Source organism: Silene latifolia, chromosome 2 (genome assembly GCF_048544455.1).
Source record: "Silene latifolia isolate original U9 population chromosome 2, ASM4854445v1, whole genome shotgun sequence".
Classification (NCBI taxonomy): domain Eukaryota; kingdom Viridiplantae; phylum Streptophyta; class Magnoliopsida; order Caryophyllales; family Caryophyllaceae; genus Silene; species Silene latifolia.
The window spans coordinates 153,952,049-154,024,137 of record NC_133527.1 but is presented as its reverse complement, the minus strand read 5'-3'; the positions used below and the strand labels follow the sequence as shown (position 1 = coordinate 154,024,137).

General features: G+C 39.4%; 2 protein-coding genes across 2 annotated transcripts; one reads left to right on the top strand and one right to left on the bottom strand.

Annotated features, from left to right (window-relative positions):
* Window positions 1-34,663: 34,663 nt before the first annotated feature.
* Window positions 34,664-44,884, top strand: LOC141643151 (ubiquitin receptor RAD23c-like). The gene is made up of 12 exons (XM_074452192.1): window positions 34,664-35,013; window positions 39,548-39,709; window positions 39,924-39,977; window positions 40,102-40,157; window positions 40,292-40,345; window positions 40,925-41,099; window positions 42,293-42,445; window positions 42,557-42,622; window positions 42,837-42,884; window positions 42,978-43,090; window positions 43,164-43,242; window positions 44,602-44,884. Exons 1-12 carry the CDS (start codon window positions 34,948-34,950, stop codon window positions 44,740-44,742), a joined length of 1,167 nt encoding a protein of 388 aa, XP_074308293.1. The 5' UTR covers window positions 34,664-34,947; the 3' UTR covers window positions 44,743-44,884.
* An 803-nt stretch (window positions 44,885-45,687) lies between these two features.
* LOC141641483 (uncharacterized) lies at window positions 45,688-46,647 on the bottom strand. The gene has a single exon (XM_074450142.1). It carries the CDS (start codon window positions 46,645-46,647, stop codon window positions 45,688-45,690), a length of 960 nt encoding a protein of 319 aa, XP_074306243.1.
* Window positions 46,648-72,089: the final 25,442 nt, after the last annotated feature.

Here is a 72,089-nt window from a genome sequence, read left to right as displayed (position 1 = left end):
ACCGCCAAGAAGGCGGGAATTAATGTCCAACAAAGAAAAATCGAACAAAAAAAATCGAAAAAAGAGAAAAGGGTTCTTACCTGCAAAATGATAAGACTTACCAAGTAAGGAAGCTCGCGGTTGGCTTTTCTATTATCCAGCCCCAAAATGATCTCTCCTAGGCACAGACACGCAGAGCTCCTGCGCAGCTCCATTTGTTCAACCAAGCTCAAGTAACGAGGATCTCGTCTCATTTCCTTATCAACATGCCCTTGGAGGACATATCCATGCAGTAGGCAAAACCCGAATGCCCTACGCCTCGCCATGTAAGAGATAGAAGGGTCTTCCCTGTTTATCAATCGATCAAAAAATCAAGCATACTGACTCCTTTTGAGGTCACAAGACGGTCAACCTCAGCTTTAGTCAGTCCAAGCAAATCTCTAAACTTGCTTTTATACCCTTGAGAGCTAGAGGGTATGGCAGGCGTATGTTCTGAATCTCATCCTCCAATTGCAGCAATTTCCTCAGAAAAATGACAGATATCACCTCCAGGGAAGGCAAACACATGGAAGTTAGGGTCCCAATATTCAAGACAAGCATCCAAGAATGGTTTCACAACCTTCACCAATTTGAGACTCAAAATCGACCCCAAATTGAAAGCACCCATATCATGTTCCTTAACGTTTGTAAATTCATTTGTCCAATCTTTGAGACGGTTTTCAAAGGCATCCATAATTTGTGAATTTTCTTCTATGAATATAGGAGAGTTTTATATAATAGACGGAAGAAGGATAGAGGAATTATGTGAATAAAAGCTCCCTCGACGTCTATATTTATACTAAAAGTTGTTTCCTAATTTTCGTCAGAACTGAAGCCATGGGGAAATGGCTCAGCACCTGCTGCGCCTCTTCGAAGGATCGCAGCTCGTGCTGCTCCTCTTCCTCAGAGGATTTCTGTGATTTTTTTCGCTTAGGATCTTTCCTAATTTATTTTGCCTATAATTTCCTATTCCTATAGGTTATTATTTTGGTAATTCCGTCAAATTGCCATATTTTATGTTCCCTAATTTTCCGGGCACGCTTTTCGAGACGAAATCGACATTTTCGCCAAATAAGCACACTTACCCATTTCATTTTATTTTCTTTTTTGGGGGGAATCATTTCACTCCCCGTTTCACATTTCATTTCAAACTTATACATTTCTTTTTTCGTTTTTTTTAGGGGGTAGCCCTCCCTACCGTCTGGTCATTTCTGCCAATTTTTCCCGCTCATTTCTGGGCAGTTTTTTTTTTCATTTTTTAGGTCTTTTCCTCATTTCGCGCTAATTTAAGCCATATGTACAATATGTGTTTATGTGTAGTTTCTATGTAAGTTTCGGCAGCATGACGGCGTAAACCGTCATCTACCAAACCTATTCTAAGCTAACCTGCAGGAACAAACAAACAACCCAGCAGCAAAGGCACTCAGGCCATCATATATACAGTCAAAATGCTATATGTACATCAAACTGGGGGCTCTTGCCCAAAACAAAGTCCAAAAAGTCCAAGATGAAGTCCTAAATGTACAAAGTGTATACAACATAGCCGACGACAACACAAGTAAAGACAACTACTCCTGGTCGCCACCTCGCTCGGTGACCCTAGCCTCGAGAGCAGCGATCACGGTGTCCCTGACCCCCAACTCCCTCAACAAGCGAGCCGTCTCCTCTTGGGACTGTGCCAGCTCCCGCTCCAGGTCGCGCTCCCTCTGCAAATGACAAAGGAATGCCTCATTTCAATCATTACAAACAAAATGTGAGAAAATTACAACAAAATTTGAAGTAAAGTAAATAAGAGGTTCATACCTGTCGTCCTCAGCCACCATCAAGTGCCTCGATGGTTGTAGCCCGCAGCCGGTTGGCCACCCTCCACAGCGCCACATGTCGAGACGGCGCCACCTTGTAGACACCTCGTTTCTGCACCTCCCGCAAACCACCCGGTGATGATTGGGCCGCATGTTTGATTCGCGGAACGATTTGTGACAGTTCGTAAGATTATCGTCAAGTGATTGCTCAAATATTAATGTCAACCTCTTAGTTGTCATCTACGTCCGGATACGGTCGTTTTGGCAGTAATTAGAGTACATTCGAGTCCGGTCAAAAACCGTCTCCATTTTCTCGATAATCGTTAAATCCCGAGTCAGAATGTTCTGAAATGTTCCGGATATTTCTATTCCATATTTCACAAATTTTATCTTTTGGCAAATAATATCCGTAATATTCACAAGATAATCGGATTATTTCCGTCCTACCATAACTCAAACGCGAAATCTTTCTTCAAATAGAGGAAACCTCCTGGGAATAGACGCAAAGTGTCGCGCCTCTTCCAAGGGACGCAGTGGGCTCCGCACCTCTTCCCAGGACCTTCTTTGCATGATTTACGTATCTTTTTTATATCTTTCCGAGATTCACTTCCAAAGAGTCTCCGAAACCCTATTCCTCCGTGTGATTAGTATAAATAGGAGCTTTCGTTCCTCATATTTCTCACGCGAGTGTCCGCCCTTCTCTTCTCCCTTTGCATTCTAGACTTCGTTCTTACTAATTGGCGCCTACGTGCTTGGACTTCCGACCACGTAAGCTCGGATCTTTCCGGGTACCAGCCTCTCCGTTGCATGACCGACCAATTTGACCAACTACACTCAATCAATTTAAATTAATCAATCGTTTTCCTCTTACGAGGGCACTCTTTCATTGCATTCGCGTCGAGCATCACTAGTCGATACTTAGTTCATCTCGTTCCGTCAACATGTAAGTCTGAGGGTGTATAATTCCTCTTTTATTTATTGTATTTTTACCTTTTTCGTATAACCATTGTAAGATTTATGTCGAAAACACCGTTAAAATCGATTTCTAAAACCCTTTGTTAAAACCTGTTTTCGCGGATTTCCAGTAGACAGACGTCAAGAAAAGACGCAGCAACTGCTGCGCCTCTTCGAAGGAGCGCAGTTCCTGCTGCGCCTCTTCGTGAGGGCCGCCGCAGCTTCTCGCTTCTTTTTCTTCTTCTTCGTCCTCTGTAAATTCCGTCTTTCTTATTTGTTTTCATATGTTGTCTTTAATTATTTGTCATGATAGTTTAATATTCACATGTATATTTTGATCATCACTCATTAATTCACATGTTTTAATTCATCATTGTTCCGACTTAAATCCCTTATAATCAATATTTGCGGGTTTTCGTTATTAATATTCAATCCGGGTTTAGAGATTCGATTCATTCGTATTGAGTTTCTGGAATTCATCGTTGATATATTTGCATCCATATTCATTGTTAATTCGTTGTATATTCATCATATTTAGCCTAATTAATTGATTTTAATAGAGGACTCATTCATTAACATCGTCCCTTCATGTAATTAATCCGTTTAATTCCGTCTCATTCATGTTTTATTGTTTTTACGACCCATTCATATGTAAATAATCCATTAAACCACTTTCATCCGAGTAACATCATCATTCAATCCATTAAAATTAACAATTAACATTAACGATTTGCGGTTCCGGCTTCACAGCCAGAACTCACCCTTGGAACAGACGCAGCAACTGCTGCGCCTCTTCCAGAGGGCGCAGCTCTGCTGCGCCTGTTCCAGGTTGATTTCTGTCTCTGAACTCCGTTGTTGCTTGACCTTAATTAATTAGCTTACGTATGACTAACTATTATCTGTAATATCACGCTAATTCCTGTTCGTTTATTTAACTTCATTCTTTTATTCGTTTTCTCAAATCATCCGTTTTAAAGGTATTTTCGACATAAATCGCCTATCCCAATGTAATTATTGTAATTTCTTTTATTGTAATTTATTCATTGTAATTTATCGCGTTTGTATGATTTATTTATGCTTTCACATGTAAATGAGCATTAAATTCCTACTTCGACCCCAATTGTTTGCTAATTAATTGTCAACCGACTTAGTTAATTCTCACATGCTAGGATTAATCTATGGATGTTGCATTGCATGCATATAGCCGACGATATATCAAGTATGAATAACTTCCCTAATCATTAGTAGAGGCCGCTATCGAGGCGGGCGGGATTAGGTGTTCGATCAAAAGAGCTTCCTAATACGTACCCTCACCCCTTACTCCAAATCTCCGTGAGCACCCGTGTTCATTGGCATCCACGAGAGTCATTCTAGACATAGAATGCTAAGGGTAACGATTGCTTAGTGTTCATGTCACTACTTTGTGTCTTGACATGACACGAGGTATTCGAACGGTTCCAATTTCCCATAAAAATTGGTGGCGACTCCTTACAAAATGCAAACGCTTGTCCCCGTTTCTCACCAAGCGCCCCCGTGGGCGGCCCGCTGTCCACAGTTTGGCGACTCCGCTGGGGAGATTACGCTTACGTGTAGCTAGGGTGAAACTTGAACAAGGTTAGGGAATAAGTTTGTACAAGACAATTGTCGGCTTTCATAACTCGGTCTTCCTAGATCGTTTATTCGGCCTTCCTAGGCCCAACCCAACCCATTCGACCAATCGTCCCGTCTAAACGGTCCTAATTCTTATTTGGGCCTAAGGATGGATAGCGATTGACGTCATCCATACCATGATGCTTACTCTTGTTTGTATCAAGGGCCTTCACTACTTGAGGAAATGGACTAGGAATCGGCCTTACTCTTGTTTGGCACGAGCCTCTCCACAGACTTCGGGTTTGATGGTTCGGTATGGCAACCCACCCTCTTAAACCAAAACCCTTTTAAATGCACTCAGCATCCCGTTATAATGCTTGTATAAATGTGTAAACCTTACGTGATCACCACTTCTAAACAAAACCACGACGAGCTTTCAAAAAATCAAAATCCTCATTTTCAAACAAGATTTTCGAAAAAGTAGGCCTTTAATTAGCGCAAAATCCGGTCAAAACTCTGTCCGTTTGTCAAGTCAAAATTCGGGCCGCAAGCCCATTTCAAAACCTCACTTCGAGTCCACTCCTGCAACTACACTACAGTTGGCTAGGACACACATTTTCAAAGACCTTGTCTTTCTTCAAAACTCACTCGACACAAGTGGCACACACCCACTTCACGAGTCAAAGCTTTTCCTCTTTTAGCAAGTGTGATAGAATGGTCGATCGTGTTTTGATTCGTCGCCGATCTCTTATCCAGTTTCCAAGATGCCTAGGTCAAGTGATGAAACAAATCTCCAGCAAATTCAAGAGAGTAATGATCGAATCCTGGCCGCGCTAACCCAAATGCAAATCACTCAAGAACAAACCTATGACCGCCTTGAACTTATCGAAGGCCGTATCTTTGATGTAGAGGGAAGGTTGCCTCCCCTTAAAGGTGAAGTACTACAATTTTCTGATGACGAGTCTAAAGATGAGAATCCTGCCCTAGGGACAACCGCAGCTGAGAAAAGACTCCAATACCTAGAGGAGCAATTGATGTACCTTAAGGGGGATGACATCTATAGGGAAAACAATCGCAAGTATGAAGCCGTCAATTCCAAATTGCCTACTAACTTTAGCATGATGGATATCCCTAAGTTTAAAGGACATGAGAACCCTTTGAACCACATCCGCGCCTTCAAGGACTACATGTCTATCAAAGGCATCAAACCCGAGATGTTCTTAAGGATCTTTCCTTCATCTCTTGACACCATTCCAAAGCAATGGTTCTACACTTTGGATCACAAAAAGGTCGCTACTTGGGAAGACGCCGCGATCGAATTCTCGAAACAATACGCGGATAATGCCGAGATCCAAGTCAACATGCGTACCCTAGAGGTTCTTACCCAAAATGACAAAGAAGGGTTCACCGACTTCCTAAGTAGATGGAGGAAGACTAGTACTCAACTAGTCGAACGCCCGGATGAGGCCACTCTTGTGGAAAAGTTCGTGGATAATCTCAAGCCCATATATGCCAGTCACTTGAGATATCAAAACATCAAGACTTTCAAGGACTTAACCGTACTAGGGACACGAATTGAAGATGACATCCGTAAAGGGCTCTTGTCCAAAACGGTAGGTCGAGGATATCAAGGGTCCACAAGTCGTTCCTACGGCTCTACTAGCAAAACCGACGAAGTTAACCTTCTCGAGCCATCCAAGAAAACTAGCCCACCAAGGAAGTTCACAAATCTTGGGGATACGTACTCCAACGCTCTAAAAAGGCTAATGAAGCAAGGTAAACTCCAACCCATTGGACCTACTCCCGAACCCGAAAAGAAGTCCAAATTCTGGGATGAAAACTCCTACTGTGAATACCATAGGGGCAAAGGGCACGACACAGAAAAATGCTACAAGTTGAAACACGTGCTTCAAGATATGATTGAAGATGGTCGACTTCCAATTCCACCAGGAGGTAAGCCCAACAACACTCAGAATCCTCTTGGAGTTCTAGTGATTACAAGTGACGAATCTACCTTAGATTGCTCACATCTCATTTCTCCCACCGAAAACGAAGTTCATGCAATTGAGAAAGAAAGGCTCTACTCTACTATCTCCCCTACCGTTTCCGACTTCATCGCATGGGCAAGGAGTGTAGATAGACAAGTGTGGGAACTAGAAAACATGGTAACGACCTTACGCAATCCCAATGCAATGCCTAAAGAACGTGTACCATTGATCTTCTCTCAAAATGCCACTATGCAAGAAGTAGTCACCGTGGTCGATAGACTAGTCGATCAAATCATACGACTAGAAAGTGATATCATGAGAATGAAGGAACTAGCTACAGTCAATGGGGTTTGGGCCGATGACGACGAAGACGAATACCTCATTGAAAACTCCTTAGTCAAGGAAATAGTCCAAAATGGTGAAGACCAAGATATGGATCACCTAACTCGTTCGGGTCGCCCATATCAAAGCACTACTCAAAACGGTCCAACCAACGTCATCACGCCAAATGACAACGAAGATGATCCCACGGATCATTTGCTCAAGCAATTACAGAAAACCAAGGCTGATCTTTCAGTCTGGCAACTAGTGGCAAGCTCATTTCCGCATCGCCAAGCTTTACTGCAAGCTTTGGCCAAATTGAATGTAGCACATAACTCCACTCCTGAAGATGTAGTCAACTTGGTCTTCCAAGAATCACCGAGGCTAAGTAATCCTATTACTTTCTCAGATGAAGACTTGCCACCTTTTGGCGCTAGTCACAACCTTGCTCTATACATCACTGTCATCTGTCTAAAGAAGAACGTGCCAATGACTTTGGTAGATGATGGCTCCGCGGTCAACGTCATACCCCTCAAAACGGCATACAAACTAGGCATGAAAGAGTCGGATTGGACTCCCACCAATCAAGGTGTACGTGCATATGACGGTACACGACGAAAAGTGGTTGGACTTTCTAGCCTAACCATAGCCACGGGACCAATCGAGCGAAAGGTTAATTTCCAAATAGTGGACATCGAAGCTTCATTCAACATACTTTTGGGAAGACCTTGGATTCACGCTTCCAAAGCGGTAACATCCACCCTCCACCAAAAGATCAAGATCCCACTAAATGGCAAAGTTGTGACGATCACTTCGTCACCCATCAAGGCGATAATTGAGAAGCAATCAAACAATCAAGTCCTTGCGGATCCCATATACGAACTTGGGGGTTTCCAAAGTGTGAACATCATAGAAAGTGAGTTGGCACCCTTATACTATAATCCCTACTCCAACTTGGTGGTCAACCACATACTCAAATCCCAGGGATACTTCCCTGGAATGCCTTTGAACCCAATCCGGAAGAACACCTTCGCACCTTACAAGAAAGGCAACTCGACAAGGATACCACTTGGATTAGGATACAAACCCACAACTGAAGAAGTTCTCGAAATGCTCGCTCAAGTCTAAAATCGCAAGTACGTGGGAGTCCAAATGAGACCATATCTCCCCACTCTAAATGGGTACTTCGTTCAAGAAGGAAGTTCAGAACTCTTCCATGGATTTCCCGAACCTTGGCATTACCTCGAGAGGAAGTTAGCCGGAATCGAGATCTTTCACGATTGCTACTTCATTCCTCCCGAAACGGTTCCTACCGTCAAAACCCGTCAAGCACCTTGCTTCGACGAACAAGCTGTTAGCCTCTTGTTTGGAGAGGACCGATTCATTAGGGCCGCGCAGGATGAGATCATTACTATGATACTTCAAGACGATCGCTTCAACCCCACCGCGTTGATCACAGAAATCGACACAAAGCAGCAGAAAGGATGGAGAAAATCTATCAAATGGACCAACAACCAAGGAAGACTCTTCAAGCTCACTACTGGAGAGGGAGAGATGTTCAAAGGAGAACCAGAAGACGACGAGTTCGAGTCGGAGTCGGAGTCGGAGTCAGAGTCGGAGTCTAGAGAAGTCATTAGAGAGTCTACTCCTGTTGTCATCCCCACTCCCTTCGTTCCTCCTAGCTTAGCCTCGAGTAGCCACGGTAGTTCGGGGAATGCCCCAATTACTGTTCCTTTGCCGCCACTGACCATGGATCAGTTGGCTTCTTTGTTCCAACTTTACTCAAATCTTAATATGAATAAATCAGGTTCTGCTTACTCTCTGTGTTCTTTCGAGTGCAATTCTGTTTATGATGATACTAAGGATGACCAAGACCTAGACTTGACCGAAATACCACCCTACGTAGCCAAAGAAATATTACAGGAAGGGGAAGGGGGACCAGTAATAGAAGATACCGAACCCATCAACGTAGGAACCGAATTAGAACCCAAAGAACTTAGGATAGGGACTACCTTGAGCTCTACCGAAAGGGCCGATTTCATAGACCTCCTAAATGAATTCAAAGACGTTTTCGCTTGGTCCTACAAAGACATGCCAGGGATCGACAGGGATATCGCCGAACATAGGATTCCGATTAAGCCGGGTTTCAGACCTGTGAAATAGAAGCTTCGACGAATGAGAACAGAATGGGCTCTAAAGATTAAGGAAGAGGTGGATAAACAATTCAAAGCCGGGTTCATCAAAGTTTCCGAGTACTCTGACTGGGTAGCCAACATAGTACCTGTGCCCAAAAAGGATGGGAGAATCCGTGTTTGTGTTGACTTCAGGGACTTAAACAAAGCAAGTCCAAAAGATGACTTCCCTCTACCTCACATTGACATATTGGTGGACAATACTGCAGACCACGCATTACTATCCTTCATGGATGGATATGCGGGATATAAACAAATCAAGATGGCCATGGAAGATATGCACAAGACCGCTTTCGTCACCCAATGGGGAACATATTGCTATACAGTAATGCCATTCGGATTGATCAACGCCGGAGCTACATACCAACGCACCGCAACTACACTCCTACATGACATGATGCACAAAGAAGTTGAGGTATATGTAGATGACATGATCACAAAATCCAAAGAAAGAGAAGGACATATTGCAAACCTTCGCAAGTTCTTCGCAAGGCTACGAAAATACAACATGAGACTTAATCCCCAGAAATGCACATTTGGGGTAACATCCGGAAAACTCCTGGGATATGTCGTCAACCAACGCGGTATAGAAATAGATCCCTCGAAAATCAAAGCTCGATCGAAATGCCACAACCTCAAACAAAAAAGAAGTCGAGGATTCCCCGGGAAAGGTACAATATATAAGTCGGTTCATATCGAAACTTACCATGATTTGCGAGCCTATCTTCAAGAAACTCAAGAAAACAGACCACACCATGTGGGATGATGATTGTCAAAAGGCGTTTGACCGAATCAAGGAGATATTGGCTAAACCACCAGTGCTCATGCCGCCACAACGAGATCAACCTCTTGGTTTATATCTCACAAGAATCGAAACGCCATGGGTGCTATCTTTGGCTCAAACTGTAGGAAGTTAAGAAAGAGCTATTTACTATCTAAGTAAGAAGTTCTTGGAATATGAGTGCAGATACTCGCAACTCGAAAAGACATGCCTCGCTCTTGTGTGGGCAACGAAGAAGCTACGTCACTACATGCTTAGCTACTCCGTCAAGATATATTCCAAAATGGATCCAGTCAAATACCTCTTCGAGAAACCCGTCCTCAACGGACGTCTTGCAAGGTGGACTCTGATGCTCTCAGAATTCGACCTCAAATATGTCCCACTAAAAGTCATAAAAGGTCGCGCCGTCGCCGAATTCTTCGCAGAGAATCCTATCAACGACGCACAAACCATAGATACTTGGTCATTTCCCGACGAGGACATACTACAAACAGACGTGGACTCTTGGGATCTATACTTTGATGGAGCATCAAATTTAAGAGGATTCGGAATAGGAGTGTTGCTCATTTCTCCTGAAGGGGAGCATACATCGATTGCTATCAAACTCGACTTCGAGGTGACAAACAACGCTGCAGAGTATGAAGCTTGTCTCATCGGATTACAAGCGGCAGTAAGCTTAGGCATCAAAAACCTCCGAGTACATGGGGATTCATCACTGATCATCAATCAAGTTACAGGATCCTGGAAAATCCGAAGTGAAAGCCTTGCACCTTATCAAGCTAGGATAGACCAAGTGGCTCAATTCTTCGATCACGTAACCTACTTACACCTACCTCGAGAGGAAAATCAATTTGCAGACGCTCTTGCGAAACTTGCATCTTTGATAAATATGCCAAACCACATGGTAGAAATGCCTTTGTGTATTGAACGACGATCAGAACCGGCTTATGTCCATCAAATCACCGATGAAGAAGAAATCGCACGGGAACCCTGGTTCCAAGCGATCCTGAATTTCAAGCTTAATGGTACCTATCCACCGGATATGGACAAAAGGGGACAACGTGCTATACGCCTATTAGCTTCCCAATACATCCTCATGCAAGGAGAATTATACAAAAGAACACCTCTTGGTGTAGTCCTACGTTGCCTTGATCATTCACAGGCACGAAAGGTGATGGAAGAAGTCCACGACGGAGAATGCGGTCCTCACATGAGCGGGCCCATGATGGCAAAGAAAATCACACGTTTAGGGTATTATTGGACCACCATGGAATCCGATTGCATCAAATACGTGAGACATTGCCACAACTGCCAAATCTTCGGGAATGTACAACACGTCCCTCCTTCGTTGCTATACACGATGACATCTCCTTGGCCATTTTCCGCATGGGGAATTGACATAATCGGGAAGATAACCCCAAATAGGAACAGGAGGTCACTGTTTCATTCTAGTAGCAATTGACTATTTCACCAAGTGGGTAGAAGCGGCTTCCTACACTGCTCTTACGGCTAAAAATGTGGCAAAATTCATACAAAACAACATCATCTGTCGATATGGTTGCCCACATGAGATCATCAGCGATAACGGGTCACACTTCCAAGCCGAAACCGAGCAATTGCTAGCCAAATACAAGATTAAGCATCACCACTCTTCGCCCTATAGACCACAGACTAACGGCGCGGTAGAGGCGGCAAACAAGAACGTTGTCACAATTCTCAAGAAAATGACTGACAACTACAGAGATTGGCCAAGCAAGATACCCTTTGCTTTATGGGGATATCGTACATCAGTTAGGACACCCACTGGGGCTACTCCTTTCTATTTGACCTACGGCATGGAGGCCGTACAGCCAGTCGAGCTAGAAATACCATCCTTGCGTATTCTACTCGAAAGCCAAATCCCTGAAGCCGATTGGAAGAGGGATAGATATGAAGAACTCATCCTCCTGGATGAACGTAGGCTACGCGCCTTACATAATGTCCAAACATATCAAGCACGTATCAAACGAGCTTTCAACAAAAGAGTTAGGCCAAGAAACATCAAAGAAGGAGACTTAGTACTCAAATCGGTTAGAGCTCTTTTACCTGTCGACCCAAGGGGAAAATTCAAACCTAATTGGGCCGGACCATATCTAGTCAAATCCATACTCCCAGGGGGTGCGGTGAGAATCACAGACCTAGACGGGAATGAGTTTTCAAACCCCACAAACCTTGACCAACTGAAACGATATTATGCCTAGAATAGGACAAAAACGCGCCTCGCGTAAACCCATGTGTCGCTCTTGTGGCACTAAATAAAACGGCCCTGGCCAAGCTGAAATAAGCTAGGTGTCACTATGCTCTTGCATTTTGACAAAATTGTCATCCTCATATCGTCAAATAAACTAAATTCGCACCTTGAGAACAAGCAAAAGCTCATGCTTACTTTCTATGTTCATTACAAGCTCTTGCTTCGAACAATTATTCTTTTACATTTACTCGAACTACGCGCAAGGGTTTGATTTCGCTTTCTAAGTGAATACGTAGGCAATCCTTCACGGGATTCAACCCATTATACCTAAAATGTAAATAGAAGGACATTTGCATTGCATTTGAAATTCGACAAGAATAATAAAAGAAAATCACAGCGGTTTCTTAACCATCCAACCTGTTTTTATTTCATTTTCTAATAATAATAATACGATACATAATAAAAATAGAATAGGCTAGGATTCTAAAAATCCCTCCTTTTTATTACAACAATAATAATAATAATCAAATAATAAATAAAGACTCGGGCTATTCTTCCATCTTCCCCTTGCCCTTGGCATTCTTGTCATACTTCTTGTCACGACCTCGGGCCGGGCGCTCTTGCACCACTTCAGACCTAATCACCAACGGTCTTTCTCGAGGCCTGACTCTTCCATTCTTACCAACCACCACTTCCGCAACAGGAGTAGTCTTTGATTGCTTCGAAGGATGAATGACCTGAAATCCAGCTTTTCTTCTCCTTCCTTCGTCGATGCTTCTCCTTCTCTTTCTCTCCCTCGCGCCCCTTTTAGTCAACAGGCTCGCGTTTCCTCAGTCTCTCGCGTTCTTCCGAAGTTGCAGCCTTTCTCCACCGCAGATAGGAATCCGACACCCACAAAGCATTGGCGGAGAAGCTCAAGAACCACATGTTCCTTTGGGCCCATTTGATAGCCCACTCTCTTCGGCTCTCGGTGGTAAGCGCTACAGCAGTCTGCGGAACGGTATCAAGCCTCGGGATAGTCTGCTTCAGCCCGACTTGCCTCATCAATCTTTCTGGAAAGATGCATACCATGAACTCCAATCCCGGAATACGCACGGACCTAGTGGGATCCAAAGAAGACACTCCAGTGACAGATTTGAGGTGCCACCACGGTACAACCCACCTAATCAATGGGCCATCATCATTCTTCAGCTTGTTCTTCCAATAGTCACAAACCCGAGTGAAGTCTACCATGTACAACCGCGTCCTCATCGCAATCATACGGGAATGATAGGAAAGTGCATGAACCGGGGCTCGAGCGGTGGAGCCGTTCCATAAGCCAAACCTACCAAAAGCAGGTATTAGACACAAAAAAAAAAAAAAAAAAAAAAAAAAAAAAAAAGTGTCTTTTACCTGTAAGATAACGGGACTCCCCAGAAGTGGCAGATCGCGGTTGGATTTCCTATTATCCAAACCCAAGATAATCTCCCCTAAGCATAAACAAGTCGGGCTCTGCGCGCTCCATTTGCTCGATAAGACTCAAAAGACGGGGATCACCTCGTAAATCTTCATCAACGTGTCCATGGAAGACATACACATGCAAAGAAACAAAAGCCAAATGCTCTCCTCCTAGCGACATAAGAGACAAGTGGGGTCACCCATTGATGAATCGGTCTACAAAGTCCAGCATTCTCACGCCTTTCGGGGTAACTAAGCGATCCACCTCAAGTCTAGTCAGCCCAAGCAGGTCTCTGAATTTGCTCTTATACCCTTGTGAAGTAGAAGGAATGGCGGGTAAATGCTCGGGGTCCCACCCACCAATAGCAGCAACTTCCTCCGGAAAAGGACAAATATCACCACCTGGGAACGCGAAAACATGACAATTTGGGTCCCAGTAGTAAAGGCAGGCATCCAAGAACGGTTTTACCACCTTAATGAGTTTCAAACTCAATAAAGACCCGAGGTTGTGAGCACCCATGTCGTGCTTCTCCATATTCGAGAATTCATTAGTCCATTCCTTCAAGCGGATCTCCAAAGCATTCATGATGACAAATTTTTCTCTTGAAAATTTATTTTGGGAGTTTTTTATGAGTTTAACGGAGAAAAGACGGAAGAATTATATGATTTAAAGCTTCGTCGACGCTTCTATTTATACTAATTGCTGTTTCCAAAATCCGCCAGGAGAGACAAACTTGGGAACAAAGCGCGACTCTGCGCCGCGCCTATTCAAAGCGACGCAGCTCATGCTGCGCCTCTTCCCCAGGCTCACTCTCTGTGATTTCCGCGTTTGGATCTTTCCTAATTCTATAACGAATAATTTCCTATTCCTACGGGATTTTATTTTGGTAAATACGAGCAGTTTACCATATTTCAAACTTCCTGAATCCGCGGGCACGCATTTCGAGGCGACGTCGACACACTCGCCATCTTTATCGCACTTTTTTATTTTATTTTATTATTCTAATTCATTTATTTATTCTTAGGAAATAAATTTCATTTCATTCTAATTTCTTTTTTTAGGAAATCATTTTCTTTTGTTTTCATTTTTTAACAAATTTCAACATTTTCATTTCTACACTTGTAGATTTCTCTTTTTCTTTTTTTTAGGGGGTAACCCTCCCTACCGTCCGGTCATTTCCGACAAAATTTTTGCAAATTTTTGCATTTTTGCATTTTTGTATCCTTTTGAGTCTCTTTTTGCGCTAATTAAGACCGTATGTGTATAAAATGTATGTTTTGCGTGATTTCCATGTGAATTTCAGCAGCATGACGGCGTAAACCGTTGTCTACCAAACCTGTTCAAGAACTAACCTGCAGGTACAAGCAACACAACCCAGCAGCAAAGGCACTCAGGCCATCATATATATAAATGTACAAGCAAACTGGGGGCTTGCGCCCCAAACAAAGCCCAAAGTCCAAGCAAACTGGGGGCTTGCGCCCCAAACAAGTCCGAAAATGTTCAAAATCAAAATGTCCAGATGTACAAGTCTACAGAACTACGCCAAACTACTGCTGGGCACCCTCCAACTCAGCAACCCTCGCCATAAGAGCAGCAATCTCGGCATCCCGAAACTCGAGCTCCCTCGACAAGCGAGCCGTCTCCTCCCGAGACTGGGTCAACTCTCGCTCCAACTCGCGGTCACCCTGTAAACAACAAATTGGCTCATGTCAATCAACTCAAACAAAACTGAAAATCAAAAATCAAAAGAAAGCAAACGAGGTTCGTACCTGACGACCTCGACCACCGACGAGTGCCTCGATGGCGGTAGCTCGTAGCCGGTTGGCCACCCTTCATAGTGCCACGAACCGAGATGGCGCGACCTGCATTTCAAAAGAAAGTCTCAGTAAGGTGATCAAGTTCAATCAAATGTGTTCTTACACGAAAGGTATATAAGTTGGAGGCTCACCCTCCGAATCAGATGCTGTCAGTCGTCTAGGCCAGCATCCGTCACGGCTACGTCAAAGTCACGCAACTCGGAGAGCGTCGTCCTCCCAGTCGCGTCAGTGTACTCAAGGGTCTCGGGGTACACTGGGGGCTCGATGCCCGCCGCCTCAACCTCCTGCAAAGACAAATAGCTCTCATTAATCGGTGATCTTTCATCATAATTCCCGAAATCAAATCAAGAAAAAATAAAATATACTCACCACTACTGGCCAGTACGCCAACCTCCCGTAAAGGAACGCCGAGTAGTCCTCGCCAGGCAGAAGAAGGTCGTCGCCATCGGCACCGGCCCAGTCCGCCTCCCTCTCGGCCTCGAAGGCTCCCTGAACATCGTCCTCGGAGGGTCAATAGGAACCGTCAACGCGCCCCGAGAGCACTAACGAGCCAAACGCTCGCCCAGATACCACACAGGACCCATCGACGTCCACAACAGCAGCCGACTCGGACTCCTAGGTCGAAGGACCTCAGCAACAAAAGGAGGCGCTCCAGCGTACTCCGCCCAAGGTCTGGGCACCCACTGCAATAAGTTAAGGCAAAAATCATTCCTATGATCAAGTGGAAGAAAAGGACAAGAAATATGAATACGAGTGGGATACTCACGCTGCTCAGCTGAAGGGCGTTCACATCCCGCCGGTAGACATTGTGAGAAGAGCGCTTGCTCTTCGTCCAAGACATCACCCAATCCTCACCACGGATAGGCCTTCTCCAGCGGCTCTGTCCTCTTGGGCGCGAGACTCGGGAAGTAAGAGTACACCCATGCCTATGAAACAAAATAATCAATGACGATCTTTCGTGATTCAACAAAGAAAAGAATTTACTTTTGGCTAAAGGAAGGTTCATACCTCCAACAGTAGTCCAGGTCCGACAGCGCCAGGAGAAGTCCCCTTCTCCATCAACTCCGGACGAACCATGGCCCTCATGAAGCGGATGAGGACCGCAAAACCAAGAAAGGACCCGGTCCCAACGCCCTAGGGAACTCAGGTCAGAAAGAAAGGGAAGAAGCTTCGTCGATAGCCTCTCGCCCTTGTCTCCGAGGTAAATCGAAGACAAGAACCACCAAAGCCAAAGACGAGCTCTCTGCTCAGCTGTACAAGGAGGAGGAGCAGTCTCCCTCCCATCGATCGTCACCAGCGCCGGGGTCTTCCCCGCAAAGTAGTCTCGGACGTAGGTACTGGGTACCAAGCCCGGCACTAAGATCGCAACCTTCGGCGGCAAGCTCCAGCCGATCAACCTCCTCGCCTCGGCCGAATCCGCTCTCATAGCAGTCTCCGGCCACACCATCTCCTCGGTCCCACACGGCAGACCAGAAATCATGCCGTAATCCTCCAGAGTAACTCCCACCTCACCGAAAGGCAGGTGAAACGTGGAAGTCGTATCCCAGAATCGATCCAAGAAAGCACGGACCAGGCTAAGGTTGGCCCGCAACTTCCTCTTCACGATATCCCTCCAGGACCGAACCAGAGGGACCAAACGCTCCACGCTCGATCATGGCCCTCTCCTCCGCCGACAGCCGCTCGTAGTGCTCCATCGCTGTCGTGTAACCCGAGAACGACCTGATGTTCCCGGCCTCCTATTATGATTTGAAACAAAGCTATCTTTAGTTTTGAATGGAAATTTGCAAGAAATTTGGACAAAAAGAACGAAAGAGAATAGGTAATGAGTGGTGAATTCTTATTTACCAAGCTCTTCACCGTCCTGTAGGACAGGTGACCCTCTGCAGCCCACACAAGGTGCCTACTCTCCCAGGTCTCAGCCCACGTGGGAGCCCCCCTCAGCTGACGACCTCCTCGCCTGACGTTGGCCCGTCTCGGGGCCTCCTCCTCCTCCTCGACGGCCTCCTCCTCGTGAGCCTCGTCTCCAGTAGCCATCACCGCAGCGGTGAGGGCCTGCTCTAAAGCCTCCTCAACCGTAACAACGTCTATCTCCATGGGAGTCCTCCCAGAAGTAGAAGCCTCATCACCTGCACATTAAAGTAAATTTAGGCCGCGTCACATGACGACAAGCCTTTGTTAAGGAGTTCTCGAGCCTCCAGAGCCCCGAAAACTGCCTTTCTGGCCATCTTTGGCCATATTCCCGCCAACCCAATCACTCATGTGATAAATTGGGTCAAGTCGAGTCCAAGTCAAAGCCTAGTTCCGGGTTCAAGTCGAAAATTCGACAACATGTCGTTATAACAACGATTATGCCCTAGAAAGGTGCCCTGAAAAAGTTGTCACAAACTAAAATTTCGAGATGGCAGGAAGTTTACCCATCATCCAAGGGTCCCAAATATCAAATTTCATCGCCAATGGGTAATCCTAAGGCTATTTTCGAAGCAATTTACGGTTTAGCTGTAAAACCGTCTCAAAATTCGCTCAAGGGCTCAAAACTCGATGAAAATTCAAAGCAAACACATGGTTATGTTCCTAACATTGCATACTATCCATTTCTAGCATCAATTTGGCATAGCAAATTCATTTGGGGGAAAAGCCCCAAATTTTCGATCAAAAGGGTCGAAAACCCTAGTTTTCGCGGCTCAAAATTCGACAAATGTGGATGATTAATGCAAGATTAAGACACATACCTCGATTAGTCATCTTTAAATCAAGCTTTTGGATCAAACCTCGACGGAAATGGTGAAGATTTGAGAGAGAAATTGAAGGAAATGTGTTTCGAAATAATGAATTAAAATCCTTCTGATTTCGCGTTTTTACGCGGAAATTGCCAAATTAGGGAAAGGGCGCAGCAGGCGCTGCGCCTCTTCCAAGAGACGCAGCTCTTGCTGCGCCTCTTCCTCGCGTTCCCTCCATACGAATTTTCAAAAATTCGTTATGAGTTCGTTATTTGTGGGCCCATCTTTGGTGCGCCTCTTCTTTAACGCTATTATATTCTTTTGGCCCGTTTCGATGATTTTCTTTCATTCCGGTCCGCGTTTTATCCGCGCAGTAGTATTTTGCAGTATTGCTCGAATCATTTTATCCGCGCAGCAGTATTTTGCAGTATTGCTCAAATTATTTCATCCGGCGCAGTAGTATTTTGCGGTACCGCTCACTCAGGATTTCTGCCATGGCGATCAAGATGTTCCTAGTCGTCAATATATTCCCCAACAAGAGTTCGCTTGAGACCGACGCAAGCAGATTCAACCTCAAGTTTTGCCAGAGTTCGCTTGAGACCGACGCAAGCGGATTCCCCAGCAGTTTCTACCGACGTCCTGCTGCTTTCACTATATTTTGTGTTTCCCCGCGGAGTTCGACAGGGTGTCGTTCTCCAGAAGTTCCTATACCCAAACCTTAGCCGCCTTTAAGTTGATCTTATTGTTAGGCCTCCTTCCCGTCAATGCTTTCCTTTAGGGTCCCATACCCTTAGCATAATCCTTATATATCTTTTAGGTCTTACCCTTAGCTCCTACGCTTACCCTTAGCTCCTATGCACCTCCGAAAGCATCTCGAGAAAGAAGCCTCAGGTATGGTCTCTTCTTATGGCTGGCGAGCTTCCTTACGTAGTCTAATGGACTTTAAACGACCCTCCCCGGAAGTCGACAGACTCTAAAATGTTCCCGACGACAGGTCCTTGGCTCAGACCCCTTGAGCCGCCTCGCGTCGCCATAGTCGTCAGGTTGTAATCTTCGATTGACCTGATGGCTATACTTTGACTTTCGCCTTGTTCAAGCCTCATTCAAAGTGGGGGCTCTGTAGACACCTCGTTTCGCACCTCCCGCAAAACCACCCTATGATGATTGGGCCGCATGTTTGATTCGCGGAACGATTTGTGACAGTTCGTAAGATTATCGACAAGTGATTGCTCAAATATTAATGTCAACCTCTTAGTTGTCATCTACGTCCGGATACGGTCGTTTTGGCAGTAATTAGAGTACATTCGGAGTCCGGGTCAAAAACCGTCTCCATTTTCTGATAACTGTTAAATCCCGAGTCAGAATGTTCTGGAATGTTCCGGATATTTCTATTCCATATTTCACAAATTTTATCTTTTGGCAAATAATATCCGTAATATTCACAAGATAATCGGATTATTTCCGTCCTACCATAACTCAAACGCGGAAATCTTTCTTCAGCAGGAGGAAACCTCCTGGGAATAGACGCAGCAGGTGCTGCGCCTCTTCCAAGGGACGCAGTGGCTGCTGCGCCTCTTCCCAGGCCCTTCTTTGCATGATTTACGTATCTTTTTTATATCTTTCCGAGATTCACTTCCAAAGAGTCTCCGAAACCCTATTCCTCCGTGTGATTAGTATAAATAGGAGCTTTCGTTCCTCATATTTCTCACGCGAGTGTCCGCCCTTCTCTTGTCCCTTTGCATTCTAGACTTCGTTCTTACTAATTGGCGCCTACGTGCTTGGACTTCCGACCACGTAAGCTCGGATCTTTCCGGGTACCAGCCTCTCCGTTGCATGACCGACCAATTTGACCAACTACACTCAATCAATTTAAATTAATCAATCGTTTTCCTCTTACGAGGGCACTCTTTCATTGCATTCGCGTCGAGCATCACTAGTCGATACTTAGTTCATCTCGTTCCGTCAACATGTAAGTCTGAGGGTGTATAATTCCTCTTTTATTTATTGTATTTTTACCTTTTTCGTATAACCATTGTAAGATTTATGTCGAAAACACCGTTAAAATCGATTTCTAAAACCCTTTGTTAAAACCTGTTTTCGCGGATTTCCAGTAGACAGACGTCGAGAAAAGACGCAGCAACTGCTGCGCCTCTTCGAAGGAGCGCAGTTCCTGTTGCGCCTCTTCGTGAGGCTGCCGCAGTTCCTGCTTCTTTTCTTCTTCTTCGTCCTCTGTAAATTCCGTCTTTCTTATTTGTTTTCATATGTTGTCTTTAATTATTCATCATGATAGTTTAATATTCACATGTATATTTTGATCATCACTCATTAATTCACATGTTGTAATTCATCATTGTTCCGACTTAAATCCCTTATAATCAATATTTGCGGGTTTTCGTTATTAATATTCAATCCGGGTTTAGAGATTCGATTCATTCGTATTGAGTTTCTGGAATTCATCGTTGATATATTTGCATCCATATTCATTGTTAATTCGTTGTATATTCATCATATTTAGCCTAATTAATTGATTTTAATAGAGGACTCATTCATTAACATCGTCCCTTCATGTAATTAATCCGTTTAATTCCGTCTCATTCATGTTTTATTGTTTTTACGACCCATTCATATGTAAATAATCCATTAAACCACTTTCATCCGAGTAACATCATCATTCAATCCATTAAAATTAACAATTAACATTAACGATTTGCGGTTCCGGCTTCACAGCCAGAACTCACCCTTGGAACAGACGCAGCAACTGCTGCGCCTCTTCCAGAGGGCGCAGCTCTGCTGCGCCTCTTCCAGGTTGATTTCTGTCTCTGAACTCCGTTGTTGCTTGACCTTAATTAATTAGCTTACGTATGACTAACTATTATCCGTAATATCACGCTAATTCCTGTTCGTTTATTTAACTTCATTCTTTTATTCGTTTTCTCAAATCATCCGTTTTAAAGGTATTTTCGACATAAATCGCCTATCCCAATGTAATTATTGTAATTTCTTTTATTGTAATTTATTCATTGTAATTTATCGCGTTTGTATGATTTATTTATGCTTTCACATGTAAATGAGCATTAAATTCCTACTTCGACCCCAATTGTTTGCTAATTAATTGTCAACCGACTTAGTTAATTCTCACATGCTAGGATTAATCTATGGATGTTGCATTGCATGCATATAGCCGACGATATATCAAGTACGAATAACTTCCCTAATCATTAGTAGAGGCCGCTATCGAGGCGGGCGGGATTAGGTGTTCGATCAAAAGAGCTTCCTAATACGTACCCTCACCCCTTACTCCAGATCTCCGTGAGCACCCGTGTTCATTGGCATCCACGAGAGTCATTCTAGACATAGAATGCTAAGGGTAACGATTGCTTAGTGTTCATGTCACTACTTTGTGTCTTGACATGACACGAGGTATTCGAACGGTTCCAATTTCCCATAAAAATTGGTGGTGACTCCTTACAAAATGCAAACGCTTGTCCCCGTTTCTCACCAAGCGCCCCCGTGGGCGGCCCGCTGTCCACACACCTGCATTTCAAATAAACAAAAGATTTTCAATGAAGTGGACAAATGTATTCTTATACAACAACAAAAGTCAACCGAAGCTGGGGGCTTACCCTCCGAACTAAGTGCTGCCACTCCTCTAGGCCAGCATCTGTCACCGCCTCGCCGAAGTCGCGGAGCTCGAAAATCGTCGTCATCCCCGTCGCGTCAGTGTACTCAAGGGTCTCGGGATACGCTGGGGGCTCGATGCCCGCCTCCTCAACCTCCTGCAAAATTCAAAAGAAGTCTTTATTTGATGATCATTCATCATTTTGTCAAGTCAATTCAAAAAAAGGAAAAATGAAGCACTTACCACGACCGACCAGTACGCCAACCTCTGGCGAACAAACAGAGAGTATTCCTCACCAGGAAGGAGAAGAGCGTCGCCACCGTCGTCTGCCAGGTCAGCCTCCTTCCCAGCGTCAGAAGGCTCCCTAAACATCGTCCGAGGAGGATCGATGGGAACCGTGAAGGCATCACGAGAGCACTGACGAGTCAAGCGCTCGCCCAGATACCACACTGGACCCATAGACGTCCTCAGCAGCAACCGACTCGAGCTCCTAGGTCGAAGGACCTCAGCCACGAAAGGAGGGGCATCAGGGTAGTCCACCCAAGGCCTGGGCACCTACTAAGACAAGAGAACAAGGGGTCATTCTTATGATCGTTTCTAAGGGATAATGGATAAACAGTGAAGGAGTAAATAAAAAAAGTGATCAAAATACTTACGTCACTCAGCTTCAGGGCATTCACACCCCATCGACAGACATCGTAAGAAGAATGTTGGCTCTTCCTACGACACGTCACCCAGTCCCTCACAACTGGGTAAGCCCTCGGCCCAGGCTCCGTCCTTTTGGTCGCGAAGCACGGAAAGTAGGAGTAGACCCACGCCTGCAAAGCAAGACAATCGATGATGATCTTTCATGATTTGATAAAAGAAGGAGAAATGATCTTTCATGATACGAAATGAAGGTTCATACCTCCAATAGCAGTCCAGGACCAACAGTAGTAGGAGAAGTCCCCTTCTCCAACAGCTCAGGACGGACCATGGCCCTCACATAGCGTGTGAGGACCGCAAAGCCAAGAGTGACCTAGTCCCAATGACCTAGGTCACTCAGGTCAGAAAGGAAGGGAAGAAGCTTCGTCGGCAGCCTCTCCCCCTTGTTTCCAAGGTAAAGTGAAGACAAGAACCACCAGAGCCACAGACGAGCCCTGTGCTCCGCAGTACAAAGAGGAGGAGCCACCTCCCTCCCATCCATCGTCACCAACGTCGGGGTCTTACCCGCAAATTAATCCATGTCGTAAGCGCTCGGCACTAGCCCGGGAACCGCAGCAGCGCTCGCCGCCAGGTTCCAACCAATCAGCCTCCTGGCCTCAGCCGAGTCCACCCTCATGGCTGTCGACGGCCACACCACAGCCTCCTCTCAACACGGCAGACCAGAAATCATGCCGTAATCCTCCAACGTGACCCCGACCTCACCAAAAGGTATGTGAAAGGTCGAGGTCATGTCCCAGTGCCGATCGAGGAAGGCTCGAATCAGGCAAAGGTTAGCCTGAAGCTTCCTTTCCTTGATCTCCCTTCACGCTCTCACCAAGGCTCTGAAAGCTCTTAGCGCGATGATGGCCTGCTCCTCCTCCGACATCCTCCCATAGGCCTCCATCATCGTCGTGTAGCCAGAAAAGGACCTCAAGTTTCCGGCCTCCTGTATCCATTCGACGCAATGCTATCTTTAGCTCAATGCTATCTTCCTGAGGCTGCCGCAATTTCTGCCTTTTTTCTTCTTCCTTTGTTCTTTGTTAATTCGTTTCTTTTATTCGTCTTTTCTTATTTTCTTCATATTTTCTTCATAATTATAATACATAATTCATAATTATTTATCACCCTTTAATTTCCGACTTAAATCCCAAGTAATCAATATTTGCGGGTTTTCGTCATTAAAATCAAACCCGGGTTTTAGAGATTCGATTTGTTCATATCAAGTCTCTGGAATTCGCCTTTTGTATATTTCATCTGTTTATCATTATCCATCTTCTTTAAATTGCATAAATAAACCTAATTAATTTGTAATAAGTCTGTAATTCACTTTAAATCGTTCTAATTAATTCTCATTAATTTAAGTTCGTTCTTTATCGCTTTTATGATTAATTCACATGTAAATAATCCGTTAAATCACTTCTACTTGAGTCGAATATTAATAATCAATCGTTAAAATCACCAACGAACATTAACAATATGCAGTTCCGGCTTCACAGCCAGAACTCACCTCAGGAACAGACGCAGTGACCACTGCGCCTCTTTCAAGCGACGCAGCACTGCTGCGCCTATTCCGGGGAGACTTCTGTCTCTGAACTCCCGTTATTGCTTTGACCTAGTTGATTAGTTTTACGTATTAATCGACTATTAATCATAATATCACCACTAGTCTGTCCGTTTTCTAACCCTAATTTATTTTCCTTTTCTTTTCTCAAATTATCCATTTTAAATGTATTTTTGACGTAAATCATTGAACCATTGTAATTATTGTAATTTTAATTATTATATTTTGTTTATTACTCTTTGTTATCATTTGTTTGCTCTCACATGTAATCAACCTTAAATCCCTACTTCGACCTAATGTATGCTAAATTACATGTTCAGCGACTTAGTTTAATCTCACATGCTAGGATTAATCTATTGGATGTTGCATTGCATGCATATAATCGACAACATATCAAGTATAGATAATTTCCCTAATCATTAGTAGAGGCCGCTATCGAGGCGGGCGGGATTAGGTGTTCGATCAAAAGAGCTTCCTAATACGTACCATCACCCCTTACTCCATATCTTTGTGAACATCTGTGTTCATTGGCATCCACGAGAGTCATTCTAGACATAGAATGCTAAAGGTAACGAGTTCTTAGTGTTCATGTCACTACTTTGTGTCTTGACATGACACGAAGTATTCGAACGGTTCCAATTTCCCATAAAAATTGGTGGCAACTCCACAAATGCAAACGCTTATTTTCCCAAGCGCCCCCGTGGGCCCCCCGTCTCCACGGAACTTAAAAATAAATAAATAAATTATTAATTTAAAACTTTAGTACACTTACCTTGATGTTGATACAATGATAAGAAATATTATTCACACACACACACACACACACACACACACACACACACACACACACACACACACACACACACACACACATATATATAATTCTTTTGGCGATGGGGGTAAAAATATTCGCTTGAATTTCGGCTCACAAATGTTGCCTTCCATCAAACATTTACAGCCAAATGAGGATGCGTTTTATGACTTTTAGGTTTTTTTTTTATTATTACCAAATTTAATATATACATAAATATGTATAAATGTTTTATGACTTTTGAGCATTCATTTTCATTATTAGCAAATTTAATATAGACATAAATATAGAGTAATGAGAAATGAAATATAAAAGGTTTATTTTTTTTTTTCAAAATCCACATTGCATGAGAATTGTTTAGGGAGTTATCTTACAAACTAAAAAAAGGTATATATTTTGTCTTCCCTTTTATTTATAAACTAGTTTTGTGACCCGTGAAAATCACGGGTTTTATTGTTTTTGTTCTTTTATTTTTGCGGTATCGTTCATGAATGCGTTATTCGGCTTGTTTGTCTTCTTGCTTATTATCTTTGAGATATGTTGGTAGGATACCTAAGCAAGGCAATAAAGAGGGTCCTGCCACAGGTCCTGAGGATAAGATATATTATATCTAAGGGGATTGGGAATTTATTATATTAGAATAGTTGGAATTTGTTGGAAATCACAAACTCTTTATTGAACAATGACACCAAAACCCATGAATCCCTCATTTTAAAGAATATATGAATGTCCATTATTTGATTTCGAAGGCTGGTATTGCATATAGATTAATTGAGAAATTGTATTGTCTTGTGTTTCATCAGAACACTTTAAACAACTTATTCTCAAAGCCTAGAAACAAAAGTCAACACAAATTATGGAAAAACGTAAAATTGCATTCAAACAGTGGAATATTAAGTTTGCAAACTACTCTTATTTTACTACGGTCCTCATTGTCTTTGTCTTTTTACTGATTGTTGTCTTGTTGTGTTAATCATTGTCGCTCTCCTTTCTATTTTTGTTTCCTGCTTTTTTTTTACGGTGTTTAGATTGTCTCTTGATCGAGGGCGTTTGACTTTGTCACGATGGTTATTCAGTTCACTCAACATTGATGGCTTTTGTATTCTAGTACTTGATATATTGTTTTTAGTGTTGTTTTGGTGCGTTCTAAGAACCTTGGTCCCATTTTTATCCCAAGAAAGAAACAAAGGTTGGACACTTGAACATCTAATTCTATTCCTTATTACCTAATGTATTCTAATGAAAAAAATGTAAAATAAAGTAAAAATGTAAAATATATAAATGAATGGATAATAATGATATTTTATAACTGAATTTAACATATTGTCTTTAGTCAATTAGAGACGATATGAATAATGCGTAGAAAGCGTTACATTAAAATACAACTTATGTTTATCTTACTAATTAGGCTAAAATTACAAGTTTATTTTCTTAAATGCAAAGGAGTTTGTTAAACTTTTTCAGCAAATAATACATTTATAATTCTTGTCGATTTGTCGGTCTTGCAACATCGTCCTTGTAAATTCAATTGATTTCCGTATTGGGAAAAATATTATTGAAATAATTTTTGTATAACGAAAGACCTAAGTGATATACTTCAATTATTAGCAAAGAGTTGATGACATGTGACTTCTACAAATAAAATTTTAGAATAAATACGCATTCAATATTTTTTAAAATAAATTTTATGTGAGCAATTTTTGGGAGGATACACGTGGAAATGTATATGTTTAACAATGACATAATTCTAATTTTATTTCTATATCTCTTGTCAATTAAAGTCATCTCTATATCTCTTGTTGCTGGTGAACTTTTATGTGAGAAGTTTTAACGCCTATCCCAATGAATTCCAAATAAATAAGGATGCACAATTTGTATTATTATACTTCCATTTTTTTAGTTATCACCTCATTTACTTGTGCGCAATAATTAAGATTAGGAAAAAGTTTGCAATTGGTGTAGTAATGTGAGAATTTTACCCTTAAACGATGACATTTATTTTGTAACTTTTAAAAAAGTTATAAGAAGCATTTGGTAAAAAGCACGTCCCAAAGTAGAAGTTAAAGAAAAAAGAGTGATAATATAAAAATAGACAAAAAAGTGAAGTGGGGTGATAATTAAAAAATATTCTTAAAAATTGATTATGAGAAAAGAAATATATATATACAAATCATTACAAAAAAAATAAACATTTCTCGAGGAAATATTTGGAGTGCTAGAAGAAAATATTTGATAGAAAACAAAAAATGATTTAAAAGCTTGGAATCATTCAAAGTTGAAACAATGAATTGGAGAATGATCATCGGGATTCCAATCAAAAAACATGCAAAATATTTACCTTGATCCACATTAAAAGATCCAATTTATATCCTTGGAGCATTTAACTTCAACACTTCCATTAAGACATTTGATTTATAATCTGTTTGTTGACTAAGATATTTGATTTATAACCTAATTGACAAAATACAAGTTGAAGAGTACACGAAAAACTAATAAAGTGCACGAAATGATGTAAGACAATTTAGTACAATTTATTAAATTTGTCAATTAATATTCCAAGGGTTGGAATATATAATGTAACATGTCACCAATAATTAGATATTCATACTAAAATTTGATATTGCGCATAAACTATAATAATAAAAAAAAAAAGAAAAACTCAATAAAAATGAAAAATATGTTCAAGTTAAAAGATAATTGCAAAGAAGTTCCATAACCATTATTTTCAGATTTCATGCAATGTTTTTGATATGCGAGTATGTCATCCTCATGCAATTTTAATACAAACACAACAATAAAAATTAAATATGATTCTAACTCTTAATTAATTCAAAACATAATAAGAATAAAAAAATTAAATAATTCAACTGGTTATATATGCATACTGTACCCACCAACTTTTTGGATGAAAATGAAAAATAAGATTGTTGCAATATTTATATAATAAATTTTTTGTAATTAATTATCTAATTAATTTCAAAAAATTATTTGAGAGAAAAAGAATGTTTTGTGAACTAAGGGGGAGATAAAAAAATTATGGTGAAATAAATACAAAATATAATAATTGTGAGGAAAAATCAAAAGACCATCTATTGAATAGAAGAAATAAAAATTAAATGAATAGGTAGATTGATACCAAATTTATGAGAGGAAAATAAAGAGTTTGTATTAATTTTTTTTGGGGGATTTTCTACAAGGTAACCCCCAGTTTTTTCGATTTCTATAAGATAACCCTCTATTTAATTAAACCCACACTAATAACCCTGTATCTCTTAAAAAGTAATCAGCGTGACACCAAGGTTTAATTCCGTCAACTTTAACGCTAATTGTTGATATGTTACTCAGACATGGCAAAATGGTGGTGAATCACTAATAACTAAGCAATTATTTGGAAATAAATTAAAAACAAAACCCAAAACCCCCCGAACTATGAGCATTATTCACATACCCCTCTTTCATTGACAAACCCTTTCACATTTCCTCTGCCAACCCAAATCATGGTTTCTGAACCCAAAATTCATCGTTTAATCAACCCAAATTTCATCCATTATCTTTCATCAAGAACCTGCATTTTTCATCCTTCATTTGTGTTTTTCAGGTATTCATCTTTCTCCTTTTATTTTTGTTTGTCTTGCTTAAGACGGACACTATCTATCCGTCTTAAGCTTAAGACGGGTCACATACTACCACATGGTGGTAATAAAGACAAAAAAATTGGCATTTTCTAGGCAACAAGTGAGGTAATTTGGTATATATTTGACCCGTCTTAAGTTTAAGACGGATAGTGTCCGTCTTAAATGAGAATTTATGTATTTCAACATACACTCTCTGTAATTTCGGTAGAATTAGGAGTGGTAAGTTGAAAAATTCGTCAAGATAACCGGTATTGAAGCCACCTCAATTCGGTAGATAGATGCAATATGGACTCTACTTTTTGATTTGTCATTGAGTTAAAATGCCTTTGTAGTTGGGTTTTGTGTGCTGTACCCATTAGTTTTTGATCCTCTATTCCTTTCATCTCTTTTGTTGGTCTGTTTGGGGAAAAATGGAGCAAAAAATTGATGTAAAAGAAGTGCAGGGAAATTAAAATGGAGAGAATTTAAAAGAAGGAAGGAGAAAAGAAGGGGAGCGAAACTAACTAAAGTCAATGTCACAAAGTTAACAGCCAAATTTGACGGATTGGAAAAATAAGGTCATGCTCATTAAATTATATAGAGTATAGGGTTACCACTGGAAGTTTAATTAAATGAAGGGTTATCTTATAGAAATCGAAAAAATTGAGGGTTACCTTATAAAAAATCCCTTTTTTTTTTGTGTTTGCAACTAATATTTGTTATTTTGTTTGTATTTTATAAGTATGTAACACATGATATTTAGATACTACTTTTAGTAGATAATCAAGTAATTAATATAATTGAATTATTATTGACCAATAGAAAAATTACACAAAAATAATACTTAAATATGATTCTAACTCTTAATTAATTCAAAACATAATAAGAATAAAAAATTTAAAGAGTAGGGCTCTGAAGAAAGTTGTAAATAACTTCAATAATTGGTGCATATCAACTAATAATGGACATCACAATGGTGGGAGAATCTGGATTTTGTGGCAACCTCAAGCTGTTAAGGTACAGTTTATCGAGTATAATGCTCAGTTCATTCATATGAGAATTGAATCAGTTGAGACTAGAAGCATTTTCTATATGACTATGGTCTATGCTTTCAACTCTATTCATGATAGGGCTCCTTTATGGGATCATCTAAGAAGAATTGCTAGTCAAGTCAGTGGTCCTTGGGCAATTGCTGGTGACTTCAACTGTGTGTTATCTGCTGGAGAGAGGGTAGGAGGTAACACTCCATCAGGTGAGATGGACCCTTTTAGGCACTTTGTGTAGCGATCGTGGAGTCATTGACATTGATGCTACAGGGTCTCTGTTTACCTGGAATAACAAACAAAAACCTGAGGAGAGGATATACAGTAGGATTGATAGATTCCTGGTTAATAAGGACTGGTGTGATCACCTCCCTGATCTTTATGCCCATTTCTTGCCTGAGGGTCTAATGGATCATACCCCTTGTGTTATTAGTAGCTCTAAAAACTCCCAAAGAAAACGCTGTTTTAAGTACTTCAACATGTGGGGAGCTGCAAAGGAGTTTCTGCAAACTGTAAGGAATTACTGGGACAAAAACCTGATGGGGACTAGCATGTTCAGGCTAGTTAAAAATCTGAAACAGTTGAAGCCAGCATTGAAAAGTTTGAATAAAGAGGGGTATGCTGATATTGAACATTCAACTAGCAGGCTTCAGAAGCAGGTTCATGATTTGCAGGAACAACTTGGGAGGAACCCCACTGATATTCAGTTACTTACTGCTGAATTTGAGGCATCTCAGGAATTAAAAAAGTTATGTAGTGCCAGGGAGAGTTTCTTAGCTCAAAAGGCAAAGCAGTTCTGGATGAAGGAAGGGGATACTAATAGTGCCTATTTCCATGGCATCCTCAAAAAAAGAAGGAATGGAAATAGGGTGATATTTATAGAGGACATGAAGGGAAAGATGTGTGACAATCCAGAACTTGTTCAGACAGCATTCCTGAATTACTATATGCATCTTCTTGGGACAAACCAGACTACAACTAAAATACACAGGAAGATCATTGACCAAGGCCAAAGATGCAGGGATGATCATAGTCCTATTCTTCTGAGACCTGTTACTCGGGAGGAAATTAGAGCTGCAGTATTCAGTATTCCTGATAACAAATCACCAGGACCTGATGGATACACAAGCAAGTTCTTTAAAGATGCTTGGAATGAGATTGGAGGGGAGGTGATTAATGCTGTCCAGGATTTTTTCAGAACCAGACAATTGCTGAAGCAAGTGAATGCAACAAATGTGACCTTGATCCCCAAATGTGACAGGCCCCAAATCGTATCAATTTCGGCCTATAGCCTTTCTTTGCAATGTAGTTTATAAGGTTATATCCAAGCTACTATGTGCAAGATTAGCTGAAGTGTTGCCTCAAATCATTGATCCTAATCAGGGAGCTTTTATACAAAATAGAAGCATCCAGGAGAACATACTAATATACCAAGATCTAATCAGATGCTATGAAAAGCCTAATGCATCTCCTAGATGTCTATTTAAAATAGATCTCCAAAAAGCGTATGATACTGTGGAGTGGTCATTTGTTGAAAAACTCCTTGAAGAACTTAGATTTCCAGTGGAGTTCCAGGAAATGTTGATGCAATGCATAACAACAGCATCCTTTTCCTTGTCCCTCAATGGAGAAATGTTTGGATATTTCCATGGCAAGAGAGGGCTCAGGCAGGGAGATCCCCTCTCTCCTCTTATCTTTACACTATGCATGGAATACCTGACAAGAACCATTAAGTATGTTGCTGCTAAATTTGAGTTCAAGTTCCATCCTATGTGCAAGCAACTACAACTGGCCAACTTGATGTTTGCAGATGATGTGCTCCTATTCTGCCATGGGGATGCCAAGTCTATTATGCTGCTTCTTCAATCCTATTCTACCTTCTCTAAAGCCACCGGACTAAAGATAAGTGCTTTGCAAAATCCAATGCTTATTTCGGGGGTGCCCGATCAACTTAAACAAGATATCCTGAGTGTGTCTGGTTTTGTAGAGGGTAAGCTTCCTTTTAAATATCTTGGAATGCCTATTCAAACTACTAGATTGCAAAGACAAGACTGTGAGTGCTTAGTTGAGAAAATCTGTAGTAGAATTCATGGTTATGGAGCAAAGAAATTCTCATATGCTGGGAGGCTTGTCTTAGTGAAAGCAGTGTTGTCTACCTTACACTCTTATTGGGCATCTTTGTTTGTCCTACCAAAGGGTATCATAGCAAAAGTGGAGGTCATTTGCAAAACTTCTTATGGGATAGTAGTCTTTGAATACCATAGGCGCCACCGGTGGCATGGGAAACAGTGTGCGAGGCCTAAGTCCGAGGGTGGTCTAGGGCTCAAAAACCTGGAAATGATGAATAAGGCTCTGATAGGCAAGTTGGTTAACTGGATTGCTGAGGATAAGGATACCATATGGGTCAAATGGGTGAAGCACAATCATCTGAAAGGAGTGAATCGAGCGGGTGCGATCCCGACCTGGTGCTAATACAAGTTGGGTTTGGAGGAGAGTTTGCAGGGTTAAGCAAGATCTGGTTGCAGCATATATCAATGGGACATGGGACATACAAGGGGTAGGATTCACCACTGCTAGATGTTACCAATGGCTCATGGGATCAAGTCCTAAGGTGAGCTGGGATGGGGTGATATGGAATGAATGGGTAATCCCAAAACATCAATTCATGGGATGGCTCTATGCACATGGAGCTTTCAAAACCAAAGCTAAACTGATCAGGTATGGGGTGGATATTGATGATCGTTGCTGGTTGTGTGGACAGGCATCAGAGGATTTGGATCACTTATTTTTTGGGTGTGACTACGATCGTCAGTAGTTCAACACCTACAACAGAAAACTGGGTTACAGTTACCAGTTGTTAGTGTCCTGGACTGTTGTGTACAGGATATTGGCACCAAACTACAGAGAGGAGTGAAAGCAGGAATGGTATTGGGAGCTATATATCATGTATGGCACCATCGAAATAAATGCAGGAATGAGGGGAGTCTACTGAGACCACAGAAGGTTGCTGCAAACATTGTCGAGGACATGAAGCTGATAGTCCATGGTAAAGACAGGAGAAAGATTTCCATGCTAGAAATAGATTGGCTTAAGGATGTTGGATTAATGTAATTGGTATTAGTTGATATGTACCCTTGGAACACTCTTTTTTGATATATATATTATACAACTCACATTTCACCAAAAAAAAAATAAAAAATTTAAATAATTCAATTGGTTATATTTGCATACTTTACCTACCAACTTTTTGGATAAAAGTGAAAAAGAGGATTGTTGTAATATATATGTAAGAAAATTTATATAATTAATTATCTAATTAATTTCAAGAATTTATTTGAGAGAAGAAGAATATTTTGTGAACTAAGGGGAAGATAAAAAAATTATTGTGAAATAAATACAAAGTATAATAATTGTGAGGAAAAACCAAAAGACCATTTATTAAATAAAAGAAATAAAAATTAAATGAATAGGTAGATTGATATAAATTTATGAGAGGAAAATAAAGAGTTTGTATTAATTTATTTTTGTGTTTGCAACTAATATTTTTGATTTTGTTTGTATTTTATAAGTATGTAACACATGGTATTTAGAGATTACTTTTAGTTAGATAATCAAGTAATTTATATAATTAAATTATTATTAACCAATAGAAAAATTACATGTAGATTAAAATTAAAAGCTTTAAGTAGGCTTTTAACTATATTGTATAGATTTTCATTATTAGGAAAATTTAATATAGACATAAATATAGAGTAATGAAAATGAAATATAAAAGGTCTACTTTTTTTTTTTTTTTTTTTTTTTTTTTTCTTTTTTTTTTTTTTTTTTTTGCAAAATACACATTGCATGAAAATTGTTTAGGTAGTTATCTTACCAACTAAAAATGGTAGATATTTTGTCTTTCCTTTTTATTTATAAATCATACTTTTAGATTTACATATGTATTCAATTTAATGAAATTGAGCAAGTTTATTGCAATAATATTTAAGAAAGAGTTGCAAATATAAGTAATTTAAAATTAGAGTGATGTAAATTTTTATTTTTCGTTTAACCAATTGTAGTTTAAAAAATTAAAATGTCAATGTTTAATGTTAAGTATGTTATTATTTGCCCTTAATATTTACAAATTCTTTATTATTTCATAAACGGCGTAAAATTAGAATAATATGATATTTATTTGTTACTTAAAATATTCTAAGAATAAACGTAGAAATTTAAAATTTAGTATGAATTTTGATTCTTAATTGTTTTTTAATTTATCTAGTCTAGAAATTAAAAAGGCCAAAATTTAATGTTTGTTATGCTAATTTATTTTTTATGTAAATACGGAGTATTTTTTAATTTGTGTATCGTTTTAAATGGACCGTTATACGAACATGAATTACTCTCTTAATTAAACACGTCATACTACGTGGAGGATTGGTGACGTGGAATTTTGGTAATGCAAGATGGCATTTAGTAATATGAGGTGGCATTGTCTACGTGACTTTTATGGTTTACCCTTTTAATAATATTTATAGATCATATTTATAGATTTACATATATATTTAATTTAATGAAATTGAGCAAGTTTATTGCAATAATATTTAAGAAGGAGTTGCACATATAAATAATTTAAAATTAGAGTGACGTAAATTTTTATTTTTCGTTTAACCAATTGTAGTTTTAAAAATTAGAATGTCAATGTTTAATGTTAAATATGTTATTATTTGCCCTTAATATTTACAAATTCTTTATTATTTCATAAACGGCGTAAAATTAGAATTATGTGATATTTATTTGGTACTTAAAATATTCTAAGAATAAACGTAGAAATTTAAAATTTAGTATGAATTTTGATTTTTAATTGTTTTTTAATTTATCTAGAAATTAAAAATACCAAAGTTTAATGTTTGTTATGCTAATTTATTTTTTATGTAAATATTTTTTAATCTGTGTATCGTTTTAAATGGATCATTATTATTATTAATATGATTATTTCAGTTCAATTCAGCTCAATTCAACTTTATTGATTCGATTCGATTCATTTCTCTCTTATTCGATTCGATTCGATTCATTCCATTCGATTCGATTCGATTGATTGATTCGATTGATTGATTCACTCCATTCGATTCGATTCGATTCGATTCACTCCATTCGATTCGATTCATTCGATTCGATTTATTGATTCATCCATTCGATTCGATTGATTGATTCATTTCTAAAAAAAGCGGAAAAAACAGGCGCTTAGTTAAACACGTCATACTATATGGAGGATTAATGACGTGGAATTTTGATAATATAAGATGACATTTAGTAATACAAGGTGACATTATACGTGACTTTTAGGATTTATCCTTTTAATAATATTTATAAATTATAAATTTTGCTAATTTTTCCATTTTCATAAATTACTCCTTACAAAATCCCTGAAGTCAACACAGTTTTTATTATCCTATAAAAAATGACCTTAAAATTTGGATAAGTCCCAAAGACAAGTACACAACTCAAACTAACTTTGCTTGCTCCATTCTCATTTCTTGTTACTTCTTTTAACTCCTCTACCGTTCACACCGCCTCGTATAAATAACAAAAAAAAAAAAAAAAAAACATAAAAAACAAAGAGAGAGAGAAGGCGACTGCTACAAAGTAACCTTTTCAACTCTCTTTCCACTTGCTCTCTCTCTCTCTCTCTCTCTCTCTCTCTCTCTCTATCTATCTATCCGCCCACGCGCCGCCGTATATCGCTCACGCGCCGGCGAACTTCGTTAGAATTTCGGAGAAAACGATGAAAATCTTCATCAAGACACTCAAGGGAACTAGCTTCGACATCGAAGTTACTCCTCGCGACGCTGTATATCTCTCTTTTTCCTTCTAGTTTTCGAAATTTTAACTTCAAGTTTTGTTTTAATTTGTGTGATTTCAGATTCGATTTTGTATCCGTTGATTGATACTGTTGAATGGATTAGTGTTAATCTTACATTTTAGGTTTGTATTAGATTTAATTGTGTTTTTTTGCGATTAATTGCGTCTGAATTTGGTGTTTTAACTTGAGAATTTATTAGGTTTAGCTGATTGAAAAAATGAGGTGGATTTTTAATTGCATTCGGTTAATTGATACCGTTAGAATGCATCGGTATTAATCTGACATTTCAGGATTATATTTTGCATTTAATTGTGTTTTTTTGATTAATTGCTTGTGATTTTGGTGTTTGTACTTGATAATCTTTGTTGTCAGGATTTTCTTAGGTTTTGGAATTGGTGTTTGTATGATTTCAGATTTGGTTATGTATTCGTTGATTGATACTAATGATCAGTATTAGTCTGACGTTTCAGGATTATGTTAGATTTAATCTTGTTTAATGCCTAATAGCTTCTTAATTTTAGTGTTAACTCGATAATCTATGCTGTTAGGGTTTTCTAGGTTTGAAAGTCAGTGTTAGTTGATTGGAAGATGCATTTATTTGATACTGTTGAATACATAAGTATTAATCTGCCATTTTAGGATTGTATCAGTTTTAATTAAGTTTTATGATCACAAATTCTCATTGAAGACGGACACTATCCGTCACAAGCTGAAGACAGATAGTGTCCCTCTCACAAAATACAAATGGATAGTGCAAGTGGAGGGAAAATGGATACCCCACATGCCCTCCCACTTGCATTTTGTGAGAGGGCCACTATCCGTCTTCAGCTTGTGACGGATAGTGGCCGTCTTCAATGAGACGGACTGTTTTATGATTAAGTGCTTCTGAGTTTAGTGTTGTAACTCGATAATCTATGCCCTGAGGGTTTTCATAGGTTTTGAAAATCAATGTTAGTTGATTGGAAGATGGAGGAGGGTTTTTAATTACATCGCCATGCGTTTTTTTTTTCAAGAGAGTGGAAATATTTAGGGATACAACAACAATAACAACATTACACTGTTGCGGTGGTGCCTCACAGGCTTCCACAAATGGTGGAGCGTAAAGGGAGAAGGATGTACGCAAGAGAGGCTGTTATACAGTTGGGGAAGGTATGGTAGAATTAGCTTGTGAGTGCATTTGCGGTAAGTAGTTTGTGCTCTCTAGTAAATCAAATAGAGTAATCGATTTACGCTCCATGAACTCTGGAGGGGATAGGTTGGATTTCTTATATTGTGATCACATTTGTTTACGAAGGCTGATAGTTCTAGACTGATAGTCCAAAATTTTTCCCTTCCCATCATTCCTTTTCTCTCTGCCATTGTGAGTGGTTAGTCCTTAGCTTCAGATTGGTGTAGTTTGGGTATTTTTACCTCCAAATTAATCCACAACTCGTATTGGTTGAAATGTATTCCTGGGATAATTTTTTTATTTGCAATCCTAATATTCAGTTGATAATTTGGTACGTTATGCAATGCTCATGTTTCTGAACTTACTTTAGTACGCATTTGTGTGCCTTGTAGATAAGGCGCAATTAGCAAGACGTACTAGTGTATCACTATTATGTTAAAAATACAAATTTATTTAAAAAACAACGCACCTCCTGTATATGAGACGCACACTTTTACACCAAGCATTGCGTCTCGTCGCCTCCTTGCTGCTCATCCCTTTAAAACTAAGTTTCTGATATGGAGCATTTTTTTCAGATGGGAGTTAACCTGGGCGAACAATGAAACAGTTTCTCAAATCAAAGTAATAAATTGGTGAACAATTGTTTCATGAAACAAACGTCCTATGAGAAGTTTCTAAACTCTTGAACTGAATGTCGAGTGATTCTCATTGTCAACCATCTTAGGCCCTGTTCTTTCTGGCTTATTTTCACCTACTTGACTCGATTCGATTCGACTCCATTCGATTCGATTCGGCTCCATTTCGATTCACTCCGCTCCATTCGATTCAAATCGGCTCCATTAAGTTCAGCTCATTTCAGCCTTACTCATCTTAAATTTAATAGTTATTATTAATTTTGTTATCAATAATACTATTTTTTAATATTATTCTTTATTATTATTATTATTATATTTAATAATAATGTTATTAATAATTTATTTATTATTATTATGAATATTATGAATATTATTATTAAAATGAATAATAATTGATAATAATATTATTTATTATTATTATTGTTATTATTATTATTATTAGTATTGTTGTTGTTGTGGTTGTTATAATTATTGGTATTATTATTAAAATTAATAACATTTATTATTAATATTATTGATGGGGCACGCCCAACCGACTTGACCCAATAGCCAATACGGGGTCATACAAGTCAACACGCTTGCCAACATGGTTACGGATTCGCTTGATACTCTACGAATCACGGATTGTTAAAAGCGAATTCTATCAACTGATTACTGAAAATACATATAACACATTTTCTATAAGCGAATCGCGAATCGATAAGGCGTATTCATAGCGAATATGGTAACCATGCTTGCCAACCATCATTTGAGGTACACATAGAAATCTATAAATACCTCATTATTCACCCATCAATGGTAAAATACTTCTCACCAACAACTTCCTCTCTCTAGAAGTAAAACTACTCGAGCTACTATGAGAAGGCACTAAACCTTAGCTTCAAGCAAGGTCCCAACTATCCACCAATCACGTAAGGCATCATAGAAGGACCTATTGCGAACCCTCCGAGGCCCTATTTGTTACGCGTGAAAGATCCATCCTCGGAGAGAGCAAGCATAGGTTCGAGGTGCCATCGTCGAAAGGAGCGCGTTGACCCGACCGGATTCGAGCAACGCTTACTTGAGTGTTTTTATTCGAAACAATTATTTTTACTAATATCATTATTAATATTGACATTATTATTTATTATTGTTATTAAGAATATTATTAGTAAAAAATTACTATTTTTTCATTATTATAATTTATGATTATTCATATACTCCTCCCTCTATCCCGGTCAATTGTTGTCCTTTGGTTTTTGGCACAAAGACCAAGGAAAGAGGAGGGGCCAATTATAAATGACAAGCGGACCAAATTGAGTGTGAATGATCAAATTGCTCATCAAGTTCATTCTTAAAATAGAAAGGACAATAATTGAATGAGACACCCCAAAATGAAATAGGACAACAAATTACCGGGACAGAGAGAGTATAATATTATAATTTTTTTTCTTAAAAATATTAATTTTAGTATAAACAGTATTATACTATGAATATTATTATTAGTACAGTTGATAATAACAATAATATTAAATATTATTATTATTATTAATAATATTAATATGATTATTTCGATTCGATTCACTCAATTCACTTTATTCGATTCAAATTTCACTTCTATTCGATTCGATCCAGCTCGGCTCCATTGATTCGATTCGGCTCTATTCGATTCATTTCGATTCGATTCGGCTCCATTCGATTCGATTCGGCTCTAAAAAAAGCCGAAAGAATGGGCCTTAAAATTTATGATCTTTATTTATATAAGCTTTTGTTTGAAGAATTGGAAATAGCTATGGTGAAGTTCCATGATATTATCTTTGACTCTTTGTAAGTAGCCACTTGGAAGCTCAAGTTAATAGTGAATATAGGGTGAACTGGATGGAATAGAATAGAGTTTGACGTGAATAGAACAGCTGCACAGAGCCTAATTGCTATGCATAAGCTGTTAGAATTTAGATGGATGGAACCAAGGTTTTGCCCACCCTTCACTACTTTCAGGGACACAAATGGTGGATATATTGTATCAGAATAGAGAAGGGATATCCACACGTTCATATATTCTGTATTTGTGTTGTGATTTCTCATGTTCGTTGTGACAAATGACATGGATGCTTTGTCTTATCGTACTATATTATTTGTTATGCATATATTCCTCCAGTAGAAACTTCTGGCAAATATGTTTACGTCACCACTTTTGCTTCTTCTCATGTACTTTTTCAATTTTTCCTTAATGGTATGTTTGGGAATCCCGAATTGGAATTGAATTTCCTAATTGAGGCGTTTCAAGTGTTTGGAACCCCTAGAATTTGGAATTGGAATTGTACTCGATTCCTTATCAATTCCAACCTTAGTTAAAATTTGAGGCTCTCAAATTCCTACCTATAGTAGTCATTTCAATTCCCTCACTATTTACCCTTTTTTTTGTTATGCAAATTTCATCGCAATATTTTCATTTATGATATTTTTACCGATCACAAATATTTTCCGTGACTATTTATTTTTTTCAAACAAAAAAAGTTCGATGACCTCGACCCATATCCATTCTGCACAATTCCAATTCCAATTCCACGAGTTTCCTAAACGAACTTTTGGAATTGGATTTGGAATTGAATACAAACATGTTGATTTCTACAATTGAAATCATGAAAATGAAAATGAAATCAATTTCGTGTTTCCAAACACTACCTAAAAGATAATGGTTACTTTCTCTTATTGGCTTGGTTGTTAATTGTTTATTCAGATTGTAGATGTGAAGAAACACATTGAGAATGTACAGGGTGCTGCGGTGTATCCAGCTGAAAAACAGGTGCTCATCTATCAGGGTAAGGTTCTTAAGGATACAACAACATTGGAAGAGAATAATGTTGCCGAAAACAGTTTCCTTGTTATTATGTTGAGCAAGGTGAGTTCTCTCTTCAATGGGTTGTAGATGCATGTTTTCTAAATTAGATCTTTCTATTGGCAGAACATTTTGTTGTATCAAGAAGAAAACGATAGTAGCTCTGACCTATTTTGTCCCTTGAGAAAAGAACATTGATACTTTCTGTTCATGTTTCATGGTTTGGTTAATACATTAATGTTAATTTGGGTTTTACATTCTGCTGAGTACAATGTAGGCTAAGCCTGCAGCTTCTGGAGGTCCATCTACGACTGCAGCATCTTCTGGTCAGGTAATTTTAGTAATGAAACATAGTTGTTTCACCTGCAGCTGATAATATTGCCTTTTCAACCCTTTTATTTTTAGTTTTGCTTCTTGCCACCCTGTTACATTTGGTCTGGTGTTTTCTGGTGCAGACTCAGACTGGTACACCTCCAGCGACAGTGCCAACATCAATTACGCCGCCAGTTCAGTGAGTAACTGTTTTCTTGTCTTCATGGTTTTCAAATCAACATTTCTTTAGTATTGGAATGTTCAGCATAACTTTACTATGTGTTCGTAATTCTTGAATTTTTTTCTTGTTAAGAGTACTGTATGTCATTGCAGGCCACAGGCTGCTTCGGAATCTGTTGTTGCACCTGCAGCTACTGCTCCATCCTCGTGAGTATTTGCTTATTACGCCTGTTTTGAATTATAAGTCGTTTCAGAAAATATCAAAAATTTCTTTTTATATGTTTTTCATTTTTCCAGGTACTACATCTTCACTAAATATTTCGAAACACCATTAATTAGGAAAAAAGAGATCCTTTTAATTTTTAGCTGTTGGATTGGTGGAAAGGTTTTTTTTTTTTTTTTTTTTTTTTTTTTTTTTCTATTTTCAAAGATCATTTATTACATATAACTACTACAACAATATTTTCCAAAACTTTCTTAATTCATGTGCAATCTCCTGAAACGACTTATAAAAAAGAACGGAGGGAGTATCTTTCAATTATTGGTTATTAATTTCATTTTCATTAGAGCCAAAGACTCATTGTTCCTTGGCTTTAGAGTGTGATGGATTAAGGCAAAGGTCTCGTTATATGCTTAACGCCTCACCCGCCCCAAACAGGAGCCTTTGAAATACTAGGGTAATAATGTAATAATTTCTGGTTGTACGAGTCCTTGTAGCAAAGGAATTTGCGTAAATCATCTAATCCTGTTTGTTTAACTGCCTTATATATACTTGGGACAAAATAGTGAAGCAAATGTCTATGATCAAGCTGCATCAAATTTAGTTGCGGGAAGCAACTTGGATTCTACAATTCAACAGATTCTTGATATGGGTGGTGGAAGCTGGGACAGGGATACTGTTGTTCGGGCACTACGTGCTGCCTTTAACAACCCTGAGAGGGCTGTTGAGTATTTATATTCTGTATGTTCCTCTACGAGAAAAGCTTTTGGTCATTATAATGGGTCATTGCTGAGTAGGTGTTTATTTAATTGCTTGTTGGTATCTGCTACTACCTTGTCTCAGGCTCCCAGTCAATAAATTACCCTTCTTTTTCAGGCTTGTTTTATGTTATGTGGAATGAGATACCACTCCATATCCATTTGCATGTGCTTACCTTCTAAATCAATAATAAAGCAAACATATACTATTGGCTGAGAGAAAGAGAATTACTTTTCTTAACCTTCAATGGCAAAACCATCTTGCTTCTCTAGTAATGTCTACATGGGATGGTATGACTACCTTCTATGCAAGCTTTTAAAATGATTGGAGCTTGAAGTCTTTTCCTTTGTGTATCCGGATATGGGTGGTGAGCAGACCTGTCAAAACTCGACCCGGCCAGAAAACCTGACCCGACCGACCCGTTTTTAGGGTTACAGACCCGGTTTTTTCGACCCGCGACCCGTTTGCCCCGAACCCGAAATGACCCGTTATTTTAGGGTCGAGACCCGACCCGAACGGGTCGACCCATTGGGTCAAAGGTAAATCAAGAATTTTATTAAAATATTAATATTTATATATGATATTTGAAAAAATAATTAAAAAAATATTTTTTTTATCACTTAAAATTACAAAAACAACTAAAAAGTTAATTTTATATAACTTTTATAATATTTAATAATAAAATAATTATTAAAAAAAATTTATTTTAATAATTATGTCAATATAATTAATGTAAACGTTGAATATGATTAAAATATTAATTTTAAATATGATTTACATTTTAAAAAAATATTTTTTTAATTAAAAAAATCGTTTAAAAAAGACGTTAGAAATTATTTTTTGACCCGTATTTTGACCCTAACCCGACCCGTGACCCGTATAACCCGACCCGTATCTGGCCCAACCCGTATTCTGACCCAACCCATATGACCCGACCCGGGACCCGACCCGCCCAACCCGTTTGACAGGTCTAGTGGTGAGCTAGCTGCAAAACGTTCTTTGTTTTCAGAAACGCCGTTATTTACCGGAGTCATTTCCATAATATGATTTTGGGCTCTATTTTGCTCCGTATGTTTCCAAGTGACACAGAATTACATCCTCCAACGGTATTGGACCAAATTCTTAGTAGGCATTGTCAATGGTTGATTTGAGTGATTTATATTATATGTCATCAGGGTATTCCTGAGCAAGCTGAAGTTCCTCCAGTTGCTCGAGCACCTACTGCCACACCTGCTGGTGGACAGGCTGCAGATCTTCCTACTAACGTTGCTCAGGGAGCTGTACCATCAAGTGGTCCAAACGCAAGTCCATTAGACCTATTTCCACAGGTGCCTAATTGTGTTTTGCTCGTCTTTTTTCTAGCTTGAACAAGATGTGAAACTGTTCCAAAATTTTGACACGGCATCCTGTTGTGTTATGTTTTTCCTTTTTGGATCTAGGGTCTTCCTAATGTGGGGTCAAATGCTGGTGCTGGCTCATTAGATTTCCTTCGCAACAGTCAGCAGGTAGGATATCTTGTTATATTTAAAAAGAAGAAAGTTGGTATAAAGGGAGCCACTGGAGCAATTATGATACTGGCGAGTTTTAGACTTATATCATGTGTGCCACCACTCAATTACTTTAGTGGCTAAACTAGCTTACATCTGGTGTGCTACCTTTTGAGCATGTTTATGCTATTGGATTACTATATCCTTGTTCTTTATATTTAATTGTTTCCAGTTCCAAGCATTGCGAGCTATGGTACAAGCCAATCCCCAGATCTTACAGGTATAATCCTTTCTTTCTGTTTAAAACTTAAATATGTTGGCTTTGATATTCAATCTTGCTGGAGAGTTTAAAATCCTCCAATTTTTTTGGCAGCCTATGCTTCAAGAACTGGGAAAGCAAAACCCGCATTTGATGAGGCTTATTCAAGAGCATCAAAATGATTTTGTTCGTCTGATGAATGAACCCGTTGAAGGAGACGGTGAAGGGTAATGCCTATCCTCTTCTTTCATGGGAGCTCTTTCACAATTATAGTTACTCACACTTGCTTTCATGAAACAGGAATGTACTTCCAGATTTGGCTTCTGCATTGCCACCAACTTTGAGTGTAACACCCGCGGAGCGTGAAGCCGTTGAACGTGTATGTATTTTCTATTTTTTGACAACAGTTTCAATTTAATTCGACCAATCGATATGGTTTACCATGCTATCTAGGTGCCATCAAGAATTGGTTTGAAGGGGCAAAAAAAGGCATGCCTTTTAAGTTATGTTTCTTTATCGATGATGGTTCAATGGTTCCTGCCTATGGTACTTCAGAGGGCAAGGATTGTACACAGCCCTAGAACTGTGCTAATAATGCCATTATGAAAATTGTGTGGGTGACATTCTGCTACTTCACAATATAAGAAACACTGTCATTTTACTTTATCAGAAATAGTGATTCTTGGAGCTTATCAGAAATGGAAATTGATTCCAAACGGTGAAAGTAGTGAATTGACACCAAATGTTTGTTCTTATGTGCAATTAGGCTCCTTTTGTTTCACTAGGTACAAATTAACCCCACAAGTTTTGGTTATTGTGTAATTAAACCTCAATTAATGACTTATCTTTATCTCCTCGTCAGTCTAACTCCATTTTCTTCGAAGTTTCTTAATTTCCATATAGCTTATATATATATATATATAAATAGAGTAAGAAAAAATAAATAACGTGCAAATAAATTTTTTTTTTTTTTTTTAATAATGAAGTAAACTCTAAAGAAAAATAGAGTTAAATTGAAAAGGAGGTGAAGATAAATCATTAATTTAGCTTAATTGCAGCAGAACAATCAAACTTATGCGGTTGAATGCACATTTGCTCCTAGTGAGACTAAAGGGGTCTGACTGTACCTAAGAGCATACATTTCTAGTTAATTTACTACTTTTGCCGGTTTTGAACTATAACACCTAAGCGTCTTGCTTGTGACGGGCTAATCCCGTCACAAGCTGAAGACCACTCACAAAAAGGGAGAGGGGACAAGGTGGGGCACCCCCCATGTGCTTCCCACTCACCTCTCAATGGGTATTTTATGAGAGGAAACGGTATCCGTCATAAGCTTGTGACGGATATCGCCCGTCTTCAATGAGATTTTGTGCTATAAAAATGGGTTGCATCAGTTTAATCTTTTGATACTCCCTCAATCCCATAGTTGTCTACCGCTGTTGTTTAATATTGGTCACTGGTCAGTCCTAGGCAATAGTTTATATTTTCTTTTTTAGGAGGATTCTGTATGGTGGATATTGACTATTAGTCCATTTGCACTTGTTTACAGTGGAAAAGAAAAACCCATTTGAAACAAACGTAAATTGTTGGCCAAGTTTGTTTGTTTTTTTTTTTTTTTTTTTTGGCTCCCATATTTCCCTTAATTGTACTCCTATTATTGCAAAAATTGAGCTTTTCATAGCATCACAGATTGTCGAGTTTGTGCTTAAACATAATACTTGTGATATTTGTCTGGCAGCTTGAGGCTATGGGCTTTAGTAGGGCTACCGTTTTACAAGTCTATTTTGCATGCAACAAGGACGAGACGATGGCTGCTAACTACCTCTTGGATCACATGGACGAGTTTGAAAATGAGGACGATGAAGGTGGTCTTTCATGAAATACAATGTCCTTTGCCATACCCTTGTTTTTTTAATTTATTCCAATCGAAAATTTGCTTGTATAACAGCAACGCTTGTGAGACAGTTATGTGGACTTGTTGCAAACCTGGGCTGTACTGATTTAGCTGCATGTTCTCTTTATGATTCATGTGTACAAATTTTAATCTTCTGCTTTTGCAATTTTGGTCTTTCTTAAAAAAAAATCTGAAACCCTTGTTTTCGAGCTGGATAATTGGCAGCGAGGATGACCAACCATTCTTTGAGTCGGACATCTATAAAGTAGCACCGACTTTGTGCCCACAGAACCCAAATGTGGCCTCCACATTATTATCTCAAAAGGTGATTGGAGCTCATGTTTGCATAAAATTAAAATGTGCGCTCAAAGTATTCAAGCAGTTATTAATGTTGACGGGTTTCATATGTTGATCACAAACAGCTCAAATTACTGAACTAGCTGATGTCTGTAATTGTCCACATATCATTTATCTCCCAGGACTTGACTGGAGATGAAGATTCGATGTTAACCCGCGGTCTATTCTGTTGGCGCAAAGCAAAGTGTCATCAGTGTTGTCACAAAATATAGTCTTTGACCCGAGTAAAAAGCTTTTGGGCGCAAAGCAAAGTGTGGTTCAAAATATTTAGGTAGGAGTTTGCTCATTCCAAACTCACACTCACATCTAGGGTTTGGTTTAGAAAATTGTTATTTTTATACACATCTCAAATTCATTGGATATGGGTTTCACATACTCAAATGGGAGAGAGTAGGGTATGAGTTTTTTTTTTTTGTTTTTTTTTTGGCAGCGGTAAAAAGTAGTAACCTTACAACCCCATTTCAGCTCTAGCTAGGTTATGGGCAACCTTATTAAGACGACGAGGTAAGAAATTAAAACAAATACAATGAAACGATGTAAAACAATTCTCAATATCCTGTAACAACCCTTTAGTCAGATGATGAGACGTCTCCACCTTAGCAAGTTGTAGCAAAAGCTGAAGGCAGTCGGAGGAAATATCCAAATGCAAGATATTACACCCCATAGCCCACCTGATAAGATCCCATATCCCCCCATGGCTTCAACTTGAATGGCAGATTCAACAATGAAGCTTCGAGCAAAGGTACAATAGCAGTCCCCCACCGGCGAAAACACCACCCACCCTAAAGAGGCTTGTAAAGAATCCACCCAACTAGCGTCAATTTTAGCACGAAAGGGTTTACCTGTACCTTTTTCCCCCACCATAAAGAACGGAAAATGATTGCTAATATCACTTCTAATAGTGTCCAAAGGGTCATAATGCTTGCCCCCAATGCCACCAGTTGCTTTAGAAATTGCGTGGTCCTCGGCCTCCAAAGCCACTCTTGCCACACTTGCTTGAAGATTATAGAAGTAGTCGACCGAGAATGTCTTACCTGAAAAAATCACCTCATTCCGAAGACGCCATATACTCCAAACAATAGAGAGGAAAAGGATAACAGAATTAGAAGGATTTTTCTTTGAATCAAAGAATAAGATCCAATTAATAACCCAGTCCCTAAGACAAAGAAACTCAGTGAAGTCCGTGGATATGCCAAGAGGAGAGCAAGCCCACGAACGCTTCACTAAAGTACAATCACGGAATAGATGTTCTAAAGTCTTAATGGAGCCGGACTCACAACATAAAGGGTACGAATGGTTCAGATTGATATTTCGCTTCACGAATTCCACACCTACCGAAAGTGAGTTCGTAATAATTCTCCAAATAAGGATTTTCCATACCCGAGGACCATGAAGGTGCCATAACTTTCTTTTACAGAAAGCCTTCACGGAAAGATTTATGCGATTAAGATTTCTTAAAGTACTGTATTTACTAAGGTGAGAAGAGAGGCAAATAGCATATCCACTCTTGACCGAATAGTTCCCTGAAGACATGTGCTTCCAAAAAAATGTAATCATTAGAAATAGACGCACAAATAAGCATAGCACAAATATTCCTCGCAATCAAACAGCTCATTAATGAGCTCGTAATTCCAACACAAGGTGGGAAGCAAAAGATCCTTAACCGTCATTCCCGTCATAGAAGTGAACGGAGGAAAACCAAGACTAGTGATTCTAGTTGGAGCAAACCCATTCACCCAATTTGCGCTCCAAATATTAAGCCCAGAATTAGTACCAAATTTTCATTCTAAACCTGGCAACACCAATTCCATGCCATAAGAAATGCTTTTACAGCCCCATGACAAAGAGGTACAAGCTTTCAAGGTAACAAGATTATCATTACGAATGAGCTTCATATAAAACACACGGCTAATCAGAGAATCTTTCGAATGTAGAACCTTCCATGCTAATTTTCCTAAAACTGCCTGGTCATACACTTGATATTCCGAATAGCAAGACCGCCCTCCGACTTGGGTAAACTAATGAAATTCTTGCTACAACAGTGAATAGTAGACCTAGATTTCGTTCCAGCCCACCATTAATGTGACAACAAGGAATTAATCTTATTAGCCACACTTGCCGGTATTTTGAACACCGATAGGACATAATTTGATAAGGTGGATAAAACAGAAGAAATCAAAGTCAGCCGGCCAACTGAGGAGAGGAAGATTCCATTCCAAGACAAAATACGTCGTTTAATCTTCTCAATAAGATCATTAAAAATAACCTTTTTAGATGAACCAAAATCAAACTCAATACCCAAATATTTACCAATACCCTTATTATGTAAAATATGAAGGGTGCTCAAACCTTCTCTGACAGAGCTCATCGTAGTGCTAGGACTAAATATGATACCCGATTTATTCTTATTCATAATCTGACCTGAAGCACTACAAAAAGAATCAAGAATCCCCTTAAGCCTTCTATAAGCCTCCTCTTTATCAAGAAGAAAGAAAACCGAATCATCTGAAAAAAAAAGATGGGAAAGAGGAGGGGCATTTTTGGACAACTTAATCCCATAAATCATGCCATTAGCTTGAGCCGCTTGGATGTTGTGAGAAAGAATCTCCTTGCAGATAATAAAAAGGTAGGGCGAAAGCGGATCCCCCTGACGCAAACCACATGATGCGTGCCTATTTCATGCAATTATTCTATTCATTTGTACGCATTTCTATACATTATTGAGTAGTGTAAGCTACTATTCTCCCTTGTTTTGGCTACTTTGGGCCGTATTGTATTTTATGCAGGTTATAGGCTCGAGTATGTGCAAATAAGCTAAAACCCATCACAAAAGCTTGAAATCTTGGCCTTGGTATGAAATGAGCTTGTAAACCATCCTTTTGGAGTCCTTAGTGAAGTAAGGAAGCGTATAGAGCAAAAGAAAGGCTTCACATTACTAGCGCCTAATTTGAAGAGTCATAACTCGAGGTCTACAAATGATAATAAAATGATTCAAATTGGATATGAAATCTTGTCCTGTTAGCTTTCCAACGCCACCAAAAACGCTCTGTTTGACCAAGTAACGAAGAAATGGCGGCCGTTCGAAGTTCAGTGCGCATTGCAGGAACTGCGCGACGACAAAAAGTCGATCGACTGTTCTTCTTGGTCGATCGACTTATCTCCAGTTTGGTCGAAATCTGCTTTATAATTTTGGCCCATTACTCCTTTTATTATTTAAGACGGACTTAGTAAACATTATTAGGTTATCTTTTATACTGTTAAACACTCTTTCATACGTTACTTTTGCTTGAACCTTCGAATCTGAACTTTGTAGCTTCTTCCTTTATTTTGGTAATTGAATTAACCTTTGTTCTTCATTTATTTATTTCTTTTGTTTTCTTTTATTCTTCCTTGTTTTCCTTTTATTTTATGTTTAATTGTTTTTCTCATACTTTCATCATGCTTAATTCAATTATCATTATTATTATTATTATTATTATTATTATTATTATTATTATTATTATTATTATTATTATTATTATTATTATTATTATTATTATTATTATTATTATTATTATTATTATTATTATTATTATTATTATTATTATTATTATTATTATTATTATTATTATTATTGATTTAGTTAGTTTGAATATGCGTAGCTAAATTTCTTATGCTGGGATTTAGGGGATCCATGGTTGTATGACGGTTTTTAATTAGGTTTTAGATTTGGTATAATTATTCATCTGAATTGTTAATCGTAGCATTTAATTCCTATTTAATTAGTTGAATGCATGCGACTAGTTATTTAATCTGACAAACTCCGACCTAGATCGAGAGATTGGAAAGACTGGGATCTGCTACGAACAATAGAATACTTTAAATAGAGCGAGAGCATATTATAAAGTTTCTAGGGTGATTAGTGGAACGAGAGGACCTTATCACTGCCCTTCAGACCATACTTTAACTAAGTCTTTGACCCTACCTTTGGCCGTTATTAGACCATGGTGAACCGACAATCCTAGCTACTTTCCCTTATATTTTTATACACGTTTTCTACACTTTATTTCTTTACTTTCCGCTACATTAGTTTAGTAATCAAACAAAATCAAACCCCCAGACTTGTTACATAGACAGATTAGATCTAGCAAATAGAACAAATTTTCTCCCAGTGGATACGATCCCGACTTCCTCTACTGCATTAGTTTAGGCCAGTTGGTTTATCTTTGATAGGTGTGCGATTTAGCCTGTCAAATTTTGGCCCCGTTGCCGAGGAGGCAATTATTTTCTATTTGCTTTTATTTAGTTTGTCTTTTGTCTCAGGAAACTTCAGTTCCTTGAGACCATTCTAATGATTTCCATCCAGTTTCCACAGGGTGAAGATGAGAACTTCCACGATTACATGCATAGATGGAATGATTGGATTCGTTCTCATAACTACGAAGGCAAACTCTCACAACTTACTGTGTGTCTTACTATCATAAGAGGTATCAACAGACAAACTCAAGCCTATATTGATTTCATAGGTAAGGGAGATTATGGTAGTAAGAATATTGAAGATGTACTTAGTTTCTTTAATTGGCTTGCTCTTGAATGCATTAAACCCACCTTTTCATATGAGTTACACATGGATGAGAGTATGGGTGAGACCATAGAAACCGTTCTAAAGAATGAAAAAGAAATTGACGGAAACATAGAGGAGGAGATCATATGCGCAGTTGATAACCCTTTCTTTGAGGATAATATAGTACCCCTTTATGACAATTTTACAGAATGTGAGCCACATAAGGAAGACTTAACGGACCCTCTAGAGAACCTCTTTTGTGACGAGTTTTGCGATAAGGAGAGTGAGGATGTGCCATTGGAAGCTCTTGAGGTCAAATAAGATACATATGACGATATAATAGATGAGCTTATTATGGGAGACCCCACTTACACGTTTGACTTTACCACCCCTTGTATTTGGGATGACTACTCATCTTCTCTTATTGCACACTTAACTCCTCCACCTCTCATAGAATACCCGTTTAAGCAGGTCGTTTCTGCTCGCGTGCTTTCAATGTTAAATGCTTATGTGCTCCCTAATTTTCCACTTTCCTATGATTTGAGCTTTGATATTCCACCCTCGGCTGAAGGGTGGAATCATTCGGTTGATTCTTACGAGAGCTGTCAAAGAAAGTTCATGAAGCTGCGACGGTATTTCACATTACTTTTATATGCTCACATTGTATATTGGTGCTACTTATGCTTTTGTGTAGCACATGCGCAGATTTATGATAAACTTTTAAGGGCTTTGAGCGCCTACTCTTACCCAGACTCGGATGAGGCACGCTGATCAATGACAGCTTGCCATGACCTCCCCTTGTTTGTTGTTGGTTTGGGGAGGTCTTTTGCGTCATATCTTGTGAGTTTTCATTTCCCTTTCTACTTTACTTGTTTTCATCTCATTTCGCGTACCCTTTCCCATATATTTTGATGCTGCTGATTGTTTGCTGATCACAATGAGGGCATTGTGTGATTTGGTTTGGAGAGGGTATGCATCTGTCTGTTTGCATCAATTTGCATTTTTATTGCATTTCTGTTTGCATATTTCTTGCATTTTCGTATGCATTGTTCTTTCTTTTCCACTTAAAAAAACAAAAAATTGAAAATTTCCAAAAAATTACAAAAACATGTTTTATTTTGCATTTTAGGTCGAGTCGGAACAGTCAGATAACAATGATGAAATTGCGTCTGTACTTTATTTTTCGCCTAAGCCTTGCTTTGCCACTCTTGTACGGTCATTGCATAATCTACGAATTTATGATCAGCTTTTCTGAACGAATAAACTTGACTTAATATCGGCAACCTACTCAATTTTTCTAAGGCATATAGCTTAATAAACTGATGACATTCATGATCAGTTTCATTCTAGGATGAGAGTAGTACTCCTTATGAGACATGTAACATTAATTTGCATAAACATGATTTTTGTCTCTTAGTACCTGTATGCATTTGGGTTAGTGGCGGTGTCACATGTGGAGAGGCATCCTTTTTCTTCTTATTCTACCCTTGAGCCTTACATTAGCCAAATTGACTTGTTTTGACCCAAATGTTAACTACAATTCTAAATTAGCCTACCCTAGTCAAGCTAGTTTATTTGTTAATTATGGGTATGTGTTATCCGTCAGTTTGGTATTTGCATTTGATAATGAGAAGAGGGTTGAAATGAGAAAAAAAAAAGTTGAAAAAAAAAATCAGCCAGGAAAAAAAGAAAAAAAAGAAATCAAATTTTTTTAAAAAAAAAGGCAGAAAAAAGGAGAAAAAGAGAAGAAATTGTGTTGATTTTCACTCCCATGGTTGTCTTTATATATTATGGGGAGTCGTGTCTTAATGGTGTGAGTGAGTTTATGCCGCATTGGCATTATTGTTTATTTCCTTTTAGTTGGGTTCATGAATCAGATGAGTTTACTATTTGGTTTCGTTTGATACTAGCTTGGCTCTTATCTCCACACTTCCAAAAATGTTTTGCCCCTTTTTGCCCAATTACCTCACTTTACCATATTTGTAAGTCCTCGGCATGTGACTTGGTCCTGTTTGGTTGGAATGCATATGTACGATCGGTAGAGACAACTATCATGTTAGATTGCATGCATGTTCTTATAGGTTGCAGTTAGGTGAGTGGCTATATTTCTTTCTATCTTACATTATATACTCACCATGTTCATTAACGAGTGATGAGCGATCCTTGAGAGTCCGATATATACGAGTCTTGCAAGGTTGAAGGTTCAGTAAGTTGATTCATACGTATAACTCGTTTGCAATCGATTTTGTATTTTGGTTTTGGCTGCTTGCATTAAATTGGTTTGGGCGTGTAAAGCATAGTTAGCTCTAAGATTATCTACCGTTCCATGCATTAGTTGTTTCTGCCCTTAGTTTTTGCTTGCTTGGGGACAAGCAAGGTTTTGGTTTAAGGAGGTTTGATGCGTGCCTATTTCTTACAATTATTCTATTTATTTACACGCATTTCTATGCATTATTGAGTAGCGTAAGCTACTATTCTCCCTTGTTTTGGCTACTTTGGGCCGTGTTGTATTTTATGTAGGTTATAGGCTCGAGTATGTGCAAATAAGCTAAAACCCGTCACAAAAGCTTGAAATCTTGGCCTTGGTAAGAAATGAGCTTGGAAACCATCCTTTTGGAGTCCTTAGTGAAGTAAGGAAGCGTATAGACCAAAAGAAAGGCTTCACATTACTAGTGCCTACTTTGAAGAGTCATAAATCGAGTTCTACAAATCATAATAAAATGATTCAAAATGGAGGTGAAATCTTGTCCTGTTAGCTTTCCAACGCCACCAAAAACGCTCTGTTTGCCCAAGTAACGAAGAAATGGCGGCCGTTCGAAGTTCAGTGCGCATTGCAGGAACTGCGCGACGACAAAAAGTCGATCGACTGTTCTTCTTGGTCGATCGACTTATCTCCAGTTTGGTCGAAATATGCTTTAGAATTTCGGCCCATTACTCCTTTTATTATTTAAGACAGACTTAGTAAACATTATTAGGTTATCTTTTATACTGTTAAACACTCTTTCATACGTTACTTTTGCTTGAACCTTCGGATCTGAACTTTGTAGCTTCTTCCTTTATTTTGGTAATTGACTTAACTTTTGTTCTTCATTTATTTCTTTCCTTTGTTTTCTTTTATTCTTCCTTGTTTTCCTTTTATTTTATGTTTAATTGTTTTTCTCATACTTTCATCATGCTTAATTCAATTATCATTATTATTATTATTGATTTAGTTAGTTTGAATATGCGTAGCTAAATTTCTTATGCTGGGATTCAGGGGATCCATGGTTTTATGACGGTTTTTAATTAGGTTTTAGATTTGGTATAATTATTCATCTGAATTGTTAATCGTAGCATTTAATTCCTATTTAATTAGTTGAATGCATGCGACTAGTTATTTAATCTGATAAACTCCGACCTAGATCGAGAGATTGGAAAGACTGAGATCTGCTACGAACAATAGAATACTTTAAATAGAGCGAGAGCATATTAGAAAATTTCTAGGGTGATTAGTGGAACGAGAGGACCTTATCACTGTCCTTCAGACCATAATTTAATTAGGTCTTTGACCCTACCTTTGGCCGTTATTAGACCATGGTGAACCGACAATCCTAGCTATTTTCCCTTATATTTTTATACACGTTTTCTACACTTTATTTCTTTACTTTCCGCTACATTAGTTTAGTAATCAAACAAAATCAAACCCCCAGACTTGTTACATAGACAAATTAGATCTAGCAAATAGAACAAATTGTCTCCCTGTGGATACGATCCCGACTTCCTCTACTGCATTAGTTTAGGCCAGTTGGTATCTTTGATAGGTGTGCGATTTAGCCTGTCACCACACTTAGGCCGAAACTACTTCAAACGAGCCCCATTAAAAAGAACTTCATATGATACCGTAGAAACACAACTCATAATAAAGTTAATCAACATAGAAGGGAATCCAAAATAATAGAGAGTACGCTGAAGAAAGTCCCATCTAATGCGATCATAGGCTTTGCTCATATCAGCTTTGAAGGCGAATCTCCCACAACTACCAGAAGAATGCTTATTAATGTTCTGAATCTCCTCATGGACAAGGACATTATCACCAATATGACGGCCAACAATAAAAGCATTTTGATAGTCACCCACCAAGTAGCTAATAACTCTAGCAAGCCTATTAGTAATACATCTTGTAACAATTTTCATTACCACGTTACTGAGGCCAATCGGCCGAAAATCCTCAACTTTTTCCGGACTATCACACTTACGAATTAGAGCAATAAGAGTCCTTTTAAGTTCTTTAAGTGCCATGCCGCTATTAAGAATACTCAAAACAGCAGAAGTGGCATCCTCTTTAACAGCGTGCCAACATTTTTGGAAAAAAATAGCAGGGAATCCATTATGGCCAGGAGATTTCAAGGACCCAAGCTAAAAAACCGCTCGCCTAACACATTTCGACGAGAAAGGCTTAGAAAGAAAGTCCATATAATCTTCATTAATTCTGACATTTACCTTGGAAGAGTGATTCAAATTCATCAATCCTAGAAGAGACATTAGAGACAAACGAAAGTGAAGCATCATCTTGACTTACCGGATTGTAGAGATCGTAGAAATACGAATAAAAGAGATTCCCAATGCAAATCGGATCATAAGTCCACTCCCCCGAATTATCTTTAATACTCGGGATATAATTGCGACCCGCACATCCCTTAACCTAGTTAAAGAAGAACTTTGTACATGTATCGCCATCAACCGTCCATTTCAATTTAGCACGCTGCTTCCAGTATAAAGCCGCAGCCCTAGCAAATTCAGTGACTTCATTATTAACTTGAATAGAAAGCTCATCATTCCTAGTATTAATAGCACAATCCAAATCTTCCTCGAGACGTTCATCAAACCGATCCCACTTCCTACTCCAAGACTTCCTTTTTTCCAAAGACCATCTTTTCAAAATGCTCCTAATAAAAGAGAGCTTCCTGACCAACCTAAAAGGAGAAGTGCCCTCAAAAGCGGTCATCCAACTCCTATGAATAAGAGACAAGCACTCTTCATTATCCAAATTCCAAGATTCGATTTTATACGGCTTCTTAAACGAATTCTTAACAAGGTTGAAGTCGAGTTCAATATGAGCATGTGATCGGAAATTTGAATAGGGAAATGGTTAATTCCAGTATTTGGGAAAGCCTGGAACTAATATTTGGACCCGTAAGCCTTGTCAATTCTTTCATAAACCCTCTTGAACTCTTTCCTATTATTGCACCACGTAAACCGCGGTCCTTTGAACGAAATATCTACAAGTTCATGCTCAACTCTCCATTTATGGATACTCAAAGCACCACTAATGCTCCCAGTTTTCCTACTCAATTTATCACAACTAAACTCGACTTGATTGAAGTCACCCACAATTACAAACGAATGATAAAGGGAGTTAAGCCACATTACCAGGTGCTCAAGAACACCCATGCGCAGAGACTAATCAGGTTCTCCGTAAAACAATACAAGATATCTGATGTATCACTTTCATATATACTTTTATAGCTCCCTTTACACCATATTTCATACCGTTTCGTGCCTATTATATCATTTATATGCTTTATTTCAATGAATTGTCGATACTGCCGCTATTTTGTGTTTTGATGCAGAAATGACTCAATATGAGTTTGATCAAGCTGGGATTAGCATAGCGGAGACGGCACGGTAGAATACACGAAGCATGGCACGGGAAACGAGGAATCACGAAGACTAGAAGTGAAACAAGAGAAGAAATAACCTGTGAAGCAGGTTCCTCGATCGAGTCACTGCTGACTCGATCGAGCGGTGTCCTCGATCGAGTCACCTCGACTCGATCGAGGATCCTCTCAGGGTTTATTTCCTAATTTCCTAAAACGTTAATCTTTTGTTATAAATTAAAGACTCGTGTTTTATTGTTAGACTACGTTATATTTTGCTTGATATCTTTTTTGGAAAACTCTCTAGAACCCTAATCTTTCCCTTGTATGGTACTAATCTTTCCTCATTAATTAATCGTTATTGTTTTATGTTCTTCAATTATTCTTTCATGCTTTCAATCATGTTTTCATCTTTAATCATCATTGTTGTTGTTATTATGATTATGAGTAGCTAATTCCCTCATCTAGGATGAAGGGGATCTAGGTTAATTAAAAGGGATAATCAATTAGTTGCTATTGATATCATTAAAGTTGTTGTTTGATTATTGTAATTCTTCTAGTTAATCAACTTGAGGCCTGAGTTATTAATTAGTGTAGCGAATCGATCCTATCGCCGACCGGGTTAGAATTGATATAGGCTGCGATAATCAAATAGAGAGTATCTAATCATAGCGACCACATGTTAGAATCAATCTAAAGGGCATAATGGAGTCGACCGATCTTATGACCTTAAACAACTTGATAGATTTAGTAATTGATTGATAATCCCCGACCGATTGACCTAGTGGACCTAATTCCTAGACTTTTAATAATATTGTTAAACCTTCATTTAATTACTTGCTATTAGTTTGTTAGAATCAACTCAAAACAAAACCCCCGAAATTGGTAACCCTAGACAGCTTAAATATTTACAGACTTAACTTTCACCGCCTCCCTGTGGATTCGATACCTGTCTTGCTGCTAGCTATTCTTGTTAGTCCTGAGATAGATTTACTTTGGTTTGGTGATACGACTTTAGCCACATCAAATTTGGCGCCGTTGCCCGGGAGGCAACAATTGTTTAGTCTGTTTGTGTTTATTTTGTCTTTTTGTCTCAGGGAACCCAGTTCCTTGAGACCGTTCTCACACTTTCTTGTTAGTTCCGTTTATGCCCAGGTCTAATAGGTCCCAGGTTATTCCTTTTGATCCTGAACCTGAGAAGACTTTTCGCTACAGACGGAAATTTAATCAAGAAGTGGGTCAAGTAGAAGACTTGAGTATACTTGACGTCGAAACGGCGAGCTCAACTGAGACAGCCGATCGGTCCTACGAAGAGGAAGAGAACGAAATTCCTATTCCTGAAATTCCAGTTATCACTGAAAGTCCTAAAGCCTCCATCATGCCTACCTTAGCCAGTCACTCTGAGCCGACCTTAGACTCTATTCCACAAGGGTTTAAGCTGCCCACTACTACCAATGGAACATTCGAGATTCGACCATCTTATATCAATTTGGTGGAACGAAATATGTTTGGAGGGACAAATTGAGGATCTGCGACGCATATGGAGAAATTTGTCACTTACTTTGTTCTATCCCATTAACACTGGGAGTGACACAAGATCGAGTTAAGCGGTGCTCTTTCCTTTCTCCCCCGAAAGATGGAGCTGCTGAGTGGTTGAGAGATATGGATATGGATACTGAAGGAGTTACAGACTGGAATTCCTTGACTCTTGCTTTCTACAAGAGGTACTTCCCACCTCAGAAGACTAATGCTTTGAGAAATCAAATTACTAGTTTCAAGCAAGGAGCTACTGAAGATTTGAACGAAGCTTGGACTCACTTCAAGCGTTTGGTTCGATCGCTTCCCATCATGGTTTCCCAAAGTGGTTCCTTTGCAACCAGTTTTATAACGGGTTGTTTGACGATCATCGTGCCCTTTTGGATTCATCTGCGAATGGGAGGTTTCAAGATAACACCAATGATGGTGACGCGTGGAAGTTGATTGATCGGGATTGCTACCCATACCGCCAGGTATGGAAATCTAGGGAAGCACGCGAGGTAATGGAGTTGATAGTGCTCTGCAAAGACACTGAGACTATTTCAGCCCAAATTGCTGAGATAAAGACTACCCAATCATTGGGTAGTAAAGAGAGAGTTCATGCTATGAGTCCGCAAGTAGAGGAGACTTGTGCTAGATGCGGTTTAGATGGTCATGGTGCAGTGATTGTATGAGCACATTTGAGCGGGTTAATGCTTTTCAGCTTACTGAGACAAGGTTCACAAGGTACACCTTTCTCCAACTTTTACAATGAAAGAACGAAGGAACATCCTTTCCTTCAATGGTTTAGTCAGAATGTGCAAAACCCGCAGCAGTCACAACCGCAGAAGAATGTTTATATCCCTCCCAACAATCGTGGTAATCAATCACAAGGGGGATATCAAAGGCAAAATCAAGGAGGCCAGCAGTTTAACAATCAATATCAACAGCCTCCTCAAAAAACTCCTCAACAAATTCCTCAACAAGCTCCGAACAATGATAGGCGAGTTGCGCAATCTTTTGCAACAAACTTTGTCAATGCAGCAGAAGCAGACGGCTCAAATTTCTGAGCTGATTGCCCATAACAAGATGCTAGATAATCAAGTAGCTCAGATGGCACTTCAAAATCCATCAAAACAGGCCGTAGGTCTTCCTCCTCAAGGTAAACAAGCTCATGAGCAAGCTAATGTTATTCAGCTGAGGAGCGGTACTTCTTATACGAATCCCGACCTACAAAGTCTTGAGAATGAAGTGCCCATTACTGTTGATGAAGTCCCTTACATGCATCCCAAAGGATTGGGTAATTTGGAGCTTAGTGATGATGAGAAAGAACCTGACGAAGTTGAAACACGAGCTGACGATAAAAGTAAAAAAGACGAAAAAGCTGAACCTGCAAAGGTTCCTCGATCGAGTCACAGGCGACTCGATCGAGGATCCACCCAGCTCGATCGAGTCACCCCTGACTCGATCGAGGATCCAATATTGACAGCCGACGGTGTTTCAAAAGTTATTTCTAAGGATAAGCAAGCCGAGCCCATAACTATTTCACTACCTTTTCCTCATCGACAACAAAAATCCAAGCTGGATAAGCAGTTCGGTAAGTTTATGGAGGTTGTGAAGAATCTACAGGTAAGTGTCCCTTTTACTGAATTAATTACTCAAGTGCCGGCTTATGCAAAATTCATGAAGGAGATTTTGACATGGAAGAGATCCTTCGACGCGGTGGAAACTATTGCTTACACTAAGAAGTGCAGTGCCATGTTGCCAATTAATACACCACCTAAATTGAAGGATCCAGGAAGTTTTTCTATCCCTTGTCATATTGGTCATCTTTTTATTAGTAAATCTCTTTGCGATTTAGGAGCTAGTGTTAGCGTTATTCCGTATTCTGTCTGTAAGAAATTAAATATGGGTCCGTTGACAGTTACTAATATGACACTGCAGATGGCCGATAGATCAGTTAAGCACCCACTGGGGGTGTTAGAGGATGTTCCCGTTCGTATTGGGAAATTTTTCATCCCCGTTGATTTTGTTGTCATGGACATGGCTGAAGACAACCAAATCCCTATCATCTTGGGCAGACCGTTCTTACATACTACGGGGGCGGTTATAGATGTTAGGCAGGGGAGATTGACCTTAGCTGTGGGGGATGATACAATTACTTTTAACTTGGAAAAAGCATTGAAAAACCTCATGATAGAAGAGACTTGTCATAGTATAGATGTTGTTGATTTTACTAATGATGAATGTCTTCCTATGTGTTTGGACAGGGATCCTCTGGAGATTGCCCTGGTTTCGATCCACCGATCGACGGGTTCATGGAGTCCGAGTTCATCGAATTGAGAAGCTTCTAACCGGAGAGGAATGCCCACATCGAAGGTATATAGTTTGGGTGTCACACCTAAGGTAACGAGGTAAAGAAACCTGAATTAAAACCTCTTCCCTCATCTCAAATATGAATTTCTTGATGATCGTGAAATGAACCCAGTGATTGTCAATGCTAGCCTAACTGAAGGTCAACTATCTGCTTTGTTGACTGTTTTGAGAACTCATAAAAAGGCCATTGGGTATAGCATTGACGATCTCAAAGGTATTAGTCCTGATTTTTGTATGCATAGAATTCACTTGGAAGAAGGCCACAAGCCTAGTGCACGGGTCGAGATTTACTAAATCCTCCAATGCGGAGGTGGTAAGAAAAGAGGTACGAAATTACTTGATGCTTTGGTATTATTTTCTCTATTTCGATTCTAAATGGGTCGATCTGTCCAAGTTGTACCTAAGAAGGAGGTACTACAAAGTAGTGAAAAATGATAAGAATGAATTGATTGCTACTAGACTTGTCACAGGATGGAGGATGTGCATTGATTATAGGAAGTTGAACACGGCCACTAAAAAGGACCATTTCCCACTTCCTTACATTGACCAAATGTTAGAGAGATTAGCGTGTCATAGTTATTTCCGTTACCTAGATGGCTACTCCGGTTTCTTTCAGATACCCATTCATCCTGAGGATCAGGAAAAGACCACTTTCACTTGCCCATATGGTGTATTTGCTTATAGGAGGATGCCCTTTGGTTTATGTAACGCTCCTGCTACCTTTCAGCGTTGTATGATGGCCATATTTTCTAATCACATAGAGTCTATCATGGAAGTCTTTATGGATGATTTCAGTGTATATGGTACTGATTTTGATGTTTGCTTGAGAAACTTGACTAAGGTTTTGTAGCGCTGTGAGTAGAGCAACCTTGTTCTCAACTGGGAGAAGTGCCACTTCATGGTTACTGAAGGGGTGGTACTCGGTCATTTGGTGTCAGGTAAGGGTATTCAAGTGGACAAAGCTAAGGTTGAGGTAATTGAGCAACTCCCATACCCGGTTAATGTTAAAAGTGTGCGTAGTTTTCTTGGTCACGCAGGGTTCTATCGCCGCTTTATTAAGGATTTTTCTAAAATTGCTCAACCTCTAACTCAGCTTCTTCATAAAGATACTCCTTTTGTGTTTACTGACAAGTGTATTCAAGCCTTTGACAGGATCAAACAAGCACTTATCTCAGCTCCTATTATCCGATCTCCGGATTGGAGCCTTCCTTTTGAGATTATGTGCGATGCCAGTGACTATGCAGTTGGAGCTGTTTTGGGGCAGCGAAAGGACAAGGTGTTACATGCCATTTACTATGCAAGCAAGACTCTCGATGATGCCCAAATCAACTATGCTACTACGAGAGAAGGAGCTACTTGCGATTGTCTATTCATTAGACAAATTTAGAGCTTATCTTGTTGGTTCTAAAGTTATTGTTCACACTGACCATGCAGCTTTAAAATATCTTTTAACCAAACAAGAGGCTAAACCTAGACTTATTAGATGGATTTTATTGTTACAAGAATTTGATTTAGAAATCCGTGATAAGTCCGGTGCTGAAAATGTTGTTGCATATCATTTGTCCAGATTGCGATTTTAAGGAAAAGAGATTATGCCCATTGATGACTCTTTTCCGATTTACCGATTGTTAGTCAGAGTGCAAATACTCCATGGTTTGCAGATTATGCCAATTATTTGGTAGGAGGTATGCTTCCTCCTGATCTTTCCTATCAGCAGAAGAAGAGGTTTTTGCATGACGTGAAGCGATATTTCTGGGACGGCCCATATCTGTTCCGGGAGTGCACAAACGGTATCTACAGACGATGTATTCCAGAGGGTGAGGTACGTGCCATCCTTTTTCATTGTCACTCTTCTTCTTATGGAGGTCATCATGGTCCTTCTAGGACATTTGCTAAGGTAATGCAATCAGGTTTTTATTGGCCTACTATCTTGAAGGATGCTACTACTTTTGTCCGTTCTTGTGATGCATGTCAAAAGACGGGCAATATCTCGCAAAGGCATGAGATGCCTCAAACTGGAATCTCCGAAGTAGAGATTTTTGACGTTTGGGGCATTGATTATCAAGGGCCGTTCCCTACATCTTTTGGGAACCAATACATATTAGTAGCTGTGGATTATGTTTCTAAATGGGTGGAGGCAATTGCCACCCCCACTTGTGATGCTAAATCTGTTGTTAAGTTGTTTCAGAAGACTATCTTTCCACGGTTCGGAGTGCCTCGTGTAGTGATCAGTGACGGAGGCAAGCATTTCAATGAGCGTCATCTTAATCCTCTCTTGAAGAAATATGGCGTTACACACCGAAGAGGATTGGCTTATCATCCTCAAACCAGTGGACAGGTAGAGATTTCCAACAGAGAGCTGAAACAGATATTGGAAAAGGTAGTAAGCAAGAATAGAAAGGATTGGAGTCGGAGGCTCGATGATACTTTGTGGGCCTACCGTACTGCATTCAAAACGCCGATTGGAACCTCACCATACCGACTTGTCTATGGCAAGTCCTGTCATTTACCTGTGAAGCTTGAGTACAGGGCTATGTGGGCCATAAAAGAGCTGAATATGGATCCCTCACTGGCGGGTGAGAAGCAACTGATGCAGTTGAATGAGCTTGATGAATTTTGACTGCATGCCTATGATAGTGCTCAAGTATACAAGGAGCGAACGAAGAAGTGGCATGACAAGCATATCTTGCAAAGAGAATTTCATGTTGGTGAGAAAGTTCTCTTATTTAACTCTCGTTTGCGCTTGTTTCCAGGTAAATTGAAGAGTAGATGGTCTGAACCGTTCACTGTTACTGATGTGAACAAATTTGGGTCAGTTACATTGCATTCTGACGCAGGAAAGACCTTCAAAGTCAATGGGCAACGCTTGAAAACATACTATGAAGGTGCTTTTGTGGGGGTAATAGAGGCTCTTGATCTCTTCCCCATTGATTCTTCTTGCTGATGAAGAATTACGGTCGTGCGGGACCGCAAAAACCAGCGCTACCGAGAGGCAGTTCGGATTTTGTAAAGTATTAATTTGTAATTAGGATTTTCAATTCAAGTTTTGTTTTTATTTTTATGTTCCTTGAACTTTGAGAGATGAGGAGAGGGCACTTGATACGCTTTCAAGTGTCTTTTGCAGGAATTTTGACGGGATTTGAAGCTATGAGTAACAAACGACGAAGAAAGGAACCCCAGTCTGCTTCCTCGATCGAGTCAGCTGCGACTCGATCGAGGAACCTATCAGCTCGATCGAGTCAGCTGCGACTCGATCGAGGAACCTGTGAAGAATTTCGAAAAGTTTAAAACGAAAGTTGGGTATTCCTGAAATTGGTTCCTCGATCGAGCCAGCTGCGACTCGATCGAGGATCCAATTTAGACCGGGTTCCGCGTTTTATTTTCACCGGTTTTATGCTTTTGTTACCCTAATTTCTTTCAACTTCCTTCTTCTTTTTTCGACATATTTCCTGCATACTTTCTCCTCTATCACTCTTTCTCTCTATATTCTTCATCAATCATCATCAAATCTCACTTCAAACTTGTGCTTAATTGCTTATTACTTGTTTGCATCACTTTCTTGTGCTTATTTTCTCAATTCCATTGCTTAAATTGCTAAGGTATGTCACGATTTTGCCTCTATGTGTCTCGAAAATTCTGAAATTTCTTGCTTATTTCTTGAGTTTATTGTATTAAATCTTCCATTGCTAGTATACAATTGCTATTTCCTTGCTTTCTAGCCCCTTAATTGTTGAAATTCATGCCTAATTTGCTAATTTGGGAATCAGGGTTCTTCAAAATCCGGGTAGAAATTATGCATTAAATTGGTTAGAATTGTATTCTATTTCTTGGAATCTTCTATATTTGATACATACTCATGTTCCCCTATGTTTTTGGATGCTTTCATTGTCATTTGGAGTCTTAAAAATTGATTTTTTGGACCCATTATTGCCAAAAACGGGACTGTTTTGCATAAGGTTGAAGTTTAATTTTCTACCTGCTTTTATGTAGATAATGTCGACTTCTAGGCAAGGAAATAAGAGGACTAGAGAAAGGAGAGCCCCGGTTCAACAACCCGAAGTAATTCCCGAAGAGGTTGTGTCTTCGGAAGATGATTTGTCTCCCTTAGACGATTATCCATTTATCGAATTCCGTGACAAAGCACAGAAAGACAGGTTTGAGTATCTGTTATCTAAGTCTATGAGTGCCACGAGATGCGTGGATAGGAAAATTTTGCGCACATTGAAGATCGTTGACATAATGTTTGGCATGTTTAATGAGATCGGGTTGCAGGGTCTTTTCACGCTCCACGAGTTATCTTACCCTGCCCTAACTCTCGAATTTCTGAGCTCTTTTACTTATTTCCCCAGTGATCATCTAATCAAATTTCGTTTGCTTAATGTTGAACGGTCTTTAGACTTTGACCGTATGTCTGAAATCCTGGGACTCGATAAGCATACTGACGGGGACTTGTATGGTGTTGGTGGGCTGTCTGCTGTTCGTTATTTTCCATTGTTTACTGGTTATATGGATGCGGACGTCAGTGCTATGGCTTTGTTAGATGTCCAACACGTTTGTCTTCGTATGTTTTTGAGGTATTTGAGCTATTTGTTGTATGGCCGGACCGATAAGAGCAAGACCTCCACTATTGAGGTCTTAATACTTGCTAGTTACTTGAATCCTTATAGGGAGGAGACATTCCAATTCTCTCCCCCTGCTCTTGTGTGTTCGGCGTTTGATAGGATGATTGGGAGGTACGGGAACCTTGACTGTGGTGCTCTTGTCACCAAGATTGCTAGGGTCACATTTGTGACTTTGAGGGTGATGACCCATATGAGCCCATGGCTGACTATGAGCCACTTGTTGATGATGACCACCTTCGTTATGACATTTCTTATCTTGATATTAAGAATGGGAAGGACCATTACTGGAGGGTCCGCGGTGAGTCATACATGCTTCTTCCTTGCGGTCGTTTGCTTGCTGTCGACCCCCTCGAGGAGAGTACGGCTGTGGAGCGACCCCCACCCGTTACTTATCTGATTCCTGAGGACCTTTTGGTTACTTTTCCTGGGTCTAGTACTACTACCACCACCGGCGGGCGCCGGAGACGACGTGCACCCACTAGCCATCTGCCAGGCTCCTTCCAGCCTGCTCCTCCTCCACCTCCTTCAGCCTATCCCACTTCAGGCTATGCTTCAGGTTACCATTTTGATCCCGTCATTGAACGGGAAGTGAGGATGCATACGGGCATCAACACTGCTTTGACAAAGAGGAGGATGTGGGAACAGATGGAGGCTATGACTTTAGCTTCCGGGGGGCAGTATCGCGGTGCGTCACCTTCTTATTACACTACTCCTGGTGATGACAGTCGTGTGTTCCATCTTTACGGAGTGACTCCTACGGAGTTTGGACAGTTTAGCACCAAGTTCGATGCATTAGGCCGTCCCTTCTACACTCCAGTCCGCCCCCCTCAGCCTACTTCTGTTTTTGCGGAGGACACCGGCATCCCTTGTTCCAAGAGAGGCCCGTTTGGCCAGTTTAGTGCTTCTACTTCCACTGCTGCTGCTACTGGAGGCACTCATGGTCGAGGCCGTCTTAGGAGACCCACCCGTGGTAGAGGCCGTGGCCGCAGTGCCGTTCCTGATCCTGAGCTTATGTCCTTATATGCTGAGATTGATGGTTTCAATGATGCTGATGAAGACCAGTAGTGATAGCTGGTCACTACATCCCTCTCTTTCCAGCTGGTTTGGGGGAGGCTACTGCATTACAGCTGGTATTATCCTTCTTTTTGTTTTTATTGCATTTCCTTTTTACCCTCTTCCCTTTGTTAGTTGTGTCCCATAGGTTGATGGATTTCTGTGTGACTGCTATGCTGTAGGCGTCACAATGAGGACACTGTGACATTTAGGTTTGGGGGAGTGTGTTTATTTCTGTTGTGTGCTTTTATTTATTGTTGTGTGAAAAATTAAAAATTCAAAAAAATTGAAAAATTATAAAATCCAAAAACATGTCTTTTATTTATTTTTGTTTATTTTGAGTCGAGTCTTGGTGAATTGTATAGCAATGATGATAATTTGCTTTGTCTTTGCATTTGAGTCTCATTTAGTTGTCCATGTACATTGTTTTGACCTGTTAGCTATGATGAACAAAGCTCTTTACTCAAGTCTTGACCGTCACAATATGCCTTATGCCGAGTAGACTTGACTTTATTTTGTTGGTAAACCACTTAAATTTCTGAGGTCTTTAGAGCTTCCTAGGCCGGGAACATTAATAAACCGGTCTCATTGTTATTTAGGCTGATGAGTGTGGTCTCCTTGTGGTATATGTAATATCAAACTGCATAAGTGTGACATTAGTTTCTTAGCTTTTGCGCGTTCATTTGATTAAGTACATGTGGATAGGCGATTCTTATTGTTCAAATAAGCCTTACATTACCCAGTTTTGTTAGCCCGTTTGAACCATGTAGCCATTTTATATCCTATTTCTTAGCTACATTCCAGAATTTGCCTACCTTTTTCGGGACAGTCGCAGTTGCTTGAGTCTTTATTGTTATAGCTACTTTGGTTGGGTTGAGACTTTTATTGTCATGTGGGTAGTAGCTATCTTTTTGTAGCAATTGTGTGACCTCTTATGTTGAAAAAAGAGAAGTATTATGAAGCAACTAGAGAAAAAAAAGGAAAGTCTCGAAAAAAAAAAAAAAAAATAAAAAAGAAAAAAAAAAGAGATGAAAAAAAAGTTTCGAAAAAAAAGGATTCAAAAGAGAAAGGAAGAAAAATGTTTGCTTCATTCAGTTTTGTTAGGAGGTCGTGTGTGGTAATTTCTGGAGTCTAATGCACATTTGGAGAGCTTCTTCATTACTCGCATATGTTGTCAAAGTTGAGATTATTTCTCCAGTTGGATGATTATTTTATTATTTATTAGATTTGGCTATTGGTCTAGCGCTGCGACTACCGTCTGAGCCTCACATTACCCATACGTGCTTTTTCACAAGCCACTTCTATACCCATGCCACTTTACCACCATTCTGTCCTTGATATATGTACTTGGTCTGTTTCGTGAATGCGTATTAGTTGGAGAATCTCTTATCACATTAGATTGCATGCATATCTCATAAGTTGAGTGAGAGTCTTATTTCTTTCTATCTTACATATATATCACCCATTATGAGTGCCTGAGTGAAATCGCGAGAATCCAACAGAATTGTCTTGCAAGGTTGAAAAGTATTGGCTGAGTCTCGGTATCATGTCACATCTTGAGTAAGAGCTGCGTGAGTCTATTACCCGTGCTTTTGAATTTGTTTTATTAGCACAACTTCGGTCATTACTTTGTTACAGATATGGATAGCTGAGACTTGTATGTGCCTAGACATTTGCTCTGAGTTATTCATTCACCATGTGTTTATTGTCCTTTGTTTTGGCCTGATTGCTTTGCTTGAGGACAAGCAAAGGTTTGGTTTGGGGGAGTTTGATGTATCACTTTCATATATACTTTTATAGCTCCCTTTACACCATATTTCATACCGTTTCGTGCCTATTATATCATTTATATGCTTTATTTCAATGAATTGTCAATACTGCCGCTATTTTGTGTTTTGATGCAGAAATGACTCAATATGAGTTTGATCAAGCTGGGATTAGCATAGCGGAGACGGCACGGTAGAATACACGAAGCATGGCATGGGAAACGAGGAATCACGAAGACTAGAAGTGAAAGAAGAGAAGAAATAACCTGTGAAGCAGGTTCCTCGATCGAGTCATTGCTGACTCGATCGAGCAGCTGTCCTCGATCGAGTCACCTCTGACTCGATCGAGGATCCTCTCTGGCGGGTTTATTTCCGGAATTTCCTAAAACGTTAATCTTTTGTTATAAATTAAAGACTCGTGTTTTATTGTTAGACTACGTTATATTTTGCTTGGATACTGCTGGAAAACTCTCTAGAACCCTAATCTTTCCCTTGTATGGTACTAATCTTTCCTCATTAATTAATCGTTATTGTTTTATGTTCTTCAATTATTCTTTCATGCTTTCAATCATGTTTTCATCTTTAATCATCATTGTTGTTGTTATTATGATTATGAGTAGCTAATCCCCTCATCTAGGATGAAGGGGATCTAGGTTAATTAAAAGGGATAATCAATTAGTTGCTATTGATATCATTAAAGTTGTTGTTTGATTATTGTAATTCTTCTAGTTAATCAACTTGAGACCTGAGTTATTAATTAGTGTAGCGAATCGATCCTATCGCCGACCGGGTTAGAATTGATATAGGATGCGATAATCAAATAGAGAGTATCTAATCATAGCGACCGCATGTTAGAATCAATCTAAAGGGCATAATGGAGTCGACCGATCTTATGACCTTAAACAACTTGATAGATTTAGTAATTGATTGATAATCCCCGACCGATTGACCTAGTGAACCTAATTCCTAGACTTTTAATAATATTGTTAAACCTTCATTTAATTACTTGCTATTAGTTTGTTAGAAACAACTCAAAACAAAACCCCCCGAAATTGGTTACTTTAGACAGCTTAAATATTTACAGACTTAACTTTCACCGCCTCCCTGTGAATTCGATACCTGTCTTGCTGCTAGCTATTCTTGTTAGTCCTGAGATAGATTTACTTTGGTTTGGTGATACGACTTTAGCCACATCAATATCAAGGCAAATTAGCATTCATTTCATTCTTAAGGATGATGAAACTATTACAAGTAGTTACATAGTCCATCATCACGCCTCTTTTCCAACCACACCATAGTCCACAGAACTACCTATTGCATTGACACCCACACACTCGACAAAACCCGCACCACGAAATAAAGGATTAACGAGATTGACATTACATTTTGTTTCACAGAGAAAAAGAAATTCATAATTTTTATTACTAATAAGCGCTCTAAGCTTCGGAATTCTAGGGGAGAGCGCATTATTTAGTAATTAGTCCCCTACCATTCCAAATGAGTCCATTCATAGTGCATAAGGAGGTTGAGTGAGGCCAACCTCCACAACACCTAAACCACGAGCATGGGCAGAATCTTCACTTGAACTTATACCATCTTCATCCCTAATTTTAATATGAAAAGCAGTCCCAGTAAAATCATAACCCAAAGGAGAAAATCTGACATCAATTATACACACATTTTTTGCCAACTGAGAAAGGTAAGCCTTTGCATGACCAACAGAATCCAACACCACACTAGGGACCTCAGAACCATCCACCTCTGATATACATTTTCTCTTCTTGAAGGGTAGACGAACATCTTTCATTAAACAATCTGCATAATCAGGACAATTCTTCTCAAGAACAAGAGCAGATTCAGCAAACTTAGCCTTCTGGAACCCAACATTTGCAGTACCATTAGCATGCCCAAACTGGTAAACCTCAATATCAACATTAGGATCATAGCGAATAAGACTCTTCAGTTCCACCCCTATCACATGTGATTCAGTAGTAGTCTCCATAGAGCAGCCAATAGTCGTAGTCTCTTTGTTAACAACAGGTACAGAAGATGAGCCAATGTTTAAAGCAAGCGTTGTGTTTACCTCAAAGTGGTTAGCTTCCATGTCAGTGCCCATGCAAGCATTGTCACTATCAGAATCAGAACTATGGAAAGGCTATTTAGGTGTTGAGTAATTCGAACTTGAAGAATCCTCAATATTAATAATCACATCATTACCATACTGAGCACCATCTACATCAGAAGGTCTGTCATCACCTGGAGAAGTATGATAAAAGTTATAGGGATAAACAATAGGGACACCCTGAGGAGGAGGGTCAAAAGTCTGATTATAACCCCTATTGTCGTTATCCATCCGTGCCCAGTTGAAGTCACTTTCAATACGGTTAAGAATTGCCTCCTGGATACGTATGTCACGATCAAAATGACTAGCTTGAGCAGTATAATTCACATAAATAGAATAAGGATCATTTTCAGTAGAAATCGGAGTAGGGTAGGAGGGCAAATCATCTTGCTCAAATATAAAACCATCAGCAGCACTTCCCACAAAGTTGGAAGTATTGACATTAGAAGGATTTCCCAGAGGAGGAGCCTCAGCAATGTTCATATCAGCAGGCCCGTTATTAGTAAGTCCGTTATTACTCTCGTTCAAATCAATAGTGCACCACCAGTAGCAGTCTCAACATTCATAGGTTCGGAAGGAATAAGATGGAACTCACCGAGCACTTCATTAGAAGCAGGCTGCAACATACCAGTGCCACCATTAGAGGTGCCAGCAGGGTGCACAAACACAGTGCCATCATTAGAGGTGCCAACAGGGTCCACAAACACAGCATTATGAGCATGCATGTCTTCAGGCACAGGAGCAGCATGCATACCAACAGCCCCAGGAACAACTTGTTCTTGGCCTCCCATATTAAAAAGAATAGGACCAGCAAATGGTTGAGCTGTGACACTAAAACATATCCCCGGATAAACCCTACCATCTGGAGTATGTAGTCCCTAACTTGAAATCAATTACCTATGCATCCTCAAAAAGCACCTCATTGGAAGAGTCCGGCCCACCATTCCTACCCAATCTAATGTGAGAGGACACATACTTAGTCGTAGATGGAGTAGCTCTGAGATCAAGATTAAACATTGCGTGGTTACTCTGAGTCTGGAAGACAACAAATCCTCTTTTCTGAGCTCTATCCAGAAGCCCATTAACACTCGAAACTATACCTATAATACTCTCTCGACAACATGTAGATATATGACCAATCTCCCCGCATCTAATACAGTATTTAAGAACATCTTCATATCGAAATTGAATCCAAGAAAAATAACCTCCGTCCATAGTTAAGAAAAAACCTGGAGATAAGGGCTCATTAAGTTGAAGTCTCGTCTTAACCCGCAGATAATCCTTATCAGGGAACGGATAAAAAACGTCAACTTCAAAGTGTGGATTCAACAAGTGACCCGCCATATTTTCCACCTCTAGAGTAATGTAGATACCTCATTTCTGCACCTCTCGCAAACCACCCGGTGATGATTGGGCCGCATGTTTGTTATGCGGAACGATTTGTGACAGTTCATAAGTTTATCGTCAAGTGATTGCTCAAATACTAATGTATACCTCTTAGTTGTCATCTACGCGCCGATACGGTCGTTTTGACAGTAATTAGAGTATATTTGGAGTCCGGGCCCAAAACCGTCTTCATTTTCTGATAACCATTATATCCCGAGTCAGAATGTTCTGGAATGTTCCGGATATTTCTATTCCATATTTTATAAATATTTCACAATCTTTATCCTTTGGTAAACAATTTCCCGTAATATTCACATAAGATATTAAGGAAAACCGAATTATTCCGTCCTTCTATAACTCAAACACGGAAATCTTTCTTCCGCAGGAGGAAACCCCTTGGGAACAGACGCAGCAGGTGCCGCGCCTCTTCCAAGAGACGCAGTGATCGCCGCGCCTCTTCCTTCCCAGTCCTTTTCTCGCGTAATTTTTGTATCTTTTTCATATCTTTCCGAGATTCACTTCCAAAGACTCTCCGAAACCCTAATTCCTTCACGTGATTAGTATAAATAGGAGCCTTCGCTCCTCATATTTCTCACGCGAGTGTCCGCCCTTCTCTTCTCCCTTTGCAATCTAGACCTTTGTTCTTACTTTTTGGCGTTTACGTGCTTGAACATTCGACCACGTAAGCTCGGATCCTTCTGAGTACCAGCCTCGTTTGCATGACCGACCAATTTGACCAACTCCACATCAATCAACTTAATTAACTTAATCGTTTTCCTCTTACGAGGGCACTTTCGTATTTGCATTATAGTTCGAGTCGAGCGTCGCTAATCGATAACTTAGTCCTTCTCGTTTCGTCAAACATGTAAGTCTGAGAGTGTAAATCTCTCTTTTATTTATTGTTATTTATCTTTTTATAACTACTATTGTAAGGTTTATGTCGAAAATACCTCCTTAAAACCGATTTCTAAAACCGTGCTTTAAAACCTCTTTTTACGGATTTCCAGAAGACAAACCGTCGAGAAAGGACGCAGCAACTGCTGCGCCTCTTCGAAGGGACCCAGCACCTGCTGCGCCTCTTCGTGAGGCTGCCGCAGATCCTGCTTCCTTTCTTCTTCCTTCGTCCTCTGTAATTCGTTCCTCTTTTTATTTGTTTCGTTTGTTTCGTTAATTCTTTGACATAATAGCTTATAATTTCACCTGTATATTATTGTTCATTCATTAACATGTTTTATTCATCATTAAATCCGACTTAAATCCCTTATAATCTCATATTTTCTGGTTTTTGTCATTAAATTCAATCCGGGTTGTAGAAATTCGATTTGTTCATATCGGGTTTCTGGAATTCGATCCTTTGATATATTTTCGTCTGTCTTTTATCATGTTCGCCATTAATTCGTCATGTTTAGTTTATTTCATTCACCTATGTCACTAATCAATCATTCTTCCATGTAATTAATTAGTAATATCCCGTCTCGTCCATGTTTTGTTGTTTTATGACCATTAATCACATGTAATTAACCTGATGATCACTTCCATCCGAGTAAAATATATTAATCAATCATTAAATTAACCCACGAACATTAACGATTTGCAGTTCCGGCTTCACAGCCAGAACTCACCCTTGGAACAGACGCAGCAACTGCTGCGCCTCTTCCAGATGGCGCAGTCCTGCTGCGCCTGATCCAGGATGATTTCTGTCTCTGAACTCCGTTGTTGCCTGACCTAGTTTAATTAGCTTACGTATAATAAACTATTATTCGTATTATCACCTTCCGACTCCTTCGTTAATTCTTTTGATTCATTCTTTTATTCGTTTTTTTTCCAAATTATCCGTTTTAAGGTATTTTCGACATAAATCGCCTAATCCATTGTAATTATTGTAATTTTCTTTTATTCCTTGTATTTTGTATCATTTGTATGTTTCCACATGTAATTGAACATTAAATCCTACCT

Bases quoted from the DNA above. Each gene is read 5' to 3' on its own strand.
- LOC141643151 (XM_074452192.1), top strand. From the start codon at position 34,948: ATGAAAATCTTCATCAAGACACTCAAGGGAACTAGCTTCGACATCGAA. The intron at 35,014-39,547 runs GTATATCTCTCT...TTGTTTATTCAG, and splicing joins AAGTTACTCCTCGCGACGCT to ATTGTAGATGTGAAGAAACA. The intron at 40,158-40,291 runs GTGAGTAACTGT...ATGTCATTGCAG, and splicing joins TCAATTACGCCGCCAGTTCA to GCCACAGGCTGCTTCGGAAT.
- LOC141641483 (XM_074450142.1), bottom strand. From the start codon at position 46,647: ATGTCTTCAGGGAACTATTCGGTCAAGAGTGGATATGCTATTTGCCTC.